Source organism: Meriones unguiculatus, chromosome 6, assembly GCF_030254825.1.
Source record: "Meriones unguiculatus strain TT.TT164.6M chromosome 6, Bangor_MerUng_6.1, whole genome shotgun sequence".
Taxonomy (NCBI): Eukaryota; Metazoa; Chordata; class Mammalia; order Rodentia; family Muridae; genus Meriones; species Meriones unguiculatus.
In genome coordinates this window covers 59,161,831-59,228,963 of record NC_083354.1, presented here as the reverse complement: position 1 = coordinate 59,228,963, position 67,133 = coordinate 59,161,831, and the positions used below count along the sequence as shown (strand labels likewise).

The 67,133-nt window shown below is 37.6% G+C and overlaps 1 pseudogene; it reads right to left on the bottom strand.

Moving 5' to 3' along the window:
- Positions 1–31,009: 31,009 nt before the first annotated feature.
- Positions 31,010–31,267, bottom strand: LOC110564779 (ATP synthase subunit f, mitochondrial-like; annotated as a pseudogene).
- Between the last annotated feature and the right edge of the window lie 35,866 nt (positions 31,268–67,133).

The following is a 67,133-nucleotide window of genomic DNA, read 5'->3' as shown; positions in this document are numbered from 1 at the left end:
AACTATGTACTCATAGACTCTAGCTTATGGGTTTTTATAACTTCTGTGTCCTTGCTAACATTCATCCCCTTGTTCTATCTAGATCTAAGATAAATGTGCTAAGCCTTCCTGGATTTAGTATCTATTTATTCTTTCATCTCATAGTTTCTGCTTTATAAAAGTTGCTACTGGTATTTGGTGAATAGATACTAATATCTTCACTGTGAATTGTAGTCTTTCTCATCATAGAGTGTCCTACTTTATATTGTTTAATTCTGGCCTAAATTTAACCTTGTTTGAGATCAAAATCATGGCCCCTGATTTCTTCTTACTTGCCCTTGCTTAGTGTATTTTTGTTCATTCTTTCATCTTTTACCTTTTCCAGTTCACTTTAGATATGACTTTTGCATACAGCATAATGTTAAATTTTCCTTTCTTAACCACCTGGACATCTCTTTCTATCATGTTAGCTACGTCTGCTAATATGTATTCAGAAAATTAGTTCCTTTGGTCTTGATCTTAAAATAAGAATACACAAATGAATATCATCCACAATTTTTGCTGTTTGCTTTGTTCTTTTGCCCCTGTATTTCTTTTGTTACTTGGGAACATGAATCTCTTTGTGATGGTTATCTTTGTACTAATACTTTTCTACAGTACTTTAGCAAACTTTGTTTTGATAGGTTTTTTTTCAATATTAGTGTCAATAAATAACTTTTTTCTTCTCATTTATAATAAGTATAGTTTTAGCGTTGATATTTGTAAATTTAAATGTTTTTGATCTTGAAGCTCTTCATTAGTCTATCTAAGTAGCTTTCATTTCCAACACCAGTAACCCAATTAGTAAGTATATTTTATTTCTATTTACTCTAAATCTTTCTCTGTTTTCAAATTGTTGTGTTAATTGCACAAGTGTCAGAGACTATAATGTGAGAAGTAAATTGTTCCATCTTTGCCACCATCATTTATGGATTAAACATATATAATATATAACTGTGCCATAAGTCATGGCTTGTTGAAACTCTCTCTCTGGGATAGTGTTTCATAGACATGGTATTTTTTTTTCAAGTGTTTGATTTTTTTTTATCACTCTTTGTAGCATTCATAACAAAAGCTTAAAAGCATAAAAAATAAATTTTGGGAAAATAAGAAATCTCATTTTCTTAGTTTATACATGTATACATTGGTGGGATGACTAACAGTAGGATTTAACTATGAGTTCCAAAAACAAATATTCCCGTTTAGTGTCTTGATCTTACTCTGACTCCATGACAAGTGGGATAATCTTTTAATGAAATCAATTGTATTTGCTTCTTCTTGAATTGTTGTTTTAAATAATGTTTTGTTTCATTATTTAATTTCAGTAACAACTACTAAATGCATACCTCATTACTTTAACTGGTTTTCTTGAAAATTATAATGTCCTCATAGAATATTCTTTAAGTATGCCCACTTTCTCTCTTTTTTTTTTATTAGCTACTTAGTCTGTTTTGATGGCACCTCATTCTCAGTGTCTCTCATTTTAGTTATATTTATTAGTATTATTCTATTGTTTTTCTTTTAATTCAGTTTTGGGATTTGTCAGTTCTTTTCTTCAGAGTGAAATGCCCAGTGAGGTTAAGCATGCTTAGACGTGTCCAAAGCTGACCTAGAAATGGAGAATAGAAAAAGTTATGCTTCCAGATAAGAACCCAGAAAAAAGCAGGAAGGCTTAGCAGTAAAGATTTGTAAATAACTTTCTTCCCAATAGCACGTCTGTTGGATGCATGGCCTTTCTTTAAGTGAACTTTTTCTGTCCAGGTGACTCATAATTCCAGTTGCATTAACTCTTATGGGATATATCCTAAGGTTTCTATTGCTATGATAAAATACCATGACCAAATCAAATTACAGGAGAAAGGGTTTATTTCAGCTGACATCTCTCAAGTCACAACTGATTACTGAGGGCAGGAACTCAAGGCAGGACCTAGTGGCAGAAACTGAAGCAGAGACTATGCAGAGATATTGCTTACTGCCTTGCTACCCATTGCTAACTCAGCCTACTTTGTTTGTTTGAGACAAGGTATCTCTATATTGCCATGTAGCCCTATCTTCTCTATGTAGATCAGGCTGGTCTCCAATTCAGTGAGATCTGCTTTCCTCTCTTTTTGGTATTAAAGATCTGTAGGCTTAGATTTTTAAAGAAACCTAAATTATTTAGGGTTCTTAAACACTTCTAGCTCCTTTCAAACCTACTGACCAGAGATGGGGCGGGGGAGGTTGTGAGGCAAAGGGGGCTATAGACCATTTTTTAGAAAAAGTTCCTTGTGGTGAATCCACTCTTCATAGTCTGGATACCAGCCATCTAATCCAAATGCCAACACCAAACAGCAACGCGAATCAGCAGGATTCAGTAGATCAGAATCAATCATCGAAAGCCACCAGACTCAGTTGGATTGCTCTGAGAAGTTCTCTAGAATGCTTCTCTTTGGGAAGTGAAATGTCAAAGAATGAAGACCAGCAAAGTGATGTCGATCCAAAAAGTGTTGTCTCACTGTCTTTGGGCTTCTATATATCTCCTCTCCCCAGAGTTCACCGCTAGATTTTTTCAGCTGGCCAAAATCATCCACCTTACATGAGACAACTCAAACATCACATGACCTCTCACAAGACAGCTTCTAGCAAAACAACCCCTGGCAAAACTGAGTCTTGAAAGAAACCAGAAACTTCCACTTCAAAGACCTGTGCCTCAGTGCCCAGCCAGCCTGCTTTCTTATACCATTCAGGGCAAGCTGCCAAGGGGTGGCACTGTCCTTAATAAACTGGGCACATCGTGTCAATCTTGTGAATGCTGTTTTGTTTTTTTATAAAACTGATTTAAGCTAGAGAGCATGTTAAAGATCAAACCACCAGTTATTTGTCATTCTTATAAACAAGTGATTAAATTGCCTGGTGACATTGTATAAGGACTAGTTAACTTCTTTATAAGGTTTGAGGATCATGCCAATCTCAGATATTGAGAACAAACATAAAGGCAAATCAGTAAGAGCAGAAGAGGAATAAATATCAAAAGCCTGTGAGATAGGAATACTGTCATGCGGAGAACTAAGTTTCAAAATTAACATAGTTCCTGTGAATCTGCTGCTGCATCTACTTTGGTTAAAAAAGATAAAAAAGATTAAAACCCAAAAGATAACTATGAATTAGGGTAGCATGTTGCCTACAATTCCAGGTACTTTAGTCAGCAAACACTAAGTTTCTAGACCAGTGGATGGGACATACAAGTTGCCTTCATGGGAAAAGACGATTATCACCCTAACCCTTTTAACATAGTAAAAGTATAGTTGGTTCCTTTGTATATGGGATTAATTTTCTTCCTCGAAGGATTAGAAATAAATGAGAAGAGACAGATAAAGAAAGAGACACTATTCTTACCCTAATGTGCTGGAGATTTATGTTTAAGGGGAATTTCTGTTTCCATCACTAACCAGATGTTAAAGTAGGTAAAATAACGTCTCAAGAATAGAAAAACTAGTTGCATATTGCTACTCTACAAAATTCAGGAATCATATCACATGACGTAAGGAGAACCAAAGAACAGCAAATGACTGTAGTCACCATTTTGGTGTATGCACCTGAGATAAATATGCATGGCTGCAGCAGGCGACAGAAAAGATATAGAGCAACAAGGGACTTAATATCGTTCCTTAAATAAACAAGCTAATTCAACTAGACACTAAGGTGTATGCACAGAAAGAAACTGTATGCAATGTATAATTTTTTAGTTCCCTACCAAGAGAGGGAAATATTACCTTGTATCAGTGAAGATGACAGAAATCTTAAATCTTTGGCATTTAAAACTGTTTCATTTTGATGGGTGTAAGGTATTTTGATGGGTGCATGACATTTTTCTAATGACTAAGGATGCTGAGCATTTCTTTAAGTGTTTCTCTGCCATTTGATGTTCCTCTATTGAGAATTCTATGTTTAGCTCTGTACCCCATTTGTTAATTGGGTTACTTGATTTGTTGCTGTTTAACTTCTTTTTTTTTAATTTTATTTTTCTTATTAGTGACATTTTGTTAACTCTGTATCCCAGCAGTATACCGCTCCCTCATTCCCTCCCCAATCCCACCATCCCTCCCTCATCTCTTCCCTGCCCCTTTCCAAGTCCACTGATAGGGGAGGACCTCCTCCCCTTTCATCTGACCCTGGTTTATCAGGTATCTTCAGGACTGGCTGCAAAGTCCTCCTCTGTGACCTAACAGTACTGCTCCTCCCTTGGGGCATGGGGAGGTCAAAGAGCCTGCCATTGAGTTCCTGTTAGAAATAGTTCCCCTTACTATGGGAAACCAATTGGTTACTGAGCTACCACAGGCCACATCCGAGCAGAGGTTCTAGGTTATATCCATTCATGGTCTTTGGTTGACAACACATGCTGGAGAGGATATGGAAAAAGAGGAGCTCTCCTTCATTGCTGGTGGGAATGTAAACTTGTACAACCACTTTGGAAATCAATCTGACACTTTCTCAGACAAACAGGAACACTGTTACCTCAAGATACAGCTGTACCACTCCTAGGCATATATCTAAAAGATGCTCGAGTACACAAGGACATTTGTTCAACCATGTTTATAGCAGCTTTATTTGTAATAACCAGAAACTGGAAACAGCCCAGATGCCCCTCAGTTGAGGAATGGATACAGTTGAGAATGAGGAATGGAATACTACTCAGCAATTAAAAGCAAAGAAATCAGGAAATTTGCAGGTAAATGGTGGGATCTAGAAAAGATCATCCTGACTGAGGTATCCCAGAAACAGAAAGACACACATGGTATATACTCACTTATAAGTGGTTATTAGACATATAATATAGGATAATCATACTAAAATCTGTACACCTAAGGAAGCTACGCAAGAAGGAGGACCCTGGGTAAGATGATCACTCTTCATCCAGAAAGGCAAATGAGACGGACATTGGAAGATGGAGAAAACAGCAAACAGGATAGGAGCCTATCACAGACGGCCTCTGAAAGACTTCACCCAGCGGGGGATCAAAACACATGCTGAGATGCATAGCCAAACTTTGGGCAGAGTGCAGGGAATCTAAGGAAAGAAGGGGGGGGGGAATAGAAAGACCCAGAAGGAACAGGAGCTCCACAAAGGGAGCAACAGAACCAAAAAAATCTGGGCACAGGGGTCTTTTCTGAGACAGATACTCCAAACAAGAACCATGCATGGAGATAACTTAGAACCCCTGCATAGAAGTATCTTAAGGCAACTCAGTATCCAAGAAGCTTCCCCAATAATAGGACCAGGGACCATCTCTGACATGAATTCATGGGCTGGCTCTTGGATCACCAAAGTGAAGATGACAGATTCTTCACTTTGTATCCCAGCTGTAGCCCCCTTCCTCATCCTCTCCCAATCACACCCTCCCTCCCTCTTCTTTTCTTATGCCCCTTTCCCAGCCCAATGATAGGGGAGCTCCTCCTCCCCTTCCATCTGACCATATTTTATCAGGTCTCATCAGGACTGGTTTCTTTGTCTTCCTCTGTGGCCTGTCAAGGCTGCTCCCCCTCAAAGTATGTGGATGGACAGAGAAATGTACCCAACATGCATAATGCTACTGATTTAGGAGCACATGGAGGAACTTGGTAGGAGAAATGTCAAAATCTATACCCATGAAGTCTGATCAGCATGACTACCTAACCAAGACCTGAGCAAGAGTGGTAGCATTGACATCCTAACATGGAAAGAAAAACAAAATCTCATGAGGCCTCAACCCTAAACAAACAAACCAACAAAAACTACAGGCAACAAAGGAATGCTAAAATCAGGAAAAACAATCTTCCTCAGGGAAGAGCATACCAATTGGTTATCCAATGCTACATGGTCAGGCATAAAAACATACACATACAAGTAATATTTATAGAGAATAAGCAGAAGATTATATATACATCTATGTGTACAATGTATTAAACTCTAAAATAACAATACTTATAGTTTTGTAAGTTACTAATGTGAAAGAACTGCAGGATAGAAAGACCTAAACCAATATACATGAATACATATATGTATATATACACATAGAACAACATTTTTGTTTTAAAGATGAGACATAAATTATTACATATGTTTATATATTAGTATAATATATACATATATAGTATTAATAGTATTATTTATCATATATGTGTTTACATATAGTATAAGTTCTAACATATAATAATATCTCCATATATTATATATGCATAATGAGTATGTAATTATATAACAATCTCAATAACAAAACTAACTTCCATGGAAAAAAATTTTAGAGTACTGGTAAGAAAAAAAAGAGGAACTCTTGGTTGCCTTCAAGAACCTGACATTAAGACTGTATTTCTGAAGATACTACATACTTGAGTCGTAGAATATACAGCTTGTCCTGATCTAGAAGCGTCATCCCTGCTGGATAGCTTTCTTAGGCTTGGAGATGCTATGCAGGATGCCAGAGTAAACAAATAATCACAACTCTTACCCAGCTGTGAATCCCAAGAGCTACAGTAACAACCACTCTGAGAAGACATGACCACTAATGCAAAAGTGACAGGGATATTATAGTAATAACCAGTCATTTGCTGGTCGGATGTAAGGATCAAGCCACAAGATCAAACCCATATTTGGCACTATTATTTAGGGCTAAGGACTTGTAACTAGATAGGCCACAAGCCCTAGAGAAGAGCCAAACATGTCTTGCCTTCTCAATTTTATTTCTGCTTTCAAGTGTATTTTTTTTTTTTTAACAAATTTGCAAAGAGACAATCTCTGTCATTTACAGCGTAAGAGGTGGAAGAGGGACAATTTCAGTAGCGCTAAGGTAGAGATTTCATAAGATCTGATTTCCCCAACTCTGCTATTGTTGGTTTGTTTGTTTTTAATTTATTTTGTTTGTTTTTTTTTTCTTGCTTATCTTTACTTTGGAGTCCATGGGAGTCTGTCAAAATTGCCTGGCATTTTCAGATCTACTCAATAGTATCTATTTAGTAGAAGCATCTTTGTTCCTTGAAAATGTTCACTAATAGTGCTCTTTCACCCTTGCTTTGAAATGCTGTTTCAGTCTTAGTTTCTCCTACCGTGAATGTACTGCTTGATTTAGGTCTTTCTAGTGATTTCTCTATACTGCAGTTCTTTCACACTAATAACATATTAAAACATAAATATCATCATTTTGGAGTTTAATACATATCTGTAGAACATTAATCAACAAAATTTTCAAATAAAGAAACTGGGGTGATTTTTCTCACGGCTATAATGTGTTAGCTATTATGACATGTTGTAATATTTGTGTCTTTCCTATTCCAAATACTCATACAGTTCTTAAAATTCAAGGACAACTTTATTCATATAAGGATTGTATGCAAGCATCTTCGCAGTGCAGGGTATAGGAGAAGAATTCCAGGAGTTAGTGCTATTATCCTTTCAGGGAACTTGCCATCACTTCCATGTCTGGATAGCTCCAAATTACTTACTGTACAGAATGACTCAGAGGCAGTGATTGTTCTTCAATGTCTAGAACATGCTTATTGTCCACTTCCTGGGGTAAAAGTTAATGTGAATCTCTTAACACTTTCCAAACAATATATACTGAAACAAGAACCTCTAAAACGAACTTTTATTAGCCTCCTTTAATTGTTGTTTCAGAGGCTTGCTCCCTCAGGCTGTTAACCCAGGCCTAGTCTTGGAATCTTCTAGCCTCCATACAATATTACCTAGGACTAGAAAGTTTTCAGCCTCGGAGACTTACTGCATAATATACGCTCCCTATCTTATTCTTTCTGAGCTCATAGCTGGCTTGCTCAGTTCACCTGTTTTGGCTCAAACTCCTCTCCCAGTTAACATTCAATCTGGCTTCTCTCTTGGCTTCTGAATTGCTCTGCTTGGCCTTGAACTAACTCTAGCAATCTTTCTAATCTTCTGGTTTCTTCTCATTCTCTGGCTCATTCATTCTTCATCTGAGTTCTCTTTTTGCAATCTGTCTTTCTATTACGGTCCCAGTGAAACTGCCTCCTCTCTCTCTGCATTGCCTCTTTTCTTCCCTTTTTTTAAATTAATTTTTTTATTTTTTTATATTAATCACAGGTTATTTACTTTGTATCCCAGCTGTAGCCCCCTCCCTCATGTCCTCCCAATCCCACCCTCACTTAGAAAGACAAATGGGATGGGCATGGGAAGTAACAGGACAGGAGCCTACCGCAGAGGGCCTATGAAAGACTCTACCTAGCAGTGTTGATTTGTCTCTTAAGTGGCTTTCCTTTCCCTATTATTCTGTCAAATCTTTCTCTGATTCATCACTTTTTCTGCCACTCAATTAGTCATTACTTAGAAAACATAGGTGTGTCCTTCTACAAAATAACTACCTTATTGTTTGGAATTAAAGGTGTGTACTGCCACACCTGGACCTAACCTTTTCTTTACCTGAAACTTGCTTTATACCAGGCTGGCCTTGAACTAAGATCTGCCTGCTTCTCTTTCCTGGATTAAAGGTGTGTTTATATTCCAACCAGATCACTCAGACCTAGAAGGTCTTTGGAAGTGATCTCTTGCCAGAACAACCATGTTCTGTATTAAAATTCTTCTGCAACTTCCCCCTTTCTGTTAAAGCTAAAAATTGTAGGCAGTTTAACTTTTACAAAGAAACAATTGTCAATCCCACAAATTTAATAGTCTGAATGTCCTTACAAAGATCCACTCGGCCATTGATGTGATGATCCTCCATTATTGCAGTCCTTATCATCTGTCCTTCAGCAACAGTCCATTTCAGCATCAAGGTTTTCCAGTCTGCCAGGCAGCTGGTTTGTTAAATTGTTTCCATTCAGGAACATTTTTTTTTTTTTCTGCATTCCTTTCTTGAGCCATGCTTTTCATTTGAAGCTTCTCTCATTCAGATAAGATCTTTATCAATTTTGATGCAACCACAGTCTTTTATCACCTATGGAAATTCAGGCAAAACCTCTTCCTCAATATAACACATTCCATGAGTTCCATTCTGATGCTCAAACATCTTTAAAATATAACAGTTGATCTAATTTAATAGTTTTTTTTCCCCCTACAATCCAGTGGGTTTTTTTGTTTTGTTTTGTTGTTTGTTTTTTTATGTTTGTTTGGTTTTGCTTTTGAGACACTGTTTCTCTGTGTATCCTTGGTGTCCTGGACTTGTGATGTAGACCAAGCTGGCCTTGAAACCACAGCAATTCCCCAACCTTTGCCTCCCTGAGTGCTGGGATTAAAGGAGTGCACTACAATGCCTGGTTTACAATCCAGTGTCTTTTAGCTAATCTTACTCCCTCTTTCTTTTTATCAAGGTACAATTAAATCTTTATGAATCCACAAATAAACTAGACATTTAAGCATTCCCATTCCATGCCCAGCTCCATGCCAGTGAGGTGGGCTCTACTCCATTAAGCCAGGTTTCTTACCCATTATCAGTGAGCTGTCTACCTTCATCCTCAATTTCATTATGAACCATAGGTTCAAAATTAAGAAATTTTTGTTCTCTTAGTTTCTCTCTCTCTCTTGTCTTTCAAGCCTTTGTGTTGTCATAACTAATTTTTCTTGTTGTTTGGCTATTTTCAACCATTTTTGAGAAGAAAAATGTAAAGATTGCAATTGACAGTAGAGAGGGGCTTACTCAAGTGTCATAATTGCAATGAGTACTGCAGTGGCTTTTTTTAGCTAACCTATCTCTCCCCTCAACTCTTACCTTTGTTCTCAAAGGATCTGAAATGGAGTTTCCCATTTTTAATGCAGGAAATGTCTGTCTATATAACTGGAATTGTCTTTTGAGGTGGCTTGCTATGATTTACTATCTCAGAGGCTTCTGCATCATTCCTTGCTCTGGCTAGAGAATCCCATGCTCCAAGGTCTCCCAACTCTCTCTGGGTATCCAGTCGAATTTGAAGAATGGAATCTTTCTCTGGAGATGATCCCAGGCAAATTTCTCCTTTATTGCTTTCTGGTCAGATGTGTCCTATCCTATGGGACGTTTCTGTCAGATGTCCTCTGCTTCTGAAGCATTTGTAGGCTTTCTTCTTCTTCAATAATGTTGAGTTTTCTTATTAACCACATTGAATACTGTATGTTAAAAGATCTTTTATTCTCCTGTGGTAATTGTTGTCTTGAAAATTATTTCTGTCCAATAAATATAATCTTATAGTTTTAAAGGTTCTTAATATTTGATGATTTCATGCATATATATAATATTTTGATCAAATCCGTTCCTCTATTTTTTTCCCCTCAAAATCATTCCCTGTCTCCTGAAGACTTTTCCCTTCTAAAGCCAAGTGTTTTTTTTGTTTTTTTTTTATTTTTAAGAAACACACTGAGTCTATATACTGCTCCTGATATGTGCACTAGGAGCAGTGGTAGCCCCTGAATTTTTAATTAAACATTAAAAATTTAATTTTTAATTAAATTTTAATTAAACTGATGATTACATCAGTGTATATACTTTATCAGAACTGTTATATATTTATATTTAATCAGATAAGTTTTGATAATCTCTGCATTGAAGTTGGATGAACCTGTAGGTACAATATTCAGACCTTTGTTCAAACTCCTGGATTTCTGGGCCTGCTAGGTAAGATTGTGTATGTGTTCTTTTTCTCATACTCTTTATTCTCAATTCTTGGAATCTGTTGATTAATTATCATTTCATTTTCTTATTAAACTTAAGCACTAGTTATCTGACTTGCTTTTTTCTACATTGAAGCTTACTTGCTGACTTCACCTAACTGAAGATTGAAATTATCAGCAAAAGAAAAGCAGGTGAAAAGCAGACCAGATGTTGATAATTACATAAGAAGCACTAATTAACACTATCTAATTGAAGCAAGTTTGCCTTTGCTAATGTCACTTGTAAACTATCACACCCCAACCTGAAGAAATATCTTGCTCATGGTGATGTTTTTGTGTCTGTCGTGAAAACCCATTGATGGTTCTGAATGCTTCTGAGCAGGATTTCCCAGTGAAAGACAAAGGGTGTTACATTTTCATTTCCAGTAAGCTCTTCTAGTCCTACTTATGTTGTTTTTTAAAAATAATCTTCACAGCATTATCTAAACAACAAATATGTAAGCATAAGAGCTTCCATGAATTCATGGTACCTTGAAATAATTTTACATTTTTATTATATAATATTTATGATTCAGGGAAGGTGCATGAATTTATCTTTTGTGCTGAATATACTGAATCTTATCAATTCAGCCACAAATATTTTCAGGTTTAAAAGGCAATCAGCAATGCTTAAATCAGCAGAGAAAAAAAAAAGCATGTTTTTTCTTTCTTTGCTCTTAAAAGCCTGACAAATGAATAAAAGAACTAAAAATAGAATATGTTTTATTATTCCATTTTTAAAAACTAGAAGTTGATGTCTCTCTCTCTCTCTTTCTCTCTCTCTCTCTCTCTCTCTCACACACACACACACACACACACACACACACACACAATGTGTGTCAGGCAAAACAAACTTTGAAACAAACCTACTAGACGGTATAGAATTTTAATACATGCCTTTTTTCAAAGTTCTAGCTTGTAGTAAGTAGCATAATTATGAATAGCTATAGTATAAATAAAATATAATTCCAAAAGATAACAACACAAAAGTCTTACATAGCAGATTATTTAGAAAAATAATTCAACATTCCATTTTATTCCTCCCCTAAGTGAGATTATCAAAAAAATTCTAACCAACTTTATATGTATGAAATAGTAAAATATCTGCTTTAAGTTTTCTATATGGCTAGTCACAGTAACAAATTTAGAAATTCTAAACAGACACCAGTGCTAAGGTATATTTATGTATATATTTTTAATTTTTTAAATATTAGTTACAGTTTATTAACTTTGTATCCCAGCTGTATCCCGCTCCCTCATTCCCCCCTGACCCCACCATCCCTCCCTCATCTCTTCCCTGCCCCTTTCCAAGTCCACTGATAGGGGAGGACCTCCTTCCCTTTCATCTGACCCTGGTTTATCAGGTATCTTCAGGACTGGCTGCAAAGTCCTCCTCTGTGGCCTACCAAGGCTGCTCCTCCCTCGATTGGCGGGAGGGAGATCAAAGAGCCAGCCACTGAGTTTATGTCAGAAATAGTCAGAAATAGTCCCTGTTCCCCTTACTAGTGTACCGGCTTGGATACTGAGGTACCATGGGCTACATCAGAGCAGAAGTTCTAGGTTATATCTATACATGGTCCTTGGTTGGAGAAATAGTCTCATAAAAGACCCCTGTGTCCAGATATATTTGGTCCTTGTGGAGTTCCTATCCTCTCCAGGTCATATTAACTCCCCCTTCTTTCTTATGATTCTCTGCACTCAGCAAAACATTTGGTTATGAGTCTTAGTATCTGCTTTAATACACTGCTAGGTAGAGTCTTTCAGAAGCCCTCAGTGTTAGGCTCCTGTCCTGTTACTTGCTTTCTCCTACATCCAATGTCCATCCCATTTGTCTTTCCAAGTAAGGATTGATCATCTTACCCTGGGTCCTCTTTCCTGTTTATCTTCTTTAGGTGTATAGATTTCAGTGTTTTTCCTATCTTATAGGTCTATATAAGTGAGTATATACCGTGTGTGTCTTTATGCTTTTGGGATACCTCACTAAAGATGATCATTTCTAGGTCCCAACATTTACCTGCAAATTTCATGATTTCCTTATTTTTAATTGCTGAGTAGTATTCCATTGTGTAAAAGTACCACAATTTCTGTATCCATTCCTCAACTGAGGGACATCTTGGTTGTTTCCAGGTTATGGCTATTGCGAATAAAGCTGCTACAAACATGGTTGAGCAAATGTCCTTGTCAGTCTCCCCTCCAACAAAAGCCCTGGGCCAGATGATTTCAGTGCATAATTCTACCAGAACTTCAAAGAAGAGCTAACAGCAGTCCTCTGCAAACTATTCCACAAAATAAAAACAGAAGGGACATTATCAAACTCATTCTATGAAGCCACCGTCACCTTGATACCTAAACAACACAAAGACTCAACAAAAAAGAGAACTTCAGACCTATCTATCTTATGAACATTGATGCAAAAATACTCAATAAAATATTGTCAAACCGAATCCAAGAAGACATAAAAGGTATCATCTACCATGACCAAGTAGGTTTCATCCCAGGCATGCAAGGGTGGTTCAATATATGGAAATTCATCAATGGTAATCCACCACATAAAACAAACAAACAAAAAAACAAAAAACAAAACAAAAAAAAACCTGAAGGAGAAACACTACATGATCATCTCCTTAGATGCTGTAAAAGCATTTGACAAAGTCCAACACCCATTCAGGTTTAAAGTCTTGGAGAGATCAGGGACACAGGGCACATACCTAAACATAATAAAGGCAATATACAGCAAGCTTACAGCCAACATTAAACTCAATGGAGAGAAACTCAAACCAATCCCACTGAAATCAGGGACAAGGCAAGGCTGCCCACTCTCTCCATATCTCTTCAACATAGTACTTAAAGTCTTACATAGAACAATAAGACAGCTAAAGGAGATCAAGGGAATACAAATTGGAGTGGAAGAGGTCAAAGTTTCACTATTCGCAGATGATATGATAGCATACATGAGCGACCCCAAAAATTCAATCAGAGAACCCCTTCAGCTGATAAATACCTTCAGCAAAGTGGCTGGATACAAAATTAACTCAAAAAAATCAGAAGCCCTCCTATATACCAAAGACAAAAGGGCCGAGAAAGAAATTAGGGAAACAACACCCTTCACAATAGCCATTAATAAAATAAAGTACCTTGGTGTGACTCTAACCAAACAAGTGAAAGATCTGTTTAAGAAAAACTTCAGGCCTCTGAAGAAAGAAATTGAAGAATATTTATATATTTTATCTTAACTTGTGAAGCAATAGTTTTTAAACTTTTCCACATCATCCCTGTGTAGTCATCCTAGAGTTTGGTTTGATCCAACCCTTTTCTGAGACTGTCCTCTTCACTGACTTGTAAGTGGATATTTGTTTCTTTTTACAGGTCAGGCTGGGTTTTCAATTTGCTTCTAGGCAGAAAATTTTAATCTATTTGAAATGCTACCAATGGAAAATTCCTGGAGACTCCATTACCATCCATTATTTTCTTATCTTTTAAAAAATTGGTTTATTGTTCTCATTTCCAAAAGAAACTCTTTACTGTAGCCGTTTCTTCATTTTTCCATAGCATTGTTTTAGTGGGTTTCTTGTAAGCATTAAGGAGTATATTTATAGCAATACTACACTTCTCACATTTCCAGGAAATAAGCACTAAAGCTGCATGTGAGGTCTTTCTAACATTGACTATTTTAATTCAGAGTAAAAGCCTGTCCTCACAGACAAGTTTGTAAAATTTTCCTAGTTAAAACCACATAATTGAAAATATAATTCATTAAATTTTTTATAATCATTCTTTACAAAGTTATATCTGATTTCATGTAGGGTATTTGTTGAGAAAATAAATAATTTATGTCCAAGTAGACTAAGCAACAAATGAGAAACACTGTTGTAGGAAAGATGAGGTGTGTTTATAGATAGAAAGTCACTAAAGTAAGGGAATTGCTATTCCAGGATGGGGGAAGTTGGAATGCCACAGCTAGGAAAGAAGAGTATTTGTAGAAATTAAATATTTTTGTTGCTGATATACTCAAGAAATTCTACCTCCAACTTATGTTCCACTGGTACATGTACCAGCAAGATGACTGGACACAACTGACCTGCATCCTTGCAGCTGGAGTTCTCGCGATGAACTGCCGGGAAGAGCTCAGTGAGGGGCCACTCATACAAACAGCACCACATGCTGAGGTCTACAATAGCTGAGTCAGAAGCAGGAAATTAAAGACTTGGGGCCTAGGAAAATATATTGCCCACATGAAAGAAAGCTGAAGAAAACATTTGGAATACTTACTCATAAAAGTCACATTTAAAGAAATAATGTGTCTAAGCCCTGCAGCAAATTCCAGGAGATAGACAAGAAGATCTTCAAGAAGTTTAAAGAATACACAAAAGGAAAAATAAAAAATAAGGTCAGTGAACTTAAAGAAGATAACAATAAATGCTTTTGTAATGTCAAAACAAGCACGTACATATGACTGAAATGACAAAGATAATTCAGGATTTGAAGTTGGAGCTTAATGAAGAGATAGAAGCATTCAAGAAAATGAAAGAAAAATTGAAAAATTCACTAATTCAACCTAAAAATTCAGAAATCCTGGCTCTTGGAAGAGAATCTATAACCACGTTTTGACTAAACCAGCATAGCCTTTAACTAAAATCTAAATATTTATCCTTATACCATCGTTCTGATAAGTATAGCTTTCACACTTCATCGAAGAGCTATAATAGAGCACAGAGACCTGGCATAACATACACTCTGATTAACCAACACAATGGAACTGAAGATTGATATGTAAGTTCAGTAAGCAATAAAAAAAATCTGTTACTGTCAAAGAAGCCAAAAATAAATAGAAGAAAAATGACAGCAATTTCAAATGGTGGTGGTCAAATTGAATAGAAGTATGAAACTAAATCCATATATCTTACCCTGCACAAAAATCAACTACAAATGGATCAAGAACCTCAACATGAAGTCTTAGACCCTGAATTTGGTATAGGACAAGAGACAGAAAACCCTTGAACTCAAGAACATGAGAAAAGACCTTTTGAACAGAACCCATATACTTTCAGGCATTAAGACCAACAAGGAATAAAAAGGACTTTATGAAACTTAAAATTTTCTTGGCAATAAAATATATCCATATTAGAGTGACAATACAACTTATAGAGTAGAAAAATATACATCTGTATAATCATAGTATCTAGAATAGACACACACACACACACACACACACACCAAGAAAACAACCAAATGGAACTGAACTGAGTTCTCAAAAGAGGACTACAAGCAGCAAACAACAGTTTTAATATGTTTAGCATCCTTAACCAGCAGGAAGGAGCAAATTAAACTACTTTGAAGTTTCATTTTATCTACGTCTTAATGGCCAAGACTAAGAGAAGCAAATGATAGCAAGTCTGGAGAGAATTTTGGGAAGGAGCAACATTTACTGCTGGTGGGAATGCATACTGGCTCTGACACCATGGAAACCGGTATGGAATTTCCTCAAAAAAGCTAAAAGTAGATCACAAGATCCAGCTATACCACTCTTGGATACCTACTCAAAGGATTATTATCTTACTGCAGAGTACTTTCTTTGTTGTGTGCATGGATAATAGCCAAGAAATAGAAACACTAGATGTCTATCAACTTAGAAATGGATAGTGAAAATTTGGTATATTTATACAATGGATTAATATTCGGCTATTAAAAATAAAATTATGAAAAATTCAGAAAAAGGGATAGAACTGAAAATAATTGTGCCAAATGAAATAACCCAGGTTCAAAACGATAAACATCAAACATTTTTTGTACTATGTAGATGTTAGCTTTTGAAGCTTTAGATGTGGATGGTTCATTTGAAATTCCTACAGGGGTTAAGTAACTTGTAAAAGGTTAGAAGCAATCTTTCAAGGAAGTTGAAATAAGATATAATATTACGAAGACACAAAAAGGAATAGAAAGTAAGGATTAAGTGAGGCGAGGAATGTTAGACTAGGGTAGAGAAGCAAATGTGGGGAGAGATGACTAACAATAAAAGCTTTTCAGAAAAGCCATATGGAAACCTACCACAGAAGCTTCCTAAAATATATACATATTCATACTTTAAAAAATGTAAATTGAGTGACTCCATAATAGGTTGGTAAAATCCCAAGTAGATATAATACACTACAAAATAAAAATACCAGTACCCTGAATGAGTTACCTCATTTGAGTTTATGGCTAATGGAATCACATAGACTTCCCCATCATCACAGACTATTGGCAGTGTTCTTGATTGCCCTCTAGAACGTCATAGCAAGAAGTAGAGGAATTTTCATCCAACAACATGGCTGCTGTGGCAAGAGATTACATCTAAATACCTTCTAGGTCTGTGTAATCCAGCTGGATTACAGACATGTCCTTAGAACACACATTTAATCCCAAACAATGAAAGTAAGATTAGTTTATAGAAGGAAGCAGTGATGTTTGAAGTATAATTGAGGGGTGGACAAAGTGATGAATCAGTGAAAGGTTTGAGTCAGAGACAGGACAAACCCAATACTCATGAGAACAGCAAAGAAAGGCTATGTAAGAGCAGTGCAGGGAGAGAAAAGGGGAGTAAGAGAAGACTAGTGGATGTGGCAGTTTTACAGAGACAGAGAGAATGAGCCAGAGAATGAGAAGGAGCCAGAAGACTAGAACATATTGCCAGTGTTAGTTTGAAGCCAAGCAGAGCAATTTTGTCAGAAGCTGAAAGAGAAGTCAGATTCAGCTTAGTGAGGAGGAGTTTGGGCCAGAGCAGCTGAGTTGAGCCAGCCAGCAAGAGTTCAGAAAGAGATAGAAGGGGTGAGTTTATTCAGCAGTAAGTTTCTGAGATGACAATTACATCTGGCAAATAAAAGTTACATCTATAACAATACTCTTTGGCTTAAGGTACCACATCACAGAATCACAGAACATGGAGAAATCTAGCTGTTCCTCAAATGAAAGTTTCATCTCTACCAGGTAGTTTTATAGTAATGAAAGATGTTGTAAATGTTACCAAGGGGAAAAAAAGTTATCATCATCCTCACTAAGTTGTGAACCCTGTAAGCCACATTAATAACCTACCTGGGAAGACACTTCTGCTGGTGCAAGAGTGGCATGGAATGTTATGAGAGTTATCAACCACATAAAAAATATGATTGAATCTATACCTGACACTCAAAGACAGTAAGATTCTGTTGCTAGACAGATCATGCATCCTAGGAAAACACCTATTGCAACCTGCACAACTTAGGGATTGATCAAACTGGGGCAATAGACAACAAGGAAACAAGAGATACACATTCAGAAATTGTGTGATTTGGTGAGCTGCATGCTCTGATGGAGATGTGGAAGTAAAGGCTCAGAAACTAGGTGCATTTATTATGTACAGTGTGAACAAGGAGGAGGCAGGCAAGGCAAGATAGGAGACTCTGTAGGAAATCTCTGTGGGGGACTTCCAAATCCAGAAGCTGCAGTTGACGCTTTCTGTATATAATGTAAATGTTCAGGACCAGGAAACTGCAGTTAACACTTTCTGCACACACTAGTTTTAGCTAAAGGTCAACTGTCCACCATCATCTTTACTTAGGCCCATTTCCATGGGTCTGAGGAACTGGGATACTTGCCATGACTTTGATTACATAAAAACAAAACAAAAAAACCATAATCATTCCAGATTTCTTCCACTCCCCACAAAACTTACTACTATTATTTTGTAAATGAACATACCATTAAAACAATTTCTCATAACTTGATGCTGTCCCTATAGGTTAGTACATATCTCAACCCTTATCAGAGAAGCATTAGATGGCAGTTAACAGAGATGCACAACTGGTCAATATGCAGAGAATAAGAGAATTCAGAGTGTATGGTAGTTCGAACATGAACGAACCTCATAGGCTCTCATATTTTAATACTTGGTCCCCGATGGTAAAACTGTTTGACAGGGATTATGAGGTATGGCACTGTTGGAGAAAGTGTTTCAGTATGGTGGGCTTTGATGTTTCCAAAGCTAGGACCAAGCTCAGTAAGTTCTAGTTCTCTCTCTCTCTCAGCATCATGGTTGTATCTTAAGATGAAAGCTCTCAGCTACTTCTTCAGTTTTATGCTTGCCTGCTGCCATGTTCCTTGGCATGGTGGTCACAGACTCACCCTCTGAAACTGTAAGTCCCCAATAAACTTTCTTTCATAAGCTGCCTTGGTAATAGTGCTGTCATAGCAATTCAAAAGTAACTAAGACAGAGTACCAAGCCCAAAATGAGACACTTACATTATACATCTTTCTTCAAGACCCAGGGATCTATACTTAGAGCGGACAAAAAGACTGTAAAAGCCAGAGGTGGTAGATGACATAAAGAAAAACATTGTTTTCCAAATGCCTTGAGCAGATGTACATATGACTCACAATGTTTGTGACAGCATGTACAAGCCTAGTTTAATACAGAAAAAAAAACTGCATCATGGAAGACAGGAGATGGACATAAAGTCTCATCCCTAGCTGAGGAGCTATTGACATTTACTTGCTGCTAGGAATGCCATGGTACTTGTCATAGAGAACATGTTCCAGGTCAGGATCCATGACCAGGAGTAGTTGGCAAGCATAGACCGGACTCAGTAAAGAGACAGGGATTGGGTGAGAGGGAAGAGGAGAGGAGAAGAGGACAGAAGAGGAAATGAGAGGGAGGAGAGGAAAGGAAAAATAAAGGGAGTAAGGGAGAGAGGTGAGAAGAGAAGAGAGGAAGAGAGAGGAGGGAGAATATACAGTTGGTTGAATAGAGAGGTGGAGGGGAACCTGGGAGGAGTTGGGGAGTGGGGTGAATGTGAACAAAATTCTCTAAGAATTAATAAAAACTTTAAAAATAATATTTATCCTCTTTATCTTACATTTAAAAATCTCAAATAATATTGGAATAAAATAATTGTATAAAACATCATAATTTAAAGATCCGAACAGTTTTTCAACAGAAGATTAAGGAATTTATTTACATAAACATTTATAATAGACAATAAAATCATAGAAATGATAGTGTTAAGTATGTATAAAGAGAATTTAAATCTCAAAACCTACCTTAAGCTAATTTAGGAATGTAATGTTTGGCTATAAAATTGGGTAGGGCAAAAAAAAATATTTTACTATCAGTGTGGATAAAAGTTCTATGCCAGTCCTGATGAGACCTGATAGGCTAGGGTCAGATGGAAGAGGAGGAGGACCTCCTCCATCAGTGAACTTGGAGAGGGGTATGCGAAGAGATGAGGGAGGGAGGGTGGGATTGGGAAGGAATGAAGGAGGGATACAAAGTGAATAAACTGTAATTAATATAAAAAATAAAAATTTAATTAGAAAAGAACTAAAGTATGCAATAAAGAAAAAAAAGATTTTATGTTCTTTCTATTTTACATGTTAAAGTGGTGATTTTACTTGCATGTACTAACATTGGTGCTTATTCGAAGTAAGTAGTTAGATCAATGTGCGAAAGTCTATGTGTGAGGCACTTTTAAAGTTCTATTTATATATTTTTAAGTGGCAAAGACTTAATAAGCCATATGAAGGTGCTGAAAACTTTGGGAAATACCTTGCACTCAAAAGTATGCACATAACATCACAGAGATAGAAAGAATAGGTCCCACCAGCGTTTCCAGGCAGATGACTCTCGGGCCATATTTTATGGTTACATAGTTTACATCGTGACAGTGGCTGTATTTTTGATCACTCTTCTTCTTCCTCTCAGAGCTCAGAAAATAAGAGTACGAGCTTTTCCTAGGTTGACTCAGTTTACTAAAATAGCCTTTAAAAAAGGGACTTGTATACCATGTTGTTTTCTGTTACTGTGGCTATCTGATTGTGTTATATGATTGAGATGAGACATTTTAATGACGCCTCCTTTGCTCTTTCCAATCAGAATTGTTTTTAGCTAATCATGATCTTTGTACTTTCATTTGAATTTTTCTCATTTCTATGAAGACTGGCATTGGAATTTTAAAAATTTATATTTATTAATTACAGTTTATTCACTTTGTATCCCAGCTGTAGCCCCCTGCCTCATCCCCTTCCAATCCCACCCATCCTCCCTCATCTCCTCCCATGCCCCTCTCCAAATCCACTGATAGGGGAGGTCTTCTTCCCCTTCCCTCTGACACGAGCCTATCAGGCCTCATGAGGACTGGCTGCAATGTCGCATTGTCTTCCTTTGTGGCCTGGTAAAGAGCTGCTTCCCACTCAGGGGAGGTGATCAAAGAGCCAGCCACTGAGTTCATATCAGAGACAGCCCCTGTTCCCTTTACTAGGGAACCCACTTGGACAATGAACTGCCATGGACTATATCTGTGAAGGAGTTCTAGGTTATCTCCATGCATGGTCTTTGGTTGGAGTATCAGTCTTAGAAAAGACTTCTGTGGCCAGATTTTTTGGTTCTGTTCTTCTCCTTGTGGTTCCTGTCCCCTCCAGGTCTTTCTACTTCCCCCTTCTTTCATAAAATTCTCTGCACTATACTGAAAGTTTAGCTATGAGTCTCAGCATCTGTTTTGATACCCTTTTGGGTGGAGTTTTTCAGAGGCCCTTTGTGGTAGGTTCCTGTCCTATTTCCTGTTTTCTCCCTCTTCTGATGTCTGTCCTGTTTGCCTTTCTGAATGAGGATTGATCATTTTCCCCAGCGTCATGGCATTGGAATTTTTAATGTGAATTACACTGAATTTATAGATAACTTTAACAATACAGCCAAATTTTTTAATTTTAATGTTGTCAGTAAATTAAATAAGTCCAGATCAGAAAGATAAACACTGTCTATTTTTTTCTCATTTGTAGCATATCTCTGTCTGCCTGTTTCTCTCTCTGTCCCTGACCCCACTTGTGTGTGTGTGTTTGTGTGTGCTGCACATGAAATTAGAATGGGGCTATGGGAAGAGAGAAAGAATTTTTAAAGCAGATAGGAGAAGAAGAAAAGGAAGGCAGTAGGATATGTGTGACATGAAAGAAGAAGAGATTACACCAGAGGAGGCAATCATCAAGAGGAAGAAGGGCAGACGTTGGAGAAAGATGAAAACAAAGTATAAGGGAAAATAAGCTTGAAAATGCCAGAAGAATTCTATATTTTTTCCCAATTAAAAATAAAATAAAATACCAGGAGAAGGCCGGGTGGTGGTGGCCATGCCTTTAATCCTAGCACTTGGGAGGCAGAGGCAGGCGGATCTCTAAGATTTTGAGGCTAGTTTGGTCTACAGAGCAAGTGTCAGGACAGCCACAGTTACACAGAGAAACCCTGTCTCAAAAATAAAATATCCTGGGCTGGACAGATGGCTCAGCAATTAAGAGCACTGAAAGGCACTGACAACCCTTCCAGAGGACCCAGGTTCAATTTCCAGCACCCACATGGCAGCTTACAACTGTCTTTAACTTCAAGATTTGACACCCTCACACAGATATACATGCAGGTAAAAGACAGATGCACATAAAAAGAATAAAATTAAAATTAAAAAAGTATTGAAAAATTGCCAAGAAGAGAGGTGAGTAAAGAAGTGATTTTAAAGTATATTCTCCTTTGATCCCCTTTATATGATGATTTGGTAAGTTTGCACATGGTTTTAAACTCGCCTTCTGTTTTCTACAGTTCATTGAACATATTATTATGTGCTTGTTCATGGTTTAAATATACATCATTATTTAGCATAATTGTATTACCTTGTTATATATTATTAAGTTTAAAAAATATTATCAGACCAAACAAAAAGCTCTCAGCACTATGATGGTGCACACCTGTAATCTTAGTGCCTGGAATATGAAGATGGAAGGAGGAGGAGGAGCCAAGGTTATTCTCAGCTACATAGAAGATTCAAGACCAACCTGGACCACAGGACCCTGTCTCAAATGAATATCAGTTATTCAATGAGGACCATTTTGTTTTCTAAGCATTTACTCTAGCAAAAATAAATTGTAAAAGTGTATTTATAGACTATTTAACACTCTCAACTGAAAAAAAATCGGTGTTTATTTTACTCTCCCATCTCCTAAACATTGCCTCATCCACGTTGCTGTCCTTTAAGACTTATGCTAGCCTCGAAACCACTGAGTGTGAAACAGAACTCATTTTATTCTTTAAAGTCTTTATCATATCTGTGCTCTTAAAACTCAAGTCAAAATTTCCAGCCTCTAGATTGCACAAGGGCCTAGGTTCAGTCTCTAACACACACACACACACACATACACACACACCACACACCACACACACATACACACATACACACATACACACATGCCCTATGAGTACTATACACACAAAAGAAAAAGGAACAGGTATGAAAGGGTCTGAATCAGGTCCGACATGGAGGAGATGTGTTTTGGGATAAAAGAGATGTTTTAAGAGACTTACATTTTGAAGGAAAACCTGCACTGAAGTAGGCACAAATGCATGTTACTGCCTCTCAAGCCGATCCATTCATGACTGTGGGCAAAGAAACGTTTCTAAGCATTTTTAATCCAGTCAGTGTTTCACTGAACAACTGTATGTTTACATGCTGAGCATGTGACTCTCTGCATAAAATGTCTATTACATATATTTGACCCAAAAGGATGGTGGGGGGGAGGCAAAAATAATTAGGTTCTCAAATGTTATGCTACCATGCATTCATTCCCTGGAAAGCACATACATGCATGTTTTATATTTGTGAAGCATAAATATTACATTAGATATGAACTCATTGCATCTTCATCCTTTGGATTATATTATATACATAATACATTTTATTTACAATATCATTAATATTTTAACTCTATTTATCCGCATCCTGAATGGCTTTGAGAGAAGTTCCTCAGGGCCAGGGAGATAAAGCAATTGGTAAAAGTTCTTGCTGTGCAAGCCTCATGGCCTGAGTTTGATTCTGGGAACCCACATAAAAAGCTGGATGTGATAAATGGTGGACTCTTACAGTTCTGGAACATCAAGTCCCCCCAAACACTCTCCTATAAGTTTTATCGGTCATGGTATTTCATCACAGCAATATAAGTAACTACTATAGTATTCTTACTTCTTGAGTTATGACAATGTTGGACTTTTCCTGATAATGCTCAGGGGTATTTGTTTGTTTACTTGCACTCAAAGTAGTTCATAACACAGCCTTTGTAGTTTGTGGCTATCTTCCCCGACTCAAACATCAACCCCATATTGTAAACTTCCCTAAAGCAGAAATTTAAAATCATATGCATTTCTTCATGTGGTTTCACTTGGGGGTGTGTTTGTCAGAGGTCCGTTCAGCCATTCTTAGAGAAGCTTCCTTCTGCAGCAGTTGGTAATAGAGACTAGCAGCATATATTATGCAGAGAACCTTGGAACACTCAGCCCCTAAATGGGATGTTTCCAACAAATCTCTCTGCTCAGAGCTCAGGGAACCTTGCAGAAGAGGAGGCAAAAACAATGTGAGAGCCAGAGATGTTGGTGGACACCAAGGAAACAAGGTACTCTACATCAGCATGAGCACAGTTCATATAACCTTAAAGACTGATGTAGCAAGCACAAGGCCTGAGTGGGACTGCATCAGGTCCTTTGCACTAATATTGTGGCTTCCAGTTCAGTGTTTTTACAGGATTTCTGAGTATCAGAACCAGTGGGTCTCTGATTGTTGTACTTTCTTTTGGGATATTTTCCTTCTGCTGGTTTGTCTTGTCCAACTTTGATATGATAGTTAGTGTTTTATCTCATTATATTCTATTTTGTTATATTTAAAAAATGAATTAATTAAATGAAAACCTAGACAGTAGGGTAGAGTTTAACAACTGAACTGTCACTTATACCTGCTGAGATTTTGAACATCAGTTTTCTCCAATAGAGAGACACTGGGTATAACAAACACTTCAGGGAAGATCTCATGTTCAGGAATAGTAGGTCAACATATAATGGACTCCAAAGTTTTTTGATTCATGCTTTTATTTTGTTATAGTTTAGTAGGGTTCTATTTTTGTGTGTGTGAGGGAGTTGATGATGTTGGTTTTATTTTGTTTTCTTAGTTCTGTTTTTGTATTGAGAAAGAACTTTGTTTTGAGAAAGAACTTAAAGTTGGATGGGTAGGGAGAAGATCTGGAAGGACTTGTCAGAGGGGTATAAAATGATCAAAATATATTTAAATTTAAAAATTGTTTTTAAAAATAAAAATTGCGTTAATAATAAAATATATAGTATAAAGGAGAAATTGTACAACCGAGCTGCCAAGAGAAGAGATAAAAGGACAGTAGAGCTGGCCCTGGTAGAAGGAACACAGATGAGCCAGCCCCAAAGACCAGATCAAGGGAGAGCTGCCTCAACACTCATCTGTTGTGAGGTGGCAAGGCATGGGGCTGATTCCCTCCCCCTCCTTACCACTCTCCACCTGCGGCAGTAGGGAAATAATGGTCCCTCAGTCATGAGAGAAGGAGAGTTATTCATGCCATTCACTGGCTGTAGCATTTGGAAGAGTAGGCTCAGCAACATAGTGGAGCTGGCCTTGATGTAAGGCACAGGTGAGCTAGCCTTGAGGGTGTGAGATCAAGAGAGCTAGCCCAGCACTCAGGGGTGGGGGGGACACATGGGCCGTGAACTGTGACAGGGCAGCACAGTTGTGCTTCCTCTGGAGGCAAGGGTGTGGGTGTGCTGGCCCTGAGGGCATGAGAGCAAGAGAGATCACCCTGCCTCCTGTTGATGGAGGCACTGGGTGGTATAGTCAGAGGATAGTGGCGTGCAGACCAGCTCAGCTACAGCTCAGGTCTAGAGCCAGGGCTTTGAGTTAGCTCATCCCAAAGTCTACATCATCTATGAGCTATTGGGGCATGTGGATTTCCATGACACAGAGGAACAAGAGGATAACCAGAAGTATCGATGAAAATCCAGTAGTGATGGTGTCACAGAAGCCAGAAGCCCCAAGCCAGACCAGTGACTCATTGCAAAAATGAACATTTGCAAGTAAAGATATGAGGACAAAGTGGTACCCTGTGGGCAAGCTCATACACACTACAGTTTCCATGATGACACTTTTTTATGCTTTGTTTTCTTTTTCTTTTTTTTGTTTTATTTTTTGATTGTTTGTTGTGTGTTTTTTAATGTAAGGGGAAGGTTGCAAGAGTGAAGGTGGCTATGAGGGGTCAGGGAAATGAGAGGGACTGGGGTGCATGGTGTAAAACTCAGAAAGAAAAAAAGATCAATGTGTTGATTTCTGATTTTAATAAATACGAACTCAGAACTAGATATAAGGGCACATTCCTGAAATAAAAAAAATTATGAAGATTGACATAGGAGGATATTGAATAAATCTAACCTGGTCTACAAAATTAGACCGTCTGGAAAATAACAATACTGCTTTGTTTTTAAAGCGAGCTTCCTTGCTTTGAGCTTCGTGTGCTGCAGTGTCAGCCTATGAGGCAAGCTGTGTTCAGTGCTAGCAGTGACATGACATGTCTGCCTTCTGATTTGACTTGGGGGCAGCTCCTCAAGAAGCAACTTGCATCTGATATCAAAGGTCTAGTTAAAGGCCACGGCTGCGGAAGTCATGCACTGCTAGTGGAGAAAACACTGCTGTAATTTGTTAGCTAGACATAGGGTGGATATCAAGTTGCCTTCTAAAGATTCATGCCATGTTTATAGATTGTTGCTGATGTAGTTAGCTTTGGCCAGAGGAGCTTTTTTTATTTATTTATATCTTTATTTTCTCTGCAGGGGGTAGAAACTGCCACAGAGCATCATAACTGGACAAGGTGCCAAGATTAAGAACGTTGAATGACAAGCTCTAAATTAAGCATGAATACTATCCCCTCCACAGCTCAGATAATATTGTGTAAAGATAATATTGTTGTAATATTGTGAAAGAATGCAAGGAGAGGTGGAGTGCTATCTTCCGGTCATGACTTGGCTATTCCACTCGCAACTCCCGGCATCTGTGATTGCCTGTAAAATACTTGCACGAGATTGGTCTTGTGAACATTCTCTCATGGAAATTGGAAGTAATCACAAGGTCTTACCTTTCTCTGAGGACTTCTGAAAATTTAATGATTTTTGAAGGAAAGATAGACAGTTACTTCATGGGTTTAGACATCGCTAAGTTACTCATGCAACAGCAAAGAACCCCTCAACAATGGTCCTATTGGTACATTGGTACACACAGACACACACACACACACACACACACACACAGAGAGAGAGAGAGAGAGAGAGAGAGAGAGAGAGAGACCGAGAGGCAAATGTAGTGAATATAAACTACTTTATCAGATGGAAGGGGAGGAGGACCATCCTTATCAGTGGACTGGGGGAGGGGCATAGGAAGAAAAGAGAGAGAAGGGTGAGATTGGGAGGGAAGAGGAAGGGGGCAACAGCTGGGATGCAAAATGAATAAACTGCAATGAATAAACAATTAATTAATTAAAAAAGAAAAAAAGAGAACATATAAAAGCCTAAATTTTCATAGAAAAAAAATTTCTGCATAATCTGCTTATCTTAGTCAGGGTTTTGTTGCTGTGAAGAGACAATAAACAGGACCAAGGCAACCCTTATGAAGGAAAATATTTAATTGGGGCTGGCTTACAGTTTCAGAGGTTTAGTCCATTATCATTATGGCAAGACACACGGAGGCATAAGGCAGAAATCGTGCTGGAGAAGCTGCTGAGAGTTCTACATCTTGATCCAAAGGTAGCCAGGAGACTGTTATCCATACTGGGCAGAGCCTCAGCATATATATATATATATATATATATATGACCTCTAAGCCTCCACAGCTCTTCAGCAAGGCCACACCTCTGAATAGCATCACTCCCTATGGGCCAAACATTCAAACAAATGAATCTATAGGGACCACACCTATTCAAAGCACCACACCACCCTAAGTTATAGGTAACAGACTCATCTGTTGTGCTTCTCTACTGCTCTGTGTCTTTGTCACCCATAGAATACACGTGCACACATACCCTCTCCATCTAAACCTGAATCTCTCTCATTTCTCTGTATCCACTTAACAAATGTAAATATGAGTGTTTATCCACCTTCTGAAACCGAATCTTATGATTTTTATCTCATCACAAAATTAGTAGTTACTAGAATGATTTAACCTTTGTCCCAAGGGCAATAGACATATATGTGTATGTTTGAGAAAGTACAAAAGTTGTAGGTGTGAAATAAAATGTAAGAGCTGCATTTAGAATTTGCCTATATCTGGTGATGTTTTGTGGGGGGATATAAGTGACAGAAGCCTCTGTAGATGTTAGTGTTACAGTACAGTCAGCACCGATGTTAAGGTATATATATATATGAATCCGGGTTTTCAACCCCCAAACACAAAGCTCTATTTCTTCCTCCTCCTCAGCACAAAATTATCTTGACAGAACAGGAAGAAAAGTCTCACGGATACACAGAAGTACAAGAATAACAGGTCCAGCATCAGGAAGACTGAAAACCGGAGGAGTCAAACTTGAAGTTCACGGTCTTGAATTTTCTTTAGTCTTCGTTTCAATAGCTTTTCTATTTTTGCTAAATATAACTGAAGAGATAGAAGGTTTTATTACAGGCTTGTTGACTAGCTGCTGTTTCTGCTGCGCCTTAAATGGTGTAGTGGAATCTGTAACTGTCTTCTACTTATGGAATGGAAAATAGTCTCAGTGAATAGTCTCACAAATGTTCACCAACATATTTGAACTAAGCATATTTGTTTTCTCTAACAGTATTATTAGCCTTTTACAGAAACAATATAGAATGTCAAACTTCTGCACATATATTTTATGCAAAAAAATACAGGTGATGAAGCAATCATGTGCAAATTTCCTGAGAACAATTTAATCTCCAAATCGACTTGATGACTAAATTTAGTTGTACAAAAAACATGCTAATGACACCTTCCACTGTCCCTTCTGGAAGTTTTTACATTCCAATTTTTCCCTCTCAAAATGAATAGACAAAAAATAGTGTTTAAAAGCAACTAGACTTAGAACACTGGCAGACATAGTTTCAAGCTAAGTATTTTTATGCAACCAAACACAATTTCTCCAATTTCCTAGAGTTATTATGAAAATAGTGAGTCCAAAACACACACACACACACACACACACATACACACACACAGAGCACGGGAGGGTAGGAGTGATATATGTCTAACACTGGATAGAGGTCAAAAGGCATCTGTCAGTAATTGTCTTCCTCCACAGTGAGTTCCAAGAATTGAATTCAGAGTACTAGGCTTCTGTGGCAAGTGTGTTTACACGTTGAGCCATTCCACCACTCTACTCATTTTCACCCCTTATCATTAGGCTTTATGATCATTGAAAACAAGGAAAATTATTATTTTTCTCTAATATAAAGTACTGTGTGTTGCAAACACACTAATAATAATAAGAATAAATTACTAGGAAGGCAAGAAGTAATGCATATAAATCAATTTAACTATAAACATGGTACTGAGTGATTGCTTTGGCTTCAAAACCAGTTTGGTATGATACACTTAACTTTTTTACATGAGTCAAAATGTTTGCTTAAAGTATCATTAATAAGTTTTTAACTAATTTATTTTAGCTGTCCTGTGCATTTTAGGATATTTTGACCCATTTTTTGTCCTTAATTCCTAGAAAGTAGTGGAAGATTTCAGCCATGCTACAGTTATGACAGCAAAGTATCAACACATATTGGTAACTACCCCATAAAGACACCCTAGCATATATTATTGCAACAGGTTTACTGTGGCATTATGAATTATGCCAAGAAACTCACAACCAGAGTACTAAATAACTACAAATTGAGAAGTCCTGGGTCAGCTCCCCTAAATATACGAGAAATTAGAAAAATGTCCTTGTTATCTGGAGTGATAAATACATTTCTGCCAATGGTTCTCAACCTAATATTCCATTTTGAAACTTCTGAAGAATCTCAAGTAATGCTCAACCCTTGATTGTTCTGCAGTGCTTTGATTTAATTTAAGCAATATTGATACTTTTATTACTCCTACCATTTCTATTTAATTTGTTGTAGTACTGAATGTGATAAGTACGGAAATGTGATGAGATCCCAAAGGACTCTCCATGATATCAAGGTTGATATGTACTGTTCTCTTTACCATTCCTTGAGCTATGGGTACATATGTTTCAAAATCTGTATTTTAAGAGGAATTAGAAAACAGCAAAACATATAAATATATATAAATTTTATAAATGTCATAAGTTTTGTATCTTACTTATGTCTAAGGCATTTATCTTTAGAATCAGAAATCTCATCTTTAAACAAGCATTTTCCAAACTGTTCTTTATATGAGAATCATCTGACCTTGTTACTTTACTTTGAAGACCAAGATATAGCCCAGAACTATTAAATTATAACTTTTGAAGATGCTGTACTTATTGGTTGCTCATGAGGCCCCCTCCAGGTAACTCCATTAAGCAGATACATTTAGAAACTTCTGCTTTATCCAGCTCTTGAGAGGGATCAAAATGCCTAATAGGTATAGATCATTACTTTTCTTTTTTTAATTAAATTTTTATTTTGTATCTCAGCTGTAGCCCCCTCCCTCATTCCTTCCCCATTCCATCCTCCCTTCCTCCCTCATCTCCTCCCATGCCCCTATCCAAGTCCACTGATAAGGGAGGTCCTCTTCCCCTTCCATCTGACCCTAGCTTATCAGTTCTGATCAGGACTGCTTGCATTGTCCTCCTCTGTGTCCTGGCAAGGCCGCTCCTCCCTCAGGGAGAGGTGATTAAAGAGCCAGCCACTGATTTCATGTCAGAGATCCTCCATGTTCCCCTTACTAGGAAACCCACATGGACAATGAGCTGCCATGGGCTACAACTGAGCAGGGATTCTAGGTAATATCCATGAATGGTCCTTGGTTGGAGTATCAGTCTCAGAAAAGACCCCTGTGCCCAGAATTTTTGGTTCTATTGCTCTCTTTGTGGAGCTCCTGTCCTCTCTGAGTCTTATTAGCTCCCCCTTCTTTCCTAAGATTCACTGCACTCTGCCCAAAGTTTGGTTATGAGTCACAGCATCTGCTTTGATACACTGCTGAGTAGAGTCTTTCAGAGGCCCTCTGTGGTAGGCTCCTGTCCTGTTACCTGTTTTCTCCTTCTTTCAATGTCCATCCCATTTGTCTTTCTGAGTGAGATGTGATCATCTTACCCAGGGTCCTCCTTCTTGCTTAGCTTCTTTAGGTGTACAGATTTAGTATGTTTATATTATATGTCTAATATCCACTTATAAGTGAGTAAATAACATGTGTGTCTTTCTGTTTCTGAGATACCTCACTCAGGATGATCTTTGTCCCACCATTTGCCTGCAAATTTCATGATTTCTTTGTTGTTGTTGTTGTTGTTTTGGTGGGGGTGGGTCAGTGGGCGTTTATTGGTTTATTGGCACTGTCCTGGCTCTTGGCCAGGTGCTCTGGTGTGTGGGCAGCCATGCCCGGCTGAGCGGTGCCCTCGCCACTGCCCTCTTCAGTGGTACTTGCGCGAGCACTCGTGTTTGAGCTCCTTATATGACAGGCAGTAGCTGAAGAGGACATAGGCCACCAGCACCATGGTGAGGTCCCACATGCTGCCCTTGAGCACGTTGATGTACTTGCTGTGGTAGCGCTCGTAGCCTCTCCGCCAGGCTCACGCGATGCTGCTGGGGTGAAGCATGAGCAGCCAGCGGGGCACCTCGCTGACTTTGATCTCCATGAGCTTCTTCTTCAGGGGAGCTAGCAACACCATCTTGCCATCCCCAGGGTCCACAGTTCTGGCCAAGTAAATGTACCGTAATTTCTGTATCCATTCCTACATTGAGGAGCATCTGGATTGTTTCCAGGTTCTGGATATTAGGAATAAAGCTGCTTTGAACATAGTTGAACAAAAGTACTTGTTGTGTACTTGATCATCTTTTAGATATATGCCTAGGAGTGATATAGCTGGATCTTGAGGAAGTGCTATTCCTAATTGTCTGAGAAAGCGCCAGATTGACTTCCAAAGTGGTTGTACAAGGTTACATTCCCAACAGCAATGGAGGAGGGTTCCCCTTTCTCCACATTCTCTTCAGCATGTGTTGTCACTTGAGTTTTTGATCTCGGCCATTCTGATGGGTGTAAGGTGAAATCTCATGGTCTATTTGATTTGCATTCCCCTGATGACTAAGGATGTTGAACATTTCTTTAAGTGCTTCCCTGCCATTCTATATTCCTCTACATAGAATTCTAAGAAGTTAAAAAGCAGCAAATCAAGTAATCCAATGAAAACATGGAGATCATTACTTTTCAACTTAAGATGTACATTAGAGTTTCCTGGTTGCTTTTCGAACTCTTAAGCATAAGTCTCATGTCTTGCACATTAAGGAAATACTGCTCGGAACAGGAGCTAGGCTCTGATGATTCTGAAAGTTTCCCTTTGTAACCACTATGGACATCTGTCAGATTCAACTCTAAGGCTCACTGAAAAACAAATTGCTGAGTTCTTTACCCAAGTTATTTTACAGTAAGTCTATGATGGTCCTCAAGACTTTGCATTTTTAACAACTAGGGTAATAAAAATAATTGCACAATATTTTTTTTTTGAAATTTTAACGTCTATTTCATGCAAATTTTATTTTTTTAATTAATATACTTTTTTTTTCACTTTACATCCAGATTGTAGCCCCATTCCTTCTCCCCTCCCAGTCTCACCCTCCTTCCTTCTCTTCTTTTCTCTCATCTATTTCTCAGAGAAAAAGGAGTTCCCTTTTCTGTCCACCGTCCACCTCAACTCATCAAGTTGCATCAGGACTGAGTGTCCAATATTTTAATTGGTAGCATTTTATTCTTTCTTAGTGGTACCTAACATAATGACAACTTACAAAAGAGAAAACAGAACCCATGAAATAGCTTGGCAGGTAAAGGTACTTGCTGACCAGACCTGAAAACTTGACTTAGATACATATATAAGCCATAGCGCAAGAGAAAAGCTAATGCCACAAAGTCGCACTTTAATCTTCACAAATCATGGCATGCCCATGCTCACGGATCATAGACACACTACTGAAAAGACAAAGTACGTACACATAGTTTCTACTCGCTATTTGATTCTAAAAGAAAATAAGACACTATCAGTCTAGAAGCAAGCACATCATAAGGAATTGTTATAATAAAATACAATGCCACAAAGGAAACTTCATTTCTAATAAATCCTGGAAGGTACTCATGTCCAGGGACCACACATAATGAGAGAACTGCTGTAGGAACATCTGCTTACAGTAAAGACAGAACAATGTAAAGGAATTAAGCTTATTTTCAAGGTTTTCATGTTTGCAGTTTTGCCCATTTTAGGAACTGCTCTTCTACTGTGTTAATGCAGTAGTTCTCAACCTTCCTAATGCTGTGACCTTTTAATATAGTTCTTCATGTTGTGGTGACCCCGTCAATAAAATTATCTTCATTGATACTTCATAACTACACTTTGCTATAATTATGAATCATAATGTTTTCAGATAGTCTTAGGTGACCCCTGTGAGCATTCAAAACCAAGCGGGTCACGGCCCACAGGCTGAGAACCACTGCTATAATGATGGTGTTTAAATTCTTTGTGAAGCTACCAGATGTGCCCCTGTTTCTCCTTTTTTTTTTCCCTGTTCCTAATACTAAGTCTCTTTCATTTTCGATTACGTTTTTCCCCCAGTTTTGTACTGTGCTCCTCATTTTCTTTCCTTCTTCAGAATTACAGATAAAATGTAGAGTATTGAAATAGTGACTTCAATGAGTGAGCCTATGAACCTGGTAAAAAATATGGTGTCTGGTGCCGGCGCTCTGCCCGCAGAAGTTGTCACGGCACTGAAAAGGAAGGGAGACTACAGTAGGGCAGGCCAACTTCGCTCTGGGGTGTCCACATTGCTGGCCTGCTAAGATCCAGGGACATTTTCCCTCTCAGCAGTGCTATGGCCTTTTGCTCATTTCTCTGGCATCAGGACTCACCATGAGAACCTCAGAAGTCTAAACTATTTCAGAGAGTTAAAGTTATATCTTTAGCCAAATGGTGGATATTGCAGTCAACAATAAAATTTGGAATGGAAGGCATTAAGTTGACAGTCTAGAGCTAAATAATTTCTATAATAGTCTATATAAATAGAATCCTCTCCCACACAATAAATGACGTATTCATAAATAATTATATAGAGAAAATCAAGCAAATATTACAAACATTACAAAAGTGATAATGATTCACTACCAGCATCAAAACCAGCTGACACAAGGTAATAAGGGGCTTGAAAAGCTTTATATATATTGGACTTTGAAGAAATTTACAAAACAGTTTCCCCAACAATAGCAGAATATATATTCCTCTAATGTGCACATATAATAGTTTTCTAGAAGAGCCTGAATGATGCAGACTGAACACCTTGATAAATGTTGTAAAATTTAAATATTGCAAAATGTTTTTGTGACTATCATTGAGACTAGGGAGTGGTAAAACAAGGAAAATTAGAAAATCTGCAAAAGTGTAGAAACTGAACAATGTAGTCTTAAAGAACCAGTGAATCAAGTGGGAAATCATTAGAGAATGTATTAACTATGTTGGAACAAATGAAAATCTCAAAACTTACAAGTTCAATGTTTCTGCTAAGAGGGAAATATATACCTATAAAAGTATATATTTTTAAATAGTATAATGAATACAAGTTGACAGTCTAAATATTAAAGAACTAACAAAGAAAACAAAAAACACAAGAAAGTAAACACAAGGTTACAGAAATAAATACTAAAGATTAGAGATAAACAAAACAAACAAAAAAGCAATTAAAAAAAGACGAGAAGGTTCTCCTCCCCTTCCATCTGACCCTAACTTATCAGGTATCTTCAGGACTGGCTGCAGTGTCCTAATCTGTGGCCTAGCAAAGTTGCTCCTCCCTTGGGGCAGGGGGAAGGTCAAAGAGCCAGTCATTGAGTTCATGTCAGAAATAATCCTTGTTCCCCTTACTAAGTACTCAGTATCCAAGTACCCACTTGGATACTGAGCTACCATGGACTACATCCGAGCAGGGGTTCTAGGCTATATCCATACATGGTCCTTGGTTGGAGAAACAGTCTCATAGAAGACCCCTGTGCCCTGATATATTTGGTCCTTGTGGAGCTCCTGTCCTCTCCAGGTCATACTAACTCCTCCTTCTTTCATATGATTCCCTGCACTCTGCCCAAGGTTTGGTTATGAGTCTCAGCATCTGCTTTGATACACTGCTAGGTAGAGTCTTTCAGAGGCCCTCTGTGGTAGGCTCCTGTCCCATTATACTGGATATATGTTAAATCCTCTTAGTATGAATGTATAAGTTCAACCATTTACTGGGTGTTTTGTCCCAGACTGGCTAAAGTACGTGTCTGGTACTATCAAGTCTGGACAAGAATTTATGGTGCAAGAGCTCACAGGTGCCAGGAAATGAGCCTGCTTCCATTATTCTGATAAGTGGACATAGTATCAGATTCCCCTCTAAATTTTCATCTCATGTCATCACTATTTCAAGGTTGTCCCCTTGTTTTATACATGCTCCCAAGGATGGCTTCAAGCTACTGAGTATATGGGAATCATAAATTGAACTTGTTAGATTCTGAAAACATGAAAAAAGAACATAAAATCGAGAGCAGGTGGGTGTGCGCTCTGAATCTGGGAGGAGCTAAGGGAAGGAGTGGGAGTAACCAGGATCAAAATACATTGTAAGTGTACATGAAATTCTCTGTGAATTAATGAAAATACTGTATCAATAAAATTATGTAATTCTTTTTTTTTTGGTTTATCAGCTTAAAAACAAAACAAAAAGATGAGAAATTTATTTGAAAAACAAAAATTCATATTGTTATAAAGACTGAGAAAAAAGGGAGAAAAAGTATAATTAAGTCAGAAATGAAAAAAGACCATCAGAAATAATTTTATAGAAATAAAAATGCTTATAGAAGAATACAATGACCATCAACAAATGTTATAATCTTGAAATAAGGTCAAGAAACACAACCTGCCAAGACACATCAAAGGGAAAATTGGAAATCTGAACAGATTCATGTAGAGAAGGGAAATTGATTAGTAATCCAACTTTCCTCAAAACAAAACACTCAGAATGGCACAATTTCACCTCAAATTTGTAACTGTTGTAGTCTGCTTGAGACCCTCATGATCTCTGCTGTCAACATTCTGTGGCAGCTACCTCCTCTCGTGTCCTCAGCCTCTTATCTCTACTGGCTAGTCTGCCAGGAACCTCTCTCTCTCTCTCTCTCTTTCTCTCTCTCTCTCTCTCTCTCTCTCTCTCTCAGTCTTTGTCATTTCAATTTCCTGTCTATCCACAGAATGAACTCGACATTATCCATAGATGTCCATCCCTCACCCAAGTTCCCCAATTTTCTGAAGAAAATTGTACCAAATTAATGCCAAAGGGGATTTTTGTTTGCTTATTTTTGTAAAAACAAACAAACAAACAAAAAACAACAATACATAAAGCAGAAGGAAATGGACCTTAATTCAGTGTAACACTTTGCTATTAATAATGGCAACTAAATCTGGAGGGAGAAAAGGGTAAACTGTGGGTACTGACTGTGAAAAAATATTTCAGCACAAATTGAGTAGTTTGAAAATACACATTTATCATTTTACAGTGTCTGAGAGTCAGAATTCTGGGCCCTGTCTAATGTGTCCTTTGATAAAGAGTTTTTTCAAGGCTTACAATTAAATTGTGGGCTGGAGATATGTGCAATCTCTCTTCATTGTCAGCTTGACTGTAGTTTGGATCACCTAGGAGACACAGGGCTTGTTTATATATGTCTGTGAGGGTGTTTCTATAGAGGTTTAGCTGAGAAGGTGGAGGCCACAGTTCCATAGATCTGGGTAGCAGAATGAATGAAAATGGAAAAATAAAAAAGGAGAAAGCCAGCTGAGTATCACTATTAATCTCTTTGTTTTCTGATTGTGGAAGCAAAATATCACAATATTCTTCTCTTTACTTATGCTGGGAATAATTTTAGGATTAGTTTCCTTTATGTTATCTATCCTTATATGTACTAATTACTTGTGCATTTAATAATGAATTTTTCTCCAGTCCCTTTAGCAGAGAATTGTTTTTAGCTTCAAAGACATCAATAGAGTTATGTTGCATTTTCTTTTCCCTAAGGGAAAAGCCCTTTCTTATATAATAAACAGTGGTGTTTCTTCATTAATCTCAGAACTTAGCCATTTATTATATTTTTAACTCAGTTTTATTCTTTTCTTCATCTAAAAAACACTATGTGGTATTGACCAAAATGTGACTTGTATTAATATTACACATTTCATACTTGCATGGCAATGAATGGCAGCAACCAGAAAGCATGGGACAGCTCTTCAAAAAAAAAAAAAGAGTATGAGGATTTTATATGAAATAGTAAATATATGCAATAAATGTATATAAAATGTGATTTAATACCATAGTTGACTGCACATGAATCATGCATGCTATGCAAGAAGAGTAATCATATCATGTAGTTTTCTTAGCATCTATTAAAACAATAATGTGGAATTATGAATGTATAACTCTCACAGATCATGAATATCCAATCTATAATATTTTTATTATCCACTTATATCAAAAACATCTAGTCAGCTTTCTCATGTTAAATATCCCTTTAATAAGCCGTATCATGTTACAGGCATAAAATGTCTGTAAAAATTTTTAAGTTGGCAGGGCCATGCAGCTGTGTCACACATGTTTTTCCTTATTTCAATATGAGTTTATTTATATGAAATCAGGACTACCTTCCTCTTCTCTATGACAGGTTTGGTTCATTGCCAGGAAACTTAGTGAAGTCTATCAAACAATATTCTGTTATGTACAATGACATCATTAAAAAATAATTACAAGACCACTAATACATACCACACAGTAATATGTCAGGATAGTTCAAAGGCTAGTGTCCCATGGGTGACTTGAGTTTCCTCTTTATTTTTTTAATTGCTTTAACATCTACTGCAAATAATTTGCATATAATCTGAACTATTTTCATATTGCCCATTTTTTTAACACATAGATATGTTATACCTAAATAAAGTGAATCAAATTTTATTATTAAACCACCTGTATTTGCCATTGTATCAATATTGTTTATATTTAGAAAACCTATTCATTGAGTTGGGACATGAGATTTTCGTAACTTTCTTGCATTTCTCCAATGCTGCCTGTCAGAAATTAACATCCTTAATATCCTAGTGAGCAGGAAGTCTTTGCCACTCAGGATGTGCTGCATGTGGCCGCTGATGCGAAACAATGGATATGAAGGGATTAACCATAGATACCTTTTCAAATATTGAGAGGGTGAGGCAACCACAGAAGGGAGAATCAAGTCCTAAAATCACAGGGTTTTCGCTTAGTGTTAACCTGGGTTTTAAATACTACCTTCTTGACATGATCAACATGAGTATATCACCACTGGAAATAGATACCTCCTTTACTCTAACACTGCATAATGGTCTATTATCACATTATTTTTTGTAGGGGGATAGATCTACACTGCCCTGAGAATCACATCTTCCTTCTCTCTACAACATTTTACTTTGGAGTTTAATTTATACTTGATTCTCTGGCTTTGGACTATTGGTGAACCTCTCAACTTTATACCAAATACTATGACGCTCTAATTTTTAATGGTAAATTGTGTACACATATGCACTTCAGTTCATTTTCAAATTTTGTTAATAGCCACCATCCACAAACATGGTCTGTATTACTGGTGTTAGACTGGACAATCTTTTACAGCAGAAACTGCAGCCATAATAAAAAAATACACATAACAGTATTGTGTCCTATTGTGTACTATTCATGCTAGTAAATACTCTAGATGTACCAGTGAATAATTACAACAATGATTTAACACACTTAAGTCATACATAAATGTATCCCAAGAGATAAGCGCTCGTTCTAAAATAGAACTATGCTGGTTACCGAATAATGATAGCATTACCTTTTCAACATTTTGGTTAAGAGAGCCAGCAGGGTGCAATTATGATAGAGAGACTGAAAAATGAACAGTAGTATGACCCACAGCTCTAATGAACAATATTTTTGTACATAATACCTGGTAGGAATTCCTAATGCAATCTGAAATCTAAAATTAATAACTACATGCAAAGGTGTGATGAAGTTTCATCTACTTATTAGATAACCAGAGAATTAAGCTTTATGTGAAGCATTACAAGCGTTATTTTAAAACTGAAGTAAAGCATTTCTGAAAAGAATTATTAACAGCCTAGAGTAACTATTTTGACTAGATTTAAAATTATTAGCTGTCCTCTCTTCTTTCCCTTTCTTTAATGTCTATATTCTTGATATAGTTGACAAGAGTTAACATCACTGAGGGCTGGAGAGATGGCTCAGCGGTTAAGAGCACCGACTGCTCTTTCAGGATCTGGGTTCAAATCCTAGCACTCACATGGCAGCTCACAACTGTCTGTAACTCTAAGATCTGACCTCCTCGCACAGACATAAAATAAAAATAACTAAATATTTAAAAGGGTCAACATTGAAGAACTCTACATAATTAAATCACAAATCTCTAGTGATGGTATTTGTTACCAATAAAATGTTCCGAGGAAGTATTTATGCATATTCACAGAATTCTTTACTGATCTGTTATAGTAAGAAGCAAATAGCAAAAGTTAAAATTCAACACATACACTCAAAGATATTGCTCTTAATACCATGACAGTAAAAATGAAGCCAGACTTCTTAGGCATACTTAAACAACAAAGGTATGCCTATTTTTGTGCCATAAAACAGCTCAAGAAAGAATTTTCTTCATTTTCCTTTCATTACATAATCAGAATTAAAAACTGATTCATCTTTTACCAGTTTGTTCTTCTTTTAGGGAAAGGGCATGGGGGAGAAAAGGGAGGGTGGGTAGGCCTGGGAGGGAGCTGCAACGTGGATACAAAGTGAATAAATTGAAATAAATAAATTTATAAATAAAATTAAAAATAAAGTAAAAAATAATAAAAGTTACCTATTACAACAGCATATACCAGATTTCTACTTTCCTTTCATAAATTTGATTTGGACTCAAAAATAAATGTCATTTTAGCCTTATGAATGTGTCTTTAAAATATTAAAATCTTGAATATTTAGAATTGGATGGTTCTCAGTTGCAGCTATTTAAAAAAAAATGTCCACACAGAAATAGAGCTTAAAAGTAATTTTTTAGAAATTGAACAAAGGGGAGATTTAGTGTCAGAAGTGACTTAGCCATGCAAGCAATGAAACAGCCTCTCAGGGCAGAGAAGCTTGAAGCCAGTTGGGTTATTTTGAAGGCAGGAAAAGAAGCCCACATGTGAGGGCAGAGATGGCATGCACGTGGCATGTACCCCCACTGTGTCTGTCCTCTCAGCTCTGCCCAGAGTAGGCTTATGATTCAAGCTGACAAGAGCCTTGCTCCCTCCCTCACCCAGAAAGAAAGAGGCTTGTCACGTTGAATATCCTGTGTACCTCACATGAGCAGGGTTCCTAGGAACAATGGGGAGAGCTCAGAAGGTGCGCTCCACCAGTAAGAAGTCTGAGGCAGACTCGGCCACTTGTAATGCAGCTAAAACATTGCTTTATGGCTTTTATTATTATTATTTTTAAAGGTATTTTTAAAAGTATCTTTTGTTCCCTAAATATTTCTTTATTTCCTTCTGGACTTTTGAAAATAGGTAAAATCACACACACACACACACACACACACACACACACACACACACACAAGTTTTCCAAAGAAAAACTCAAACCAAGAAAGGAATATACAACTTTATATATTTCTGTGTGTGTGTGTGTGTGTTTATATGTATGTGTGTGTGTCTCCATGACAAGCCAATAGCCATTGGCAGTGTAGACATAAGGCTAAATAAGATCGTGGCCTGGTGCAAACAAGTATAGTCCATGCCCAGAGATACAGTGCATGACAAAAACATCAAATTTGAAGGTCTGTGGTCTTTGGCACTATAATTTTCTTTTTCCATTTACTCTGTGATCTTTGAACAATAACTTCAATTCTCTGGAATCCTGTTTACTAATCAAGAAAATGGAGTTATGAATGATAAACTTTTAGGGAATGAATAATCATTACATCAGATAGCATCTGAAGAATGAACTCTTAGTATACTGTACATGGGTGTAAGCTGCCCTAGAGAGCACGTGTCTTGGCTTTCACCAAACACTACTACCTGATCTCCGCATCCTCCTAGAAGCAAGGTTCCTCTAAAGGTGCTTCTGACTGTTTTCTGGATAAAAAATTGGTTTAGTTTACTAGTTGTTAGGAAGTGATGGTGGAGGAAGGGGGGGATTGGGATGGGAGGAGGGAGGGAACCACAGGAGGCATACAAAGTGAATAAAGTGTAATTAATAAAGAATAAATTTTAAAAAATGAAAAAATAAATAACTGAGAACAAATCAGTTTAGAATCATAGCAACTGGCTTCTTTTTTTTATTAATTACGCTTTATTCACTTTGTATCCCCCATAATCTCTTCCCTTGTCCCCTCCTGATCCCATCCTCCCTCTCCCTTCTTCAGGCATGCCCATCCCCAAGTCCACTGATAAAGGAGGTCCTCCTCTCCTTCCTTCCGATTTTAGTGTATCAGATCATCAGGAGTGGCTGTATTGTCATCTTCTGTGGCCTGGTAAGGGTGCTCCCCCCTCAGGGGGAGGTGATCAAAGAGCAGGCCAATCAGATTATGTCAGAGGCAGTCCCTCTTCCCATTACTATGTAACCCACTTGGACACTAAACTGACATGGGCTACATCTGTGCAGGGGTTCTAGGTTATCTCCATGAATGGTACTTGGTTGGAGTATGAGTCTCTGGGAAGACCCCTGTGTTCAAATTTCTGGTTCTGTTGCTCTCCTTGTGGAGGTCCTGTCCTCTCCAGATCTTAACATTTCCCACTTCTTACATAAGATTCCATGCACACTGCCCAACAGTTGGCCATAAGTCTCAGCATCTGCTTTGATAGTCTGCAGGGCAGAGGCTTTCAGAGGCCCTCCGTGGCAGGTTCCTAGCTTTGTTTCCTGTTGTCTTTCTTCTTCTTCTGATGTCTTTCCTCTTTGCTTTTCAGGATGGGGATTGAGCATTTTAGTCAGGGTCCTCTCTCTTGATTAGTTTCTTTAGATATATAGATTTTAGTAGGTTTATCCTATATTACATGTCTATATGAGTGAGTATATACCATGTGTGTCTTTCTGCTTCTGGGACAGCTCATTCAGGATGATCCTTTCCAGGTCCCTCCATTTCCCTGCAAATTTCATGATTTCCTTATTTTTCATTGCTGAGTAATATTCCATTGTATAGATGTACCACAATTTCTGCATCCATTCTTCAGTTGCGGTGCATCTGGGCTGTTTCCAGATTTTGGCTATAACAAATAAAGCTGCTGCAAACATGGTTGAGCAAATGTCCTTATTGTGTACTTGAGCCTCTTTTGGATATATGTCTAGGAGTGGTATGGCTGGATCTTGAGAAAGCTCTATTACTAATTGTCTAAGAAAGTGACTGATTGATTTCCAGAGTGGTTGTATAAGTTTACATTCCCACCAGCAATGTAGAAGAGTTCCCTTTAGGAAAAGATCATCCTGAGTGAGGTATCCCAGAAGCAGAAAGACACACATGGTATATACTCACTTATAAGTGCATATTAGACATATAATATAGGATAAACATACTAAAATCTGTACACCTAAAGAAGCTAAGCAAGAAGAAGAACCCTGGGTAAGATGATCAATCCTCTCTCATAAAGACAAACAGGATAGACATTGGAAGAAGGAGAAAACAGGAAACAGGACAGGAGCCTATCACAGAGAGCCTCTGAAAGACTCTACTCAGCAGTGCATCAAAGCAGATGCTGAGACTCATAACCAAACTTTGGGCAGAGTGCAGAGAATCATATGAAAGAAAGGGGAGATAGTAAGACCTGGAGAGGACCGAAGCTCCACAGGGAGAGCAACAGGACCAAAAATTCTGGGCACAGGGGTCTTTTCTGAGACTGATACTCCAACCAAGGAACACTCATGGATATTACCTAGAACCCCCCTGCTCAGATGTATCCCATGGCAGCTCATTGTCTAAGTGGGTTTCCTAGTAAGGGGAATAGGGACTGTCTCTGACATGAACTCAGTGGCTGGCTCTTTGACCTGAGGGGGGGAACAGCCTTGCCAGGCTACCGAGGAGGACAATGCAGCCCGTCCTGAATAGACGTGATAGGCTAGGGTCAGATGGAAGTGGAGGAGGACCTCCTGTATCAGTGGACTTGGGAGGAGATGAGAGAGGAAGGGTGTGATTGGAAGGGAGTGAGGGAAGGGGCTACAGCTGGGATACAATATGAATAAATTGTAAGTTAACATAAAAATAAAAATAAATAAAAAAGAAGTGGGAACAGATACTGAACAACTCTTTGTCAATCCTGATTTTAATGTGATCATATGCAGTGTTCAAGAGCATACAGGTCCAGGAGGACTTTCTAAATGAGCCTGAATACCCTAGGAGTTAAGATTAATACACACACACACACACACACACACACACACACACACACACACACGTATACCTTTGCTTAGCAATGGAAATAATTGAGTAAAGAAAGAGGAAGCTCACAGTTAGGAGAGGATTTTTGCCAGCTATGCATCTGATAAAAGATTTTAAGAGCCAGATGACCAGTATGTCTGCCTTGAGATAGCACATTTTTTACATAACAGGAAGCTTCACCTACCAAATATATGGCTGCCCAAACAAGACTTGGACACTGATAACACCAGTTGACATGCTGATGTAGATGGGATTTTTTAAGGTCCCAATTCTCCCTTTATCTAGATCAGGCAATTAATGGCCGCTGAGAGAAGGGGAAGCAGTCTTCTCTACAGATGACCTCCTGATAACTTACCAAATCCCAAGCTGTCAGTTCTGAACACATGCACATAGGTGCAAAACTAAATGAACTCAGCAGGTTGTAATTATAAACGCAGATATGTGTGTATAATAAATAACAAAATGAGAGGTTATTAACTTCAGTAGGAGGAGAGGAGAAGCTGAAGCAGAAAAAGATGTATGGAAATGGTATATATACAGTACCTTTACATGTTATTAATTAAACCTAAATAAACTGAACCTAAATTTAAAAAAATTGTACTTACCATCAGAATTGAACATATCTTTGAACTGAGCATGATTTCTATGAAAAAAAATTCTTACAGCAAGGGGACAGTTATAGAAAAAGAATGATAAGGCTAGGTGAAATGCATTGCACGTAGTTAAAATAAGGCAATGTTAAATACTGATATTTGCAAGGAGAGGGTCATATCTGGAGCCTGATTGGTCAGTTACTCAGAATATGTATGAAAAGCTACTGAAATGGAATATTTTAAAGGACCAGAACCTGGAACTCTGATTCAAGGACCACAGACTGAGACTGATTAAATCAAGTTTTCATGTAGGTATTAACTATATGAAAAATTAATGTAGTTAATATCATGTAGGTATTAACTATATGAAAATTAATTTATATTAATATCATTTGTTATTTTCACATCCTATCCCTTCTGTGATTTTATTTTGGACTAAGAAAATTTTCAACACTAACTTTTAAAGTAGTTATCAGCTACCTGAAACACTATTTTACAAAGTAAATGTTTTAATTTACATATATGTTTTAATTTACATTTTACAGTCTAATTATGTTTTTAATCAAAATAAATGACATTCAAAAGATTTATAAAAACCAATCCTTCATATTTGTGAGATAACACATTATACTTCAAAATCAAAAATATTGCACTAAGAGCTAAGGGATCGGTCATGGAAATTTTCACTAAAGCTGATGACATTTATTTGATCCTGGGGACCCACATGGTAGAAGACCCACATAATTTCCATGTGCACACCATGAAACATACATGTACACACATGAACACAGAGATAGAGAAAATAACTAACTAAATGTAATAAAAATATTTTTAAAGAATGTTGCAGTAATAGGAGTTAACGTTTACTCGATTTCTCTTTTTGTTACAAAACAATTAAAATTTCTCTTCAGAATGGAATATCTTTTTTGATTGCTCTGGACTTTATCTCTTCAAGCTTATTACAGCCTTTTCATTATTTCCAAGTATTGTAAAAAATATAAATGATAGAAAGAACTAATCAAATTTACCTATTTAAAAATAAAATTAGATCCATCTCTCTACTTTCCCAAAAATAAATTCAAACTGGATCAAGGACCTAAATTTAAAATGAGAAGTGCTTAAGGAAACACATCAAGCCACAGGTGAAGGCAACAAATTTCCAACATAGAATTCAAACAGCATAGGAAATAGTCGTTAGAATTGGCAAATAATATTAAGTGAAATTAAGAGGTATCTGCATAGCAAAACAAAGAATCAGCAGAATAAACAGACACCCGTATGACAGGATAAAGGACTTCAAGCTATACCCAGCTAAGGGGCTAATAAGAAGAATGTGTAAAGAAGTATAAAACTTAAGCACTAAAAACCAGTCAATAAACGTGTGAGAGGCTTGAAAAGACTGCTCTTTTTTAAATTAAATTTTTATTTTTAATATTAATTACAGTTTATTCATTTTTTTTATACCAGTTGTAGCACCCTCCCTCATTCCCTCCCAATCCCAACTTCCCTCCCTCATCTCCTTCCAAGCCTTTCCCCCAGTCCACTGATAGGAGAGGTCCTCCTCCCCTTCCATCTGACCCTATCTTATCAGGTCTCATTAGGACTGGCTGCATTGTCATTAATGCAGCAGCATTGTCATTAAAGCAAAGACTCATGACCAAACCTTTGGCAGAGTACAGGGAATCATAAGAAAGAAGGGGAGTTAGTCTGATGGGGAAAGGATAGGAGCTCCACAAGGACCAAATATATCTGGGCACAGGGTCTTTTCTGAGACTGACATTCAACCAAGGACCATGTATGGATATAACCTAGAACCTCCACTCAGATGTAGCCTGTGGTAGCTCAGTAACCAATTGGTTTCCTAAAGTGAGGGGAACAAGGACTATTTCTAACAGGAACTCAATGACTGGCTCTTTGGTCTCCCCACCCCCGAAGGGAGGAGCAGTCCTGTTAGGCCACAGAGGAGGGCTTTGCAGCCAGTCCTGAAGATACCTGATAAAACAGGATTAGATGAATGGGGAGGAGGTCCCCCCTATCAGTAGACTTGGAAAGGGGCACGGTGGAGATGAGGGAGGGAGGGAGGGACTGGGAGGGAATCGGGAGGGATCGGGACACGGCTAGGATACAGAGTTAATAAAATGTAACTGATAAAAAAATAATAATAAAATAAAAAAAAAAGGACTAGCTGCATTGTCATCCTCTGTGGCCTGGTAAGGCTGCTCCCCCCTCAGGGGGAGGAGCTCAGAGAGCCAGCCACTGAGTTAACTCAGAGACAGTCCCTGTTCCTCTTACTAAGGACTCCACTTGGAGACTGAGCTGCCATGGGCTACATCTGAGCAAGGGTTCTAGATTATAACCATGAATGCTCCTTGGTTGGAGTATCAGTCTCAGAAAAGACTGTGCCCAGATATTTTGGTTCTGTTGCTCTCCTTGTGGAGCTCTTGTCCTCTCCTGGTCTCTTAGCATCTCCCCCTTCTTTCATGTGATTCTCTGCACTCTGCCAAAAGTTTGGTTATGAGTCTTAGCATCTGCTTTAATACACTGCTGGATAGAGTCTTTCAGAGGTCCTCTGTGGTAGGCCCCTGTCCTGTTTCCTGTTTTCTCCCTCTTCCAATGTCCATCCTGTTTGTCTTTCTGAGTGAGGATTGATTATCTTACACAGGGTCCTCCTTCTTGCTTAGCTTCTTTAGGTGTACAGATTAAAAAACAAGGAAATTATGAAATTTGCAGGTAAATGGTGGGATCTAGAAAAGATCATCATGAGTGAGGTTATCCAGAAGCAAAAAGACACACACGGTCTATACTCAGTTATAAGTAGATACTAGACCTACAATATAGGAAAAGACTGCTCTTAGAAGCATAAATACAACTGGCAAAAAAAAGTATTTTTAAAATTCCTTGATATCTCTATCCATCACAGAAATGCAAACTAAAGCACCTCGGTCATAAGAGCCACCATCAAGTGAACAAATGACACTATTTATGGGAGTGTAAACTAGAGAAGTTATTATCAAACTTGGTGTCATAGGTTGCCACACAGTCGACTTCACCCACGTGTCCTTAAGAAGCTCACTAAATTATCCAAATTAATAAAGAGCAGAAAAGAAAGAATTACCTCGCGTGGCTATAATGAGAAGAGAGACAAAGAAATCCAGTGCTCTCTTAAGTTCATCTTCAGGGCCCTGACATCAGATTAAAGTTTACACAGAGAGCCAAGGATGTGCTCCATGAAGCCATTCTGGTCAGTGTGGTTCTCCTCATCACTGCCCTATCAGTGTCTGGGCTTCCGTCTCATCCTATAAGGTGGTCTGAGGAACTGTTAAGAATGTATAAACTCTCTTTCCTGGAGACAAGTAAACCCTCTAGGTGGTGCTTTTTTTTCCATCTTCCAGAAAGAGATTCCTGGGGAAATCCCTATTTTGCTGAGGGTCCTTTTTTCAATAGTCTGATAGACTGAGAAACACAAGTGACTCTTTAGAATATTTTCATTTCTTCCAGACCTGATTCAAAACCCATATGGACATTAGTGGGGAGTTTTCTCCTAAGGACAAAGTGGGGCTTCCTGTATGACTGAGGTCTAGCACTCCGGGGCTTTGCATAAAGTACTCCACATCCTGCTGCATATCTATGTTCCTTGCAGCTCTTCTCACTCAGCAGGGAAGTAGAATCAGCCTAGATGTCCGTCAAATAGAATTTGTAGGAAAATACGTAGAACTCGAAAAGTCAGGTCCAGAAAAATACAAGCATCAAATATTCTACCCAACATGGATATCTTAGCTTCTAATTGTTAAATGTATGTTTCCAGGTGGAAGTAAATGTGGGTAAAGACCAGAAATCTAGAAAGGAGCTTACATGACTATAAAAACCTGAAGGCACATGAGGGAGGGAGGGGGTATTCAGAGGGAATTAGGGAGGGACTATAGCTGGGATACAAAGTGAATAAACTATAATTAATATAAAAAATAAAAGTTAAGAAAAAACCTAAAGGCTTTAAGAGAAGCAGGAATGGGAAAGATAATAAAACAAACTGGAGTGAGGAAACAGTGAAAGTTAAAGGGTAAGTGAGAAAAAAAATCAACAAAAATAAAATATGCAGAAGCATATCTAATCCTTTATAATCTAATATAAGAGATAAGTTTTTAAGGGGTTAATGATTTTTTTTTCTACTTGATGGCAATTTTAACAAAGAAGTATCAAGTGCAGCAGAGATGACTGACAGGAAGGACCCTGGAAGTTAGGTATCATTTACCCTGTAGGAGAAGAGCTACCTGAGCAGCTCTCTCAGGGCCCTTTGCTCAGCCTGACTTTGTTTTCAGCCCCTCAGGCATGTCCTGTCCTGAATGCTCTTGTTGCTTTCTTTGTGAGCACCCTTCGTTGCAGCGTTTGGGAATCCTACCCTCTTCTCAGATACAAAGTGAGACCAGAGCATGATCTACCTGTCTACCTGGATGCTCCAGCCACGTGTCTTGTCCCTGCTCCAAGCTCCAGAGGTCAAGGGTCTCCTCTCCTTTCATTGCTCCATGGTGGCCCGTTCACACCTCCCGGGAAACACAAGAAATAGAAGTTCAAGAAAAGAATCTATGAAGGTTCTCAAATATGGCATTCATTGCCATGTGAAAAATAAATAAATCAATGTTTAGTTTTTGATTAAGAAACCACCACTGAACTTTTATTTTACCATATGATGTGGGAAGAACACACTATTTAACAAATAAGCTATTTATATATTCAGTCTAGGAAGGACACTTATGACCAACTAACAAACTCTAAAGCAGTATTTAGTGTAAATGCTACTATATCATTATTTATCCTTTGGTTCAGCAGGAAAAATTGGCTTCATGATAAATAAACTCTCCTTATCCGGTCATTAGTCTATGGTAGCTACTCTGACATGCCCTGCCACAGGCAACACAATATCACTAATGAAATGAATTAATTTATCTTTTTCAAGGGGACATTGGAGAATTGGAAATGTACATTTTATAGCAACACTCCAAATAGAAAACAAATCTAATAAGTCAACATTCGAGTTGCATATTTTAAATCCATCAAGTTGATTCTGCTCAGATGCATTATTCCTGTGTTCCAGGTATTTTTCTGTGTGGAGAGAATAAATTCTACTGGGGTGAAATAAAGGGTAAATAATTATTTAAATGGTTGAGGTGACCCTTAATTCTGATATGTGACATGCTATGAAGAGAAAAGAGAAGTGAAAAACAATAATAAAACCAATCTCAATTTGATGAACATTTCCTAGATGAATATCTTTTAAAAAGTGAACATAAAAGACATCAATTCAAAGACTTATTTTTATGATAAAACTCATGAAGATAAGTTTAACACCTTTGAAACTGCTTATAATAAACACCTTTGGCTATAGAATTATCTATTTCATATAATTTACCCCAATAAGCAACAATCTTGACAATAGCAGAATGGTAAGAACTATGATTTTTCTTTTCCATAGAGAGGTTTTAAATTTACTTTTTTATTACAGTTATTCACTTTGTATCCCAGCTGTAGCCCCCTCCTTCATCCTGTCCCTCTTCTCCTCCCACACCCCTCCTCCAGTCCACTGGTAACTACAAATTTGATTATTATATTTTACCTAAATTTATAATTTCTCTCAGCCTGGCTACCTACGACGCAGGATATCCTTTTTCATGTTCCAGATCAATAGGTGGACTGAGAATCCTATCTCTCCCTAGGTGCCTAAGCAGTCTTTTCATTCATACGCAGAGCTTTTATATGTCTGGAGATGGGACTCCTGTGGTTTGGGAAGGGCCTCCGTGAAGTTCTGGAACTACTGTGGTACCAGGTCACCGACTCAAGGAGTTTTGGGCACCAGTAGGAACATGACCTCCTGATCCAGTGCTCCGCTTAAATTCAGACCCGGAAGCTGGGCTTTCTGTGGGCATTTTAACCTTTCCTAGATATTTTGTTGTTTGTTTTCCTCTGTTCATTTAAGCGGACGTGATTATTTTACTTTAAGGCATTGTCACAAATAAAGGAAAATGCCGGGATACATTCTTGAATGTATGGTAAATCATGTATTTGGGCTTTAGGTATAGGCGAGGGTGGCTTGTAGCTCAGTGAAATAACACATGGTTCATGGGTACAAAGTTCAGGTGTCAGTTCTCAGCTTGAAATGCAGCTAAAAGGAATTTTGAGGAGTATTCATTTTATATAGATTTAGAAATGATTGCTCATCATGGAGATCTAATTGCATTCTTCCAATTTTTGAGCTATAATTTATAAGCTAGTATGCTGGTTAGAATGCAGTGATACATAAGGACTAGCTAGGAACTGTAAAAATGTGCTGATGACTCACATTTTCTAAATTTAGATTATTACAGGCAGGCAGACTAGCGCAAGGTCCACCACCTAAGTGAAAGCCCACTTGAGTTCCAAGAAAGGAAAATCAGACTATCTACAATGTGTCTGGAAATAGAGCAGAATTTTGCATAGCTTAGATTTTAAAAGTATTTTCTGGGCATTTAGTATCCAAAGCTACCTTACAGAGCCCAATTCATGAATATCAAAATTATATTTTCTTTCTGTATCTTTTATCTGAATCATAAAATATAGGATCATGCAACGTGGCATCCTTCATGCTTCCGTCATATTTATTTATATAGGACAGTTCTTAACAGTCAATTCCTATTTATTTTTTGTGGTTACTACCCACAGCCTCAGCATATATTGTGATTAGTACCCATACCTTTAATATTTATTGGAATGTTAATACCACTTATGACACAAACATCACATTGCTGCTGTCACAGTTTCTTTTTAGAAATTTTTATAGTAAAATCAATTATGGTTTTTGAAATTTACTTTAAAAACTATTGTGTGCATTGTTATGGAAAAATATTCTCTTCACTGTTATAAAAGCAGATGCATACAATTCAAAGAATAAAGTGTGAATCAAGCAAAGAAATGCTTTTTCATATTTTTATAGTTTATAATTTTTTTTGTTTGGATATGATAACTGAAATGTGAAAACAAGCAAAGCTGAACTTGAGTGGCATTTTAATGTCTACAAATGTGAGCCACAGTCCTGGTGGACAAAATTGGAGAAAGAGGAGGAAAGTGTATATTTAAACTATGAATTAGGAAAGAGATGGACATCATAAACTAAACAGCTTAGATAATAACGTTCTTATTCATATAGTCTTTCCAAGCTGTATTTATTTAAACTTTTAAATTGGCAGCCTTGAGAATAGGAAGTCCATGCTGAGTATATATACTAAGCAATTTGAGAAAACCTGCCTTAACACATGGCATCCCTAGTGTTTGGCAGAAACAGCTTTCATTTGGAAGAGTAATAGTTTCCAAGTTTTCAATTGTAGTAGTTCATTTTTAAAGTGAGAGTAAATTATGGTCCCAACTGTTTGCATGGATTTTTTTTTTTTTTTGGTCTTACATTTTATTTGGTGTTTTTATTGTACTATTTTACAAATTTTTAACAAAAAGCTATTTTAGGCAGAGCAAGTTCTTTGTGAAAGAATGAAGAGTGAATTTATCATCCTAACATCAACAATTTTTAGGGCCTCAGGTAGATGGCCTCCAGCTGAGTTCCATCCCAGAGCTACAGTACTTGTAAACAGAGAACAAGTTAAACATATTCCATGGTGCTGGGAACTCTCAAAGTGTTATCTGATCAAAAGGAAGGCAGGGCCCAAAATACTGGCCTTAAAAAATAAGTCTTTGTTGTATAAATGCAAGCTATATAAAGAATATTTATTGTCACAGTTGTTTCAATACTGGACCAGCACACAGTGACTGAAACAGGACTTGAGCATTGAGACGGAAAGTGCTCTAAACTGATAAAAAGGATGCATTTCTGAAGATCTCACACAATATCATATTCTCCTCCGAGAATATACGCGAAGATTGTGTTTTAATCACATAACTCCGAGCCAATATAGCTTAGAGGTATTTGACTTTCTTTAATTTTTTTCAGTCATGTCATATGGTACATTCTTTTTGTCCTCATGTTTTGAGTTATGTGTGAGTAGAAATGTAAAGAAGTTTATAGAACCATTGTTTTTTTTTAAAGCATTCTATCTGATGAGATTAAAGATTTGGTTGTTGTGCTGGGCCTTTAATCCCAACACTTGGGAGGCAGAAGCAGGAGGATCCCTATGATTTTGAGGCCAGCCTGGTCTACAAAGAAAGTTCCAGGACAGCCAGGGCTATTTCACAGAGAAACCCTGTCTCAAAAAAAAAAAAAAGTGTGTGTGTGTGTGTGTGTGTGTGTGAAGACTGAAATTAGTAAAATTAGAGATTATCAGAAAGTCATCACAACAGGTAACAAAACATTCGGAAAATCTTGTGGGAATACTTTAAAAGCCTATATTCCACTAAGCTACAAAAATACCTAAAAGAAATGGATACATTTGTGGATACATGTGAACCACCAAAGTTAAACCATGATGAGAGATAAAATAATTTGAGCATAGATATAAAGAGCAAGAAGTTTGAAGCAATAATAATAAATAAAAGTTATGCTAAAAAGAAGCCCAGATCCAGAAGCATTCACATCAGAATTCTGCCATACCCAATTTTCCAAACAGATCCCCAAAAGTATGCAATGGAGGAATTAAAAAAGTATTTTCCAATGTAATATTGGAAATTCTAATTGTCCACATACAGAAGAATGAAACTAGAGACATAGGGTTAAACCAAATATTACTGGTCAAAAAAAAAAAAAAGTGGGGGAGAAGGCAATAACAAAATGACTCCTAATGATACTCTGTTATATTCATAAATAAGTCTCTTATTCAGCCATTATCAAAGAATTTGCCTCCTGCAGATGGTAATAAATATTTAAGTCAGACAGAATCCAGAGCCTTAACCTGCAAAAATTTTAGAAGGTTAGAATTACACAAAAGGAGCAGCTAGAATGTACTGAGTCCTCATAAAAGACTGAGAGGAAGAAACAGGCAGGTGGCTTGTGCAAAACCTTTGCATCAAGATAAAAAGAAATTGAATTTTCATGTAAGTTTAAAAGAAAGTTCACAAAAATCTTTTTAGCAGAGATGTATCTGCTATATGTTATTTGTATTTATAAAACTACCCCAAGCATTTGTAGAGGATGGAGCAGACAAAGGTGGGGAGAGAGAACATGGCTTCGTGCAGGCAAGAGAAGATGGTAGGAAGGTTAACACAGTACCTACAAAGCTGGACAATTCAGAACAGACATCACAAGCAGACCCTGCATGTCTTGCCACTGAGCTAAATGAAAGAAATTAAGCGACATGATTTTGAACAACTGTACCGTGAGGGTGCTTGTCTGGTTTTCCAGGTCAGTGCCTCCCGAGTTTCCTTCTTCATCACAACAGCTGGATTACAATGAACACATTTTCTTTTCTTACTTTTTTATTAAATTAAAAATAGATTCCTTTTTCATAAAGTATGTCCTGATTATAGTTTTCCTCCTTCTACTCCTCCCTGTCCCTCCCCTCCTATCCTCTCTTATTTGTCTATCATTAGAAAAGAACAGGTTTCTAAGAGATAACGACCAAACATGACAAAATAAAATATAACATGATGAAGCAAAAACTTTCATGTCAAAGTCGGACATGGCAACCCAATAGGAGGAAAAGAAACCCAAGCATATACCAAAGAGTCTGAGACATATTTGTTCTTATAATAGGGAGTCCCATAAAACTACTAGGCTAATAACTATAATATATGCACAGGGGATCTGGTGTAGACCCATGTACGCATTATGTTTGCTATTTTAGTCTATGTGAGCTCATATGCATCTTGCTTAGTTGATTCAGAGGGCCGTGTTCTCCTGGTATCCTTCATCCAACCCTCCTTTCTCTTTCTGTCTCTGAATAGTGTCTGGCTGTGGGCCTCTGCATCTGTTCCCATCTGCTGCTAGAGGAAGCCTCTCTGATGATTACTGGATACAGCAGTAACTTATTGTTTATTTATCTTTTTAAGATCAGTAGTGTTTGGTTTTACCCTAGGTCTCTGGGCTATTTAGTCTTTGCTCATGGTTACCCAAGCACTATTGGTTGAGTTCCTTCTAGTGTAGGGGGTCTTAAGTCTATTATTTTATTTATATACAATAGTCACTCTTACTTCTTCCTCTTTCCTTAGGTTTCCAGTGTCGGCTCTTCAACATATTCCAGCCACAATCATTGAAGCCTCATTCCTGTCTTAAGTTTCCCTATTGAAATGCCATTCTTTATTACTTGTTGCTTAATATTAGTGAGTGTTGTGTCATTGGCTACATAAGTAGTGCTTTTGTGTAAATAATGTTTCTTTTCTACTATAGAAACATGCACATCATCTAGTGATAAATAATAAGTGGAACTTATTTATTAATAACAAAAGTTGTTAAGCATAAAATTCTACTCTCTAATTTTCTCTTTGATATATTTCGCTTTGTCCTGAACTTTGTCATTTAGGCCTCCAAAAGGCCCAAAAGCTATTACTTCTCAAAAGTGCCTTCTCTGAACATTTAGGCCTATTTTGTTGAAATAACTGACTAATGGTTCTTTAGTTCTGTCCAGGCAGAAATAAAATATATGTAAAAACCATCTTCTTATTGCCATGGTCTTGAGTTCCAGAGGCTCATAACTAGAACTTCAAACTCAGAAACTTTTAACTCTACACCCTGAAACTAGAGGTGTCTGGTTCCAAGCTTATTATCACGAGTCTAGAAAGAGGTTTCTTGCTCTGGGTTTAAAAGCTACCCATCAACCAGAGCCTGGGCTCTTAATCTGTGTATGAAAGTACTTTCAGCTTTTGAACCTTCTCTCAAACTCATCTAGTGACTCAAACTTGCTCTAATTGTAGCACTCTGGGCTCTTTATTTGGCTTTTTATAAACTCTTATTTCAGCTTCTCATCTTGATATTTCTGCTGGTCTTCTTAGTTGTTGCAGGATTCTGCTTCTAGCTGCTCTCTTGTGACTCTTTAGCTACTTCTTAGTATTATATACGAGATTTGCTTGTTATTTTAATCTTTAACTTTCAGTTGCATAAATCTTGAAGCCTTAGTGAATAACACTGCTGTTAGGTCCCAAGTCTGAATCAAGTCTCATGGTACTGTAAAAATATATCTCACATTAAGTAAAGGAAAAACTTATTTGCTGCTGGTGAGAGTGCAAATTGGTACAGACACTATAGAAATCACTGAGGAGGTTCCCCAAAAAGTTAAAAGTAGATTTACCATATAAACCAGCTGTACCACTCTTGGCCTTATTCTACCAAAGGTAGAATAAGAAATTGGTTACTGGCCAAAGTGCTCCAGTAGTCCCACCCCATACTATAGACCATTGTTAACGACTTTGGGTACTCTCCACAACTTCATGGTATCTTGTTTTTAGCAAAATCTCAATCATTTGATTTTACCAATAAAGACTTGTAAGCCAGAAGCTGGGGTGAAAGTCTGCTAGCTCAGGTAAGCAGAGAAAATACTCAACTGACCTTCCTCTTCAACTGATGTCCCAGAAGGAATCCTCCTTCTCTGATGCCATCTCAAAAAACCTCTCACAGTCAGTGTCCTTCCCTTATACTTCCTGTGTGTCTCTCTATCTGTCCTTCTTACATCTTCTTATTTTCTATGTATTTTTTCTTAATAATCTTATGTTTCATCTTTTGCTCTATGGTTGACATTATTTAATACTTTTTACTATATTCAAGCAGAAAGCTTTTGGATTAAAGGTGTGTGCCTAAGTAGAATCATACCACAACTAGAAACGGGTTTTTCTCATAAATAACACAATCTTTTGGTTCACAGTGTGATCAAATATTCTGCATCAGTATCTTGTTGCTTATGACACTACATATTTATGGCATGGAACATGGGAAAAAGTCTAGCTGGTACTCAACTGTAGGCTTAACCCCTACTGGCTAGCATGCATACTGCTAGAAGATACTATACTTATTTAGCTACAAACCCTGCAAGCTACTACAATGACCTGCCTAGAATATAGGCCCACCAGCGCAACAGTACAATCCAATTGTGATTGGATTTAAGTCCAATTTAAGAGATCAAAACCATGCTGACATTGTTAATGAGGTCAAGAGCCTGAAACTAGATAGATCCCTAAGTTCTAAACTCATGTAGGTTATAGGTCACAGAGAAAACCCAATGCTAATATTCTGCAATGAACGTAACGATAAAATGACTCCTAATAGCATGTTCCTATATACATTAATCAGAGCCTCACTCAACCCTAAACAGAGACAATTCTTTTTGAAGTAGATGGCAATTAACACAGAAACCTACAGCTTGACAATATACCAAGGGGGAGAGATTTTGGAGTGCTCAGGCCTGAATGGGATGCCTTTGTTATACCCATTCCTTAAAGGCTCTACAATCTATGCAGAAGAAGACAATAAATAAATAAATAAATAAATAAATAAATAAAGATTATAAGAACCAGAAGTGATGGGTAATTTTAAGGAAACAGCACTTTGCAGATACAACAGGGCAGAAACACAAATTAACTCACCTAGATTGCGATAGCATGCTTTATGCCTATACAAGCTCAATCCCAACAAAAGCCCAGCATGGAGGAATGAAAGTGGGCAAAAAGTCCTAGCCAAGAAGGTATTCGTGAATGATAGCTGCTAGGAGAGAGATCCGTTTTATGTAATGAAGTGACACTGGCATATGAGCCACCTTCCAAAGCAGTCTTCATGCTTAAGAGTAGTTAGGTGGACTTAGATTCTTTTCACCAAACCTACTTTATTTATTTATGGTTCTTAAACAACTTTACCTCCCTTCCAAAACCTGACCATAGATAGGAGATTAGTATCTTTTACTTACTTCCTGTTGATTAGGATTGATGAGTCTTTAGGGGATTACCAACTCAGTCATCAGGATACCGGAAGTGCAGTCCAAAGGCTAACATCAAGCAGCAACACAACTCAACACAAGTCAGTGAAAGCCGCAAGACTCAGTTGGATTGCCCCAAAAAGTTCCCTGGAATGTTTCTCTCTGCGAAGGCAAGTGTCAAAGCATGAAGATCAGCACAGTGATATTGATCCAATAAAGCAAAGCCTCACTGTTCATGGGCCTCTATGTATTTCCTTTCCTCAAAGTCCACCCACGTATGTTCTCAGCTTGCCAAGGTCATGCCCCTTGAACAAGATAGCTCACAGCAAAGCATCACATGCCCAGCTTGCAGCAAAACATCACATGACAAAACTGAGTTTTCAAAGAAACCGGAAACTTCCACTTCATATTTGGCCAATATAATTCAGATTATATGTTATATACTATTTTTTTCTGCATAACTGAGGGAAAACATGAAATTAGATTGCTGAGGGGACATTGTAAGAGTTGGAAGAAAGGAAAGAATATGATAAAATTATTCTGCATAAAATTCTCAAACAATAAATTAAAAACTGAAATTTTAAAATAAAAAGAGTCAGAGATTCAGATAAGTCTATCGTTTAAAAATTCTAGATCAATAGTCCTTAAAAAACTTTTTTTAAATTAGTTTTTTTTAATGAAGTGTTTTCACCTGACACTTCCTAATGTCCTCTTTTGGATGAGTGTGGGCATATCTTCAAAGTATTACCTTCAAAGCTATCATCTTTATATTCAGGCCAATGTGCTCTATTCTTCTCACCAGTTAAGCTGGATTTGACTGATTGTGCAAATGAAGTTTATATTCTCAAACAACCCTAACAAACAAATTCAGAGCATGTGAAAATCCCTCTTTGTCAAAATTAATTAGTTTGTGGAAATTGCTTTATTGTGTCATTTGAAGTTGATTTGCATTCAAGTCATTGTTTTCAAAACAGAAAAAAAATGTGATTATCTGGAGAAAAAGTCTAAACAAGATATCCTTAAGCTCCAAATCATGTATATTGCAATATTCAAGACAGTTTATAACTTCTTTTCCCACTGTGGGAATAGCCTATATGGTTTATTGCAAGCCATCAAAAACAGAGGTCTCAACAATTACAATATGGTGTATCTCTAGTTCTCAAAACCTAGCTTAAGCTGTTAGGCTGCAAATACATATATAAATAAATAAAAGCCAAAATAAAAACAAAATATATTTTGGAGGTGTTGATGTACACCAATCTTTCCTAATTCTGTCAAATTGATGTTTCTGTTCTGTTTCAGGCAGACTTAGAAAATACTTTACCTAAAATACAAGGACTTTCCATACTGACAAAGTAATAACATCCTCAGCCATCAACAGTCTTGCTTACATTTCTAACAGGTGCCCGGTTACACTCAAGCAGTAAAGACATTAGCATGCACGGGGCAGAAAAGCTTTCCTGTGTTTCTGAATTTTCCTTGAAGACATTGGGTTGCCATCTCTAGCACAATTTATAAACAGCCTTGGAGAACATCAAAGGCTATTTCATTACAACCTGCTGAGCTCTGATTACACACCTCAAAAGTAAATTGTTACCCCAGTGAAAACTCTTCTGAAAGTTAAATCAAACACAACTAAAAATATCCAAATGTTTTCTTTCAAACTCAGATGCTGTATATGAGGATGTATTTAATTTTTTTTTCTAATTTTTGGATGATTCATCTTATAAGCATCCCAGCATCCCATTATTTCTTTGGCAGCATTTATCTCCTTTCAGCTGCCCTTCATGTGTGTATAAAGCCACGTATGCTCTTCTCTTTGACATAAGAAGTACTGAACATGTAAACAACATAACCATCTTATTATGTTTAAAACACATCGCATTACTAACTTCTGTGTAGATAAATTGTTTTTCAATATAAGATAGCCAGATCATATCATTTGCAAAATAAGCCACTTAGCATGGCATATGATGCAAGCAGGCGTGCACACACGCACACATTCACACACACAGAAAGAGAGAGAGTGAGAGGGGGAGAGAGAGAAAGAGACAAGAGAAAAGGAGGGAGGAGGGAAAGCATGATGGTAAAGTATATTCTTAATGCCTTAGAGGTCCACACATTTGAGATCTTGCTAGACTATATAGCAAGAATGTAAACCAAACAAACAATCATAAAACAGTTATAAGACAATGAAGTTCGTGCAGCATGTGTTAACTAAAACCTCTTAAACCGAACTCCAAAGCACCTGTGTTGACTGTTGCCTACTTTCTTACTTCTGTGGAAACACACCTGTAAGAATAAGAGACTGTCTACTGGGAATCCACAAAATCCTTTTACATATTGTTCTTAATGGTATAGATAACACAATTATTTGGAAAAGAGTCTAAAAATCTAAAATGTGTCAAGAGAACACACCTCTGCCATAAGTTTATTTCAAATGATTCCAATCATACACCGGAGGTTCAGTCTGTGTAAATACTCTGCTTAGTCCAGCCTCAGTCTCAGTCATTCTGTACCTTTGGTCATGATTCGACACATTTCATCCTGTTTTCTCAAACATAGTCCTTTGTTCCCTCACTTGTGACTTAATAGCATTGTTTCCATGCTTGAATCATGACAACTACATGACACATTGCAGTGATGAATTATGTGACTGCTTCTGCAGTAGACATGAACTTCTGAAGGGTAGGGCCATACTATGTAACTCATCTAGTACTCAAACCTTAGCATTGCTCCTGGTACATACCTTATACCTGTTTCCAGTAATTATTAAATAATCAATTACTCTTACCCCAGATCTTCTTTCTCAGAGTGGCCCTAGAGAACTATCAGTATCTAAAACCATGATAGTCTTGACCAAAATGTATATATTTAAAATGTGCCTTTTAAATGAACAAGTTAAAACATGTTATAAACAAGACCTGTATTTTATGAAAATGAATATTTATACAGAACCTCCAAAGGTAGCAGTAACTGGAAGTAATAGTGAACAATTGTGTGCACTTTATGACTCATTGAGATATTGCTAGTGAAAATACAAGTGAACGCAGGAGAAAACAGATGAACTGTTGCTTATTAAGTGGAAACACATGCTAATTGATGTAGAGTACTTACTCCTAGATGATTATATAATAGAAATTAAATTTTATATTATACAAAACATGTGCACTAATGAGGAAAGGTTTTGTATAATCTCCAAAAGTTGGAGACAACCGAAATGTACTCTGAGTGCTTGAAAAAACAAACTGTTGTATATTCATTCTTTTAGATTTTTTTGACTAAATGAAGCTTGTCTCAAATGACTACATTTTTTATTTCATTTATCTAACCATATTCAATGTCTACTGTTATGTAACATACATTCATGCACTTAGCAGCTTAAAATGACATACATCTATTAGCTCTGATGTCTATATTCAAAAGAATAAGGCAGACTCAATTGACTCCTCATTTAAAGTCTCAGAAGGTCAAACTCTCGAAACTCCAAGAAACACTTTGTTCCGTGTCATCAGCTATTTTTGAACTGTAGCCTCTTCTCTTCTACTTTGCCTAATTACAAGTTAATGGCATAAATCTTGAAGCCATAGTTAATAATCTTGCTGTTTGGTCCCCAGGTCTAAATTGAGCCTCACAGTATTGTAAAAATATATCTCAAATTCAGAAAAGGGAAAACTTATTCACTGCTGAGAGCGAAACTGGTGCAGCAACTATGAAAATCACTGTGGAGGTTCCTTCAAAGGTTAGAAATAGATTTACCATATGAACCAGCTACAACACTCTCAGCTACATACCCAAATCTCTCTATACTTTTATACAGAGACACATGCTCATCTGTTTTTCCTGTTCTTCTATTCACAATAAACAGAAATTGGAAAGAACCTGAAAGTCTATCACCTGATGAGTGCATAATGAAAATGTAGCAATTTACATAATGGGATATTATTCAGCTGTAAAGAAAAACAAAATTATGAAATTTGCAGGTAAATGGATGGTACTGGAAACAATCATCCGGAGAGAGACTTCCCAGACTCAGGAAGACAATTTTCACATCCTCCCTCTTATATGCGGATGCTAATTTTGAATTTTTAGGTATGTATATTTGTTGGTATAATGTTCTTTTAAAATGTATATGCCTTACCCTTGTTAATTCAAATGCTGATTTCCCCACCCCCAACTCCCTGTTTTCAATCCCGATATTGCATTGTGATACTCATTATAAGCATCTTGTCTCAACTCTTGTGTAAACAGGACAAAATAAAGCAACTAGATACAATGTTGTGCAATGGGAGGAGCCAGAGGACAGGAAAGAGGGGAGGAGCCAGAAGGCAGGAGGTGAGTGGGAGGAGAAGGGGCGAGAGGAGAGCAGAGCTGGAGGAGAGATCTTGGAGGACTTCGAGCATGAACCAGAACTAAGATTTCACAAAAAGCAAGTAAAATGTGGGAAATCTAAATGTTAGGAAACTGAGGGCTTGGAGGTTTAGGAGGGAGTAAACATTGCCCAGCATTGTGTTCTAGGTTAACTAAAAACCCAGTCTCTGTGTGGTGATTTGGTTATACAGCTGCTGAGGATTAACAGCAGCATTACTAGAAGATAAACCAGTAGTAAATATTAATAACCACCTACAACATATATTTCATTTAAAATACCCATTGAGATTAGAATCCCTAAGGGGTTATGGAAGTGATAAAATATTGTGACATACATGGGGAAAGAAGGACAATAGAAGAGAAAGGATTAAATGAGTTGGGGAATTCAAGGGTCAGGGCAGAGGTAGGATTAAGCAAAGGGATGAATAAACACTAAAGGCCTTTTGAGAAAGTCACATGAAAACTTACTATATAAAAGAGTTTAGACTGTTGGTTTCCCTCCAGAACTTGGTATAAGACCCTATTGCTGAAGGTACCACATACTTGACTCAAAGAACGTGAGAAATGGTGGTATTCACCTGGAAGCTTTAGCCCTATTGTCCAGCTTTTACTGGCTAGAAGTTACTTTGCATGACACCAGAGGGAAAGAATAACCATCAATCTCACCTAGTCATGAACCCTGCAAGCTACAATAACAACATAACCAAGATATACCCACTGGTGCAATAATGGAAAGAAAATTATGGGAAAGACCCACTTCTCAAGATGGAATTTATATCTGGTACCATTTTAGCATGTAAGATCCTGTGCCTAGATAGAGCCAAGACCCCAGGTAAAAACCCACTTCTCCTTACTTTGCTAAATGAACATTACTAATCTGATTTCTAATGACTTTTCGCTAGAACCATAGATTAGAGCAATTCTCAGTGTTCGTGGGAGAAGCTTCTTCTTGCAGTAGTTGATGACTAACATGGAGACTCAGAGCTGGTCAACACATACAGAGAAAGAGACTTCAGAGTGCTCAACCTTAAGTTGGATATCTGTTTTACATTTCTCTGCAAAAGGCTTAGGGATCAGTGCAGAAGAGGCAATGGAAAGATTATAGGACCCAGAAGGTATGCATGACTATAATGAAACAGGGTTTTTTTTTCCAGATACAGTGGAGTTGTTGTGCAACGTGAACAAGGGCTTATGCAAGCTAAAGCTATTCAAAATCCCAGCGGAGAGTGAGGAGGCACAAATACCCTCTTAGCAGCAAGTGGCAGGGGTTTAGAAAGGAAGAGCTGGCTGTCTCCAGAGGATGACCACACACCCAAAAGTATTTGTCTCACACAAACTGAACTTAAGGAAGAGAGGAGAGAGAAAAAGAGAAAAGGAAGGGTTGGGTGGTAGGAGGGAGTAGAGGGGCACAGAGGAAGATAATTGGACTTGAACAAAGTAGAAAGATATATATGTTTGAAGCTGCCTTGATGGGGCTCATTAGTTCTTGTGTTAATTGAAGAACAATTTTTAAAGACATATCCCCTTGATTAAAGGAAAAATGTTTACTACGTAATGTACAAAGTGGACTAAATTGTCAAGAACCAATAAAAAAGAGGAGGGGCATTGCAGAAAATGTCTTGGTCAAATTAAGAATAAATGAAAAAATAAATAGGTAGATAGAGAAATGGATAAAAAAATAAATAAAGGCTGTCAAGTTAGTATACACCTAGAATACTAACATTTAGTGGATGAGATAGGAAGTTCAAGAATTCATGGTTTTTATTCTTGGCAACACAGATGAATTGTAGGGCCAGCAGTGGCTGTACTCATGAAACCCTATTTCAAAGCAAATAAAGAAAGGAAATAGAGATAGAGGAAAGGAGGAATGAAGGGAGAGAGAGAGATTGTTTGACATTGTATTTCTGAATATAGGGTCTGTTCCTTCCCCCTCCCCCCAACAGGAAAGCTACGGGGAATGTAAAGAAACTGCTTAATGTTAGATTATAGCCATCTCTGAGAATATGGTCCCTTTAACTTTGATCTTAGAAATCAAAGGTGAGAGGCTGAAGAAAATGGCTCAGCAGTTATGAGCACTTGTTGTACTAGTAGAGGTCCCAGGTTCAATTTCCAGAATCGACACTGTGACTCACAACTGTCTGCAACTCCAATTCCAGGTTATCTGACACATTCATCTTGCTTACACAGGCACCAAGCATTCACGTGATATGCATACATTCATCATGTCAAAATTATACATACACAATTAAAATAAAATATCTCTATAAATTTTAAAGGAACCAAAAGCTATGATAAGTGGTGTATGAATAGCTTGAGGGCAGGGAGATCAGACAGGCGTGGTGTTACAACTATAGATCAAGTGTGGACCATATGAGAAAAGCAGCAGCCAAGCCATCCAGCAAAGGAAATCAGCAAAAGGGATTCCTGGAATGTTTAATAGTGTCATCTGTGAGGTCTGTGTGAGGAGCTGTATCATACTTGAGGACTAAGGTTGCAAGAAGTTAGCCAAAGCCTCATTCAGCACATGAGATCACCATATTTGGAAGGCTGTGCAGGCTCTTCTCCAAATAATACAGGAAAAACATCTGGCAAAATCAGAACAAGAATTTTGGTGCTTTTAATGGTATGGGCCCCTTTAGGCTCATATTTTTAAATACTTGATTCTCCAGTGGGCGGAGCTGTTTGGGGAAATTTAGGAGGTGTGGCTTTGATGGGGGAAGTGCTTCACTGGGGATGAGATTTGAATTTAAAGCCTTGCTCCACATTGATTTCTCTCTGTCTGCTTCTTGCGTGCATTTGAAGATGTGAGTTCTCAGCTTCCCATTCCTGACACCCTGCCTGCTGGCTGCTGCCATGTCTCCCTGCCAGGGTGGCCTCTTACTCTACTAGAAGAATGCGTATGAATGCACCCGTCTTCTGAATATACCCTTGCCTCAGCCAAGGTATAATTCATTTTTCTGACTTCTCACTATTCTCATTCTGCTTATGAGAGGATTAGAATATTGGAAGAAGACAAAGGTAGTTGTGGTGGGGAACGGGTTGATGAGAAATGGAACGGGCAGTTTCCTCAAAATTGCAACAGCGCTTCCTGGGAAGGAGGCTCACCAAACCAAAGAAATTAACGGAAACTTTCAAGGCCCAGAACATTCCTGAAACTTACACAATTAAGAAGGTTAGATGATTCTTAAGGCCTCTCTTCAAGGCCATAAAAGCAATGAACAACTTGCTGGGTAGAAGAGAGAAGTCAGTTCACAGAGCTGCCATGAGCTTTTCAGAGAGCTTCCTGGAGCATCACTCATTCGGAGCTAGGATCTTCATGTGTGTTTCTATTTTTCTTATGAGGCAGTTGATTTTAAGTCCTGTAAGTGATTCATAGTCCTGTAAGTGACCCCTCACTCATTTTTTTGTTAATGACCCTAGTAAATTCTCTGACTCACTATGCTAAGCTTGGCTGGAACTGTATATTTGGTCTGTCATTGCTGTCTAACCAGAGGTGAATAAATGTTCCTTCAAGTCTCCCTAGCAAAAGGCTCACAGCAGCATCCATGCCCTTCTTCCCACCTCATGCCCAAATCAGTAAATGAGGGAAAAGAAGAAAAACTTTGTTTTTTTAGGTGAAATTCAATTTAGTTTTAATTTTTAGCCTGGACAGGACAATTGCATATTACTTATGTGAACTCATTTCTATCAAATTAACTGCAGAATGCATATCAGAGAATGGCTTCAGAAAGTTACAGTTCTCCAGAGTTTATTCAACAAACAGAAAAAAAACAAACCTTGGAGATGGGGCTGGAATGATGGAGAAAGCAGGGAAAAGAGACTCCGCCAGTCCTGGAACCCTGTTGTTTTTTCCTCTTCATGGTGTCAGTTATATATCTGGAGATGACGGTGCAATCACACAGAAGAGGACACTCATTCACGTCCCTCTAAATTGTAATTTGTCTTCTCACCTTTCTCTGGAACACGTTTGCTAATCGTTATGCTTCCTTAATGAAGAATTTAAGGAGGATAAAAAAGGTCTTGAATACAGAGAATCGTATGTAGGGAAACAGTAATCACTACCTGGAGAGAGTGATGCTGGTGTTTACACTACGTAACAGGGGAGCAGAATCACATAAAAACAACCAAATTCAAAGACAGTGCCTGAGTTGTTTGAAATAGCCACGTATTACTTTTTCCCCAAGAAGCGGATGATTGAAAACATAGAATACTACTGTTGTATGATCTTGCATGCTTCATTTCATTGATATTTATTTTAACTCCTTTATCCACCTATTGCCTTTCCATTTCCTAAGACCATGCTCCTGTGGCACATGGAAGAGGCTGGATAGTATTCTCATCTTGCTGATTTGGGTGGGTGAGGAAAGTTTAACACTAACAGAAACAGTTGAGAATGGGTAAGACATGGCTGTAGAGATGGCTCGGCCATTAAAGGCTGGGCTCTCGAGCCAAAATACAAGAGAATAAGTAAGTCATTTGCTGAAGGCTCAACCAAAGTTTCTTTTTCTTAAATTTTTTTAATTAATTACACTTTATTCACTTTGTATTTCCCCTGTAGCTCCCTCCCTTCTCCCCTCCCAATCTCTCCCTTCTTCCCCCTTCTCCACGCATGCCCCTCCCCAAGTCCACTGATAGGGGAGGTTTTCTTTTCCTTCCTTCTGATTCTAGTCTATTAGGTCTCATCAGGAGTGATCTGAGCACAAGGGTCTTTCCTGAGACTGATACTCCAACCAAGGACCATGCATGGAGACAACCTAGAACCCCTGCACAGATGTAGCCCATGGCAATTCAGTGTCCAAGTGGGTTCCATAGTAATGGGAACAGGGACTGTTTTTTGACATGAATTGATTGGCCTGCTCTTTGATCACCTCCCTGTGAGGAGGGAGCAGCCTTACCAGGCCACAGAGGAAGACATTACAGTAAAAGTTTCTTAATTTCCCTAAAACTGAAAAACAAGTAATTCATTCCATGTTGAAAGTGTTTTTTTTTTTTTTAACATTTTATAGTGTGTAAAAGCTAATCAGGAAACAGAAATTTGGACTGCATACATCTCAACTATAAATTGTGTTCATTTAGCTGTCTTATGGCCAGGCATCATGTTTCGTATTTTCTTATGGCAGTCACTGGAACTCCTTTTATCACACAGATAGTTTCTGAATAATTCCTATACTGCAAGCATTGTGATATTTTGATGTATATTCATTTATGCACTAGGTCTGACAGTAAACAAACTATGGGACAGAAAAGAGTATTTTATTTTTATAATTTTGTTTCCTATTGTAGTACAAAAATTTTATTGCCTTTGGACATTGAAGATTCTGCAATCCAATTTCAGGTCACCCTACATCTTCTAGGATCTAGCGATTGTTGATGAAATAATTCTAGGACGATCAAGTGACTTAATGATTTAGTTATGGATTATTACCGACTGTCTAAGAAAGAACTTGAGTTTCCTGTTTCTTAAAAAATCCAATTGAGTACAAGTTTATAACATTCTAATATCACACAAAGTACCAAGTCTTGATCTATATTGTTTGAAATTTGACCTGAGGGAGCTATCAGTAAAAAAATAAAAAGCAAGGCTAACATTGCAACAATGAGAGAATGTGAACTACTATGGTACCTTTTTGTATGGGGACCTATTTGTTCTACATATACTTACAGTTGAAATATTTAAATGTGTCCAATCTCACTTTGAATAAACATTTTCCCCTATGCAAGGGAATCATTGTATCCATAAAGCACCTGACCCTGTGACATTGTGAGTTTTTTAAAAAAGTGTTTAACCATGAAACAATGGCAACTTGTGATAAATGAGAGACTGGAAGGTCACTTCGGTGTTTGTAACATCATAAACTGCTGCCTCATTTGCCTTATGCTTTAGAGACTAGCACTTGACTTTCCTTAGAAAAACATGCAGAACACAACTAGTTTTGAAAATAAAACCCAACATGGTGACACACTGCTATAATCCCAGCACACCAGAGGCTGAGGCAGGATGATCAGAAATTCAAAGTCATCTTCAGCTCCATAACGATTACACGGCTAGATAAAACAGGTTCACCTAATAATAAACTATATATGCGCTAAACCTTAAAGAGGAAGATGGGATTTGGAAAGTGTGATAGAATATTGCATCAGATTCTGCGGTTCTCAACAAGTGGGTGGTGACCCGAAAACGACCCTTTTACATGGTTCTCATATTAGATATCCTGCATATCAAATATTTACATTAGGATTCATAACAGTAGCAAAAATTACAGTTATGAAACAGCAGTGATAATAATTTTGTGGT